Source organism: Phoenix dactylifera, unplaced genomic scaffold (genome assembly GCF_009389715.1).
Source record: "Phoenix dactylifera cultivar Barhee BC4 unplaced genomic scaffold, palm_55x_up_171113_PBpolish2nd_filt_p 000270F, whole genome shotgun sequence".
NCBI classification, from domain to species: domain Eukaryota; kingdom Viridiplantae; phylum Streptophyta; class Magnoliopsida; order Arecales; family Arecaceae; genus Phoenix; species Phoenix dactylifera.
Window position 1 is genome coordinate 582,896 of NW_024067758.1, and position 72,089 is coordinate 654,984.

Genomic DNA, 72,089 nt, shown 5'->3' on the forward strand with positions numbered 1-72,089 from the left:
AGGTTGGAGGATTCCTACTGTACAATCTATCCTCCATGTGCCTCTGGTACCAGTCCCAGGCATCTTCTTTCATAGTGAGCCCTACAAGCTCTATGGCCCTTGCATCAGAACAAGGCAATCTCTGAATCATCTTCTCTGTTTCCTCCAGGAATCTCTGAGGATCCTCACCTTCTTCCCCCTTAAACTTTGGAGTTCTGAGCCTCAGAAAGTCCTGTACAGAAATTCCCTCATCATCCAGAGCCCGCCTGGCCAGACTTCTCGGCACAGGTGCAGGAGGTGGGATAGATGCTGCTGACGGGGCAGGAGGTTTCCGCCGAGCAATCTACTCCCTCAGAGCCTGATTCTCCGTCAGTAACTGTTCCATCAATGCATCTCTACTTCCTACCTCTCCTTGATCATCAACCCTCCGTCTATCAGCAGGAGGAGATTTTTCTCCTTAGGGCTCGACATGTGCGGAACCAGCATCCAATGCTATATCTTGCTCCATCCTCCTTCCAAGATGAGCAGATCCTCTCCTTGGAGGTATTCTTTATATGTCTCTAAAAGAGTCAAAAAAAGAACTCTTAAGTCTCATCCCCAAATATATTTTACTGAATTGTAAATGACTCATAAAATAACATGTAGAAAAATCCTATGCTCCATAGTATAATCCTATACTTAATCCTGACTCACCCTATTACTCTGACAGGACTCTTTTTAACCTTTGCTCTGGTACCAAGGTTTGTCACGACCTCCGCCCCGTTCCGGCGGGCAGCCGCGATGGTCCTAGGGTGCGGGTAGGCATAAGGCTACCAGCCACCACGTAGAACCCTACTACCTATTAATCATCAATAAATCCTAAAAATTTTGGCATGATACATGCATAAAATGATCACCTTTCCTATATTGACCTGTCAGGATTATTTCAATACATACAACAACGCTACCTGTCAGAGCAGCAATCACATAATCGGTCACATAATAAAACTAAATAATATATAGCAATACATTATCACAGGCACACAACTGATCTGTACATATACATATATATATACCTGCTTTCCAATCTATCCATGGTCAAACCATATCCACAATAGGATCTATGACTGTAACTATACACTATATACAACAGAAGGTTTATATTACACCAAAATGTATAAACCTCTATCTACATTATACTATGGAGCGGCACAGCTAGCAGACAATCTCTAACCCTGCTCCTTTCTATACAATACCTGCCCTACAATCAAAAACACCAAACTGGAGAGTGGGTATATGAATACTCAGTGAGTGGAGTAGTGAGTACTATGCACATGAGACAAGATATAATCATGGCTCGAGGTGAAATCTCAAGAGCATATGAGCAGTCATCAATAATAGGGTGCACACACCTCAACATAAGAAATATGGAGTAAATCATCACAATATCACCACAATCATAATCAACTCATCGGAAGCATATATAGAATAATCAAATAAACATGAATGATACATCATGAATATGCTCAACAGATCATAACACTGAAATATGTAAATCAGGGTGTCAATATGCGAAGTCATCACTAGACAGCTGTCGGGAGGTGGGTCTTACGCCCCAGGTAAACCACAACAACTCCCTACTGTCACATGCATATGCAGAATAAGACACCACACTAATCATGTAAATGCTGGCCAGTATCCAGAACAGAAATCCATAGAAAACCGTGAGACTCATCTCACATCTAAATACTAATTGGCACCTCGCGGAAATTCTACATCCGCGGAAAGCCATACTGCACCTCGCGGGATCTTACTATGCCCGGCAGCAAGCAGATATATAAGTCGCAGGACCGGCCGATCCTACGCTTAGGGCTGTGTCCCCCCTAGAAAGGGACTGGGCTCCGCCCACCCAGAAGGCTACTATGTGCACACAGGCCGATGTCTAACCCCATCGACTATAAGTGTCCTGTAGATACTGCCAAGCCATGCATAAATGCCATAATGCACCCTCCCAATCTCTACTGAAAAGGAGTATAATCAAAACTACCACTCACTCGACCACGACCCAATTATGACTAGACATCAGGGTTGGGAGCGAGGAATCATGGGAGTGCAATGCAACTCAATATACCACTAAAAAGGGCTCTACAAGTTTTTGAAATAGAAAAAATGAAATCAAATTACAAAAAAAGTCATTTCATAATTTGGAACCAATTTAACTACCCATCTACCCCTTGTAATTCCTCTCAATGTTCCTTCAAATGCATATACAAAATAATCAAGCATGGAGAAACAAGATTATAGAGGAATCTATTACAATATCAATCAATATGCACAAGTGGAATCAATTCACACTTGGCGACATTCATGAAAATGAATTAAGAATACTCATGGTGCAAAGTACATGACTCCCACTCACCTGCCAATCCGGCACGGTCCTGATACACCTTCAAAATCTATAGTAGGCAGTAGGGGACTTCTTCCTCTGGTTCCCTAGCTTCTTGCCCAACTGTGACAGCATTTACAATACATTTAGTCTTGTATCAAGGACCATAATCTACGTGTCAATCATAAATATAGAAAACTTTAATTGATTCAACTCCCCCTTTTCTAAATCCTTTCCTTTTCCCTTTTTCCTATCAATTAATCTTCCCCTTATATATATTATGATGCAAAAGCATCACACACACACCTTAGGCCACTGCTATAGGGTCAAGGTATGAGAAAGAGTCAAAATCCTCCTTCACTAAAAATTTTACTGAAGCGTGAGTCGATCCCAACCTCATGAGTCGACCCCACATGAGTCGACTCCTGATTTCATGAGTCGACCCCGACCACAGAGCCGCAAAACTTCATTTTCTGCACTCTCAGAGAGAGTCGACCCCCAACCTCATGAGTCGACCCCTCTGAGGCAAGAGGCGACCCCAATCTGCCCTGAGTCGACTCCGACGCGTTTTGAGGCGACTCCCATTATTTTTCTCACATTCTTCATCTTGGATGAACAGTAATCTGGTCTGATATCGGGTTACTTCATCCCAGTTTTGATCCACTTTCCGAACTCCAATTTTTATAAAATTTATACCTAACATTCTACACTCATGGGGGATTCCAAAGAGGTAAGATGCATTGCTATCGGAGGCCGATTGACCCCCGAAATAATTCGCCGAAGTTGGAACTTCGACACAGTTTTTCCGTAGCCTCAGAAAAACTTGTCGAAATCCAATTTCCTCTCCTTTAACCACTTCTAACACTTCTATCTAACCTCTCTAGACCAAATCCACCCTTTGTATAGCCTAATTTCATTAGAAGACTAGGTAGGGACGGATATTTACCTTTTTCTTTTCGAAAAATCGAAGTCTTTGCGTAGAGGGGAAGGAGGCCTACGCTTTTTCCTTCAGCTAGCAGCGCAACCGGAACTCCCTTCCACCTCGAATCCCCTTCCCTTCTTCTTTCTTCTTCTTCTTCTTCTTCTTCTTCTTCTTCTTTTCTTTCTTTCTCTCTGTTTGATTCCACCACCTGAGACTCCCCTCTCCTTCTCTGTTTCATTCCACGGAGACCGCACCAAACCCCCTAATTAAGTCACATCAAGCACTATTCACCCTTTATTTAATATTATTAAATTTTTATTTTGCCCCTAACACTTCAACATATCTATTGTTATGCCATTAACTTTTGATTTCTTCCAATTTTACCTCTCATATCAATTTTAAAGGACTATTCTATCCCTTTTTATATATAAAAAAAATTTGGGGTTATCGCACTGATCCCCTTAGTGGTACCATCCAAGCTAACACTCTGTGGTATATGTTCATGGATGAGATAAAAATATGACTTAGAATAATGACTGCTATAACATTATAACGGTCATTGCAATAGTTTAGAATGCCCTCCTTTGTAACATACTTACGTATATTAATAATATAAATTAAAGTAGTTCTCATTATTTAGCTGCTAGATGCAATGGCCGTTATTTACCATTTTATTCGTCATGTAGATAATAAGATTTATAGTTCTTACGTTTAAAATGTCTATATCAGCTGGACAAAACTTATGTGATCAATGACGTCGGAAGGAAGTCCGTCATTTGGCAAATAGTAGCATTATCAAAACCTTATCTTGAAGGATAGCAGCATTTTTATTTGCACACGCTAATAAACTCTGCCCGACCAATTATGCTGTTTTTTGTCAGAAGGGATCTGAAGATGATGAGGATGGTGAGAAAGATGATGACGAAGAGGACGATGATGAGGATGATAGTTAGTCTCTTCTCGCAGCTTCTTTCGTTTGGGCTTCCACAACTTGGCTGTGGCGAGTGCCACTGCCAGGCATGCTCATGGCTATGGAAGGTCTTGATTTTGAGGGGGGCGGCTTCTAATCTTGCTTCAAGCTCCGTAGCTGTCAATTTTTTTGTACTTTGTCTTTCATGACCCTTGCTTATAGCTGGTGGCCTGTCTAAATCTAGAAATTTATTTATCATTATGGGCGTGTCAAATGTTTGTCCTTGGACTTGAGGAATCTCGGCATGCTGTGTTCTTCAGGATCTAGGAGTTTGTATGGAGAACCGGTGCATCATTTTTTTAAAACTTCTTTAGTTATATAAATATATTACATCAATTTCATGTGGTATCTTTTCCTCTTTAAGTCTTTTTAATTGGTTCATGTGCTAAGCCTGAACCACTTGCAACTTTTGATACTTCTCTGCGCTCAGCATCACCACTCCTGTTTAGCCCGTGGCGTCTTTTGACTACGATTGGTCTTTATCGATGCTTTAAAGCGTCGGGACTCCTGTTTTTCCCGACGCTTTAAAGCGTCGGCGAAAACGCAAACTGGATTGGGCTTTATCGACGCTTTAAAAGCGTCGGAAAAGCCGTTTTTGCCGACGCTTTCATTAGCGTCGGCAAATCCCTGTTTTTTCCGACGCTTTCTCTTAGCGTCGGCAAAAACCGGACCCACGCCCACCTGCCCGACGTCTGACCCACGCTTTGGGTCGCGTGGGCTGGGACTTCGCCGACGCTTATAAGCGTCGGTAGAGACAAAAAAAAGCGCCGGGAGTTATTCCTTCTTCTGTAGTGTGTGATCAATGACGTCGGAAGGAAGTCCGTCATTTGGCAAATAGTAGCATTATCAAAACCTTATCTTGAAGGATAGCATCATGTTATATTCTATTTGCATCCTAAGAAGAGTGACGCCTCGTTATGACACTATATACGTGATTAGTGTTGTTTTGGATACTGTATATTGGGTTTCTAACGGAAATATCTATCCGCATGCACTTATGGCACCAAGGCTTTGCGATGATGGCAACCGGGTTGATGAGAAAAGAGATGCTATATTCAGATGTTCTAAATTTGCGTCCAAAAATAAGGCATCCATTCTCAACTTCTTATAAACGATACGTCTTAGTTCCACAAGTACAAACAGAATATATTCTTCACGAATTGGGCTGCAAGTGGGTTAGGATCAAGTTCGCATATTGCTTGACCTCGATTGTTCGAATAGATTGAAATGGCTTTCATATTTGGACCAAGATGACCCATTGGTTTGATGGATCGTGTCATCAAGTATGAGTTTAAAGGAGTATTGAACTGATTCGTATCAGATGTAATAACTATGGCAGGGGATTTGGACATGAAGTTATCAATTAAATGGGCCATGCGGTTGGTTCCGAAGAGCTTACCTGATAGGTTGTGGACGAGACATGAGAGTCTAAAGCTGCAAACCTTATCTTGTCGTGCATCATTCCGTACCTCAGATGGTTGGAAAAGGTCGCTAGCTAGCAGAAGGATGTGACTTTGAGCATTCGAATTGGCTCGCGTGGCGCGCAGTGGTTTGAGCCGTACGTGCACAATTGCATGTGGTTGAGGAGGATAGCTTGGGCATGTTGGCCATGGGTTGCTCGTTTTACCTCGGACTGCTTTTCAATGGTTACAAAAAAAAAAAAGAATGCGTCCAATTTGTAAAATTTTCACTAATAAAGTAAAAAAAAAAAGCAAAGATGAAGTTCAAACTTCAAACTCTTACTTAGATATCATATTAAAATCATCATTTATTTTAAAAACTTAAATTTATAAGATAAAATAAATTTGTTTATATATTTTATATTTTTTTACACAATTTTTATTACTAATATATATATATATTATAATATGATACGATTAAAAATATTAAAACTGTAGGTCCTGCTTATCCGATTGCCCAATCCATGTTACCTTTGCCCTTGTTATCGTGGAAAACATCTCTCTCTCTCTCTCTCTCTCTCTCTCTCTCTTTCGAGTCATCTTCTAGAAAGGGCTGCCGACGTGCATGGGATTTCATGCACCCCACGAGCGATTGCGACTTTCACGTGTAGCTTGTCTTGGCAGCCCTACCACCAGACACGCCTAACCTACCGTCTCCGAGCAATCACTGTCAGATGGTCTTAGGCTCTCTTTTACACACATATCTGAATTTAATAACTATTGTTTTTGGTCTCTGCATTCTTATCAATAGCCAAAAAAAAAAAGACCCGATGTGTTTTTTATCCTGATAGATAGATAATGTTATCTTATCTTATATCATGTGTTTATTTCAGACTTGATCTAGAAACTTCAGATTGAAAAAAAAAGAGACAGGAATACAAAAAGAAAATATGAAAATAATCAATAATCTATAGTCGAATCGATCTCAAGGGTCATTCTAATAGTGCCAATTGCCACCGTCAAATTGCAAAAACATCTTAGCCAGTAATTAAATCGTTAAATGAAGATATCACTGGAATATATATATGATAGAGAAAAATGGGTCATCCAACCCACAGTTAAAAGGCCGCCTAGTTTCGGCCTAGTAAACACCAACAACAATCGGATGAATCTTCACCTCGGCCTAGGGCCAGCTTGTCCTCGGAACTTCGCCAAAAACTTCACCAACTTCGAACACTCGCCGACCAAGTTTCGGGTGCCTCCAGATAAACACCGACCCGTTCTGCCAGGCTGACTTCGTCAGACGCATGACGCGACTACTTAACGAGTTCGGCCTCGTCAGCGACCGCGCCAGCGTATGGGCCCACGCCCACCTACACGACCCTACACCACCATACTACTGCACCATGCTTCCATAACCGACCAACAGCAGTCGGACGGCACTTTGACTACTTTGGCCATGCCCTGCTGTGACTGTCAACGTCCTACCGTTCTTAAGAACGGGCCGTACAGCACATCACCTATCCATCTGGGCTGCACGCCATCCGGCTCAGAGCCATACCCCCTCATGATGGGGATCGACGGTACCTCCGTCACCCGGGCCACTCCACCGAGGCTATAAATAGCTCGGTCAAATAATTTCTAAGGGGAACTCTCTTTTGGCTAGGTCTACTAAACTCTACTCTAACTTGAACGTCGGAGGGCCCTCACCGGAACTCCACCGGTGAGGCTTTGTGCAGGTCCGCGGCTGTCACGTAGGAGGTGGTTCCCGTCTTCCCCTCTCCACACCGGCGGCTCCTTCGGCTCAACCGGCGTGATCACCCTCGGGCCAGATTTGAACCACAACATATTTGGCGCTAAAGGAAGGGCCTGAGTCGTGATCATGAGGTTAAGAAGCCACGGAGCTCCGAGTGCATCGAGTGGCCGGGCCCCACTGCCCGGCCGCTCTCGCCAAAATCTACCCTCTGCAGGACCTGCGCCAGCGGACCAGGTTCCACAAATCTAGCTAGAACGACTCGACTTGCTACTTCAGCAGGTCCAGATGCTGACCGTAGCTGTTCAGGGCCTGCAATGAAGCGGGGCCCAATCCGTGCCCCCTCTCCGTGGGTGCGAGTCTGTGGAATGCCACCTGCAGCGCCGCTCCCCTGTAAGACACCATGCGGCGGGCGAAAGGAAGCTCTTGATCTGAGTGGGGGGCATCTGTGAAGTCATTCCTTGAGCTCGGCTCGGGATGCCCTGCGGGGTCAACAGAGACCCGAGGAAGAGCACCTCCCTCCGCAGGAATCTACAAGAAAGCCCCTGATCTGAGTGGGGTGCATCTGTGAAGTCATCCCTTGAGCTTGGCTCGGGATGCCCTGCGGGGTCAATGGGGAGCCAAGGAAGAGCACCTCCCTCCGCAGGAATCTACAAGGAAGCCCCTGATCTGGGTGGGAGGCATCTGTGAAGTCATCCCTTGAGCTCGGCTCGGGATGCCCTGCGGGGTCAATGGGGAGCCGAGGAAGAACACATCCCTCCGCAGGAATCTACAAGGAAGTTCCTGATCTGAGTGGGGGGCATCTGTGAAGTCACCCCTTGAGCTCGGCTCGGGATACCCTGCGGGGTCAACAGAGAGCCGAGGAAGAGCACCTCCCTCCGCAGAAATCTACAAGGAAGCCCCTGATCTGAGTGGGGGCATCTGTGAAGTCATCCCTTGAGCTCGGCTCGGGATGCCCTGCGGGGTCAACGGGGAGCCGAGGAAGAGCACCTCCCTCTGCAGGAATCTACAAGGAAGCCCCTGATCTGAGTGGAGGGCATCTACAAAGTTATTCCCTGAGCTTGGCTCGGGATGTCCTATGGCGTCAATAGGGAGCCAAGGAAAGGAACCCCCATCCATAGACTTTCTATAAACCATCCCCGATTTGAACGGGGAGGTGGAAAGTTCGACTGCAACCTAGCTCACCTAGCTCGATTCCGAATATCCCCTTTAGGGAAACCCCAAAGTTGGGTACCGTCAGAGTTCGCAACGGCCATCTGTGTTGTAAGTATCCTAAGCTACAATGCGAGAGCTAAAACTCGGCCCAAAGCGCCTGGCGCGCGCTAACCGACGAGCCTGGGGATAATGGATCGCAAAATTAAAAGCGGACACCAATCATGCAAACTTCGGCGAACGTCCAGCACGGTTCCTCCCGCATCGGCCGAGTATGAACCTAAGCAATGCGGTTCGGTTTCTTTTAAACGATCGAACGTAAGGCGGAAAAAATCAAATACATGATCAAGTCTTAAAGGCGGAACCACGCGAATCTGAAGTTATAGAAGAATTAAAGAAGGAAAAGTTTACTTCATTAACACCAAAAGGCGAAGGGCCAAGTACAAAAAGAATTGACCACAAGGTCAGACAAAATATAGAAGGCCTCCCCAATCACCGACTCTACGAAAAACATATACCTAAAAGGCCTACCCGACCTATCCCACTACGGATCAACGACGGGAGAGGTTTTGCTCTCAGCTTTAGTGGCGGGCGCCGTTGTGGTTTTCACAACATCTTCAATGAGGTCCACCACCCCAGTAGTGGATCCATTCGCCTCGGCGTCATCATCCAAACATGGGTATAAGCTACTGAGGTCGACCCCGGGACAGTCTCTAGGCTTGGTCCTGGAAATTGTCGAAACCACGGACCATGGCATCAGTCGCCACCTCCGCCATTTTATCTATGTACTCCCTAGACTCGCGGAAGTTCTAAACAGCCCTCGAAACTTTCTCCTTAGCGAGCTGGTCGAGCTCCACAGCCTTTTGCTCGAGAGCCTCGGTCTTGCGCCCCTGATTAGCTAGCACAAACTCCAGTTCCGAAATGCGACCTTCAGCCGTCAATCGCACCTGAAGAAGCTCGGCCTCCATCTTCTGGGCTCGGGCGAGCTCCGTCTCGACCCGAGCCTCAGCCTCCTCTCTCTGTTGCTTCTCAGCAGTTATTTTTGACCACAAATCCTGAATCTTTCTTCGGGAGTTGGTCATGGCAATCCCTAGTATGTCGACTAAGTGCATCACTTGGCACAAAAGAACAAAAGTAAGCTGAGGTCAAATACTTGCAAAAAAAAAAAAAAACCAACAACAACAATATCGCTTATCGAAACGACGGTGGAGTAGGATTTGTCACCAACTCCAGGTAGCTCGAGCTCCACCAACTCGGCCCGATCGCACTGAAGTGAGGCCCAACGCACGACTTCACGCACGACTTCACTCGATTGCAGCACCCTGTCATCCTCAAACAGCTGGCAATCAGGGTGAAATGGCCTCCTTCCAGACTCCGGAGGGATGGGCTAAACCTCGAACGAGGCTACGGCCGTAGAAGAAACCCGAGCTTTAAGCCCATTTTCAGGCTTGGCACCCGGTGAAGGCAACCGAGCGGCTCTCTTAGCACCGCAAACCTTGGCAGGCGATGTGGCCACCCGCTTGCCCGCAGCCTTCCCCGCCACCTGCGGTGGCGGCCTTACCCCGAGTGGAGTAACCTACTCGGGCTCAAGCCTAGCAGGTTCCGCAATGACAATCCCGAGACGGTGCCTCTCGGCGCCAGGTCCCGAAGCAGCTCGGGCTTTCTTCTTCGGCTCCGCCCGAGCTCCCTCAGAGGCTACCGCTTTGTTGCGAAACTTAGCCATTAAAGTTTCGGAATCCCAACGCATCCCTGCAACCTCTGACAAACGAAATCCCGTCAAAATTCAACGATAAAAGAAAAAAAGGAAAGAACAAAATAAACATTTCGCCCTTACCCCTGGGATGGGCCGAGCTTAAGCCGATGTTTACCAGGACTTCCTCAGTGAGCAGGTCAGGAGTCTTGGAGTTTCCTCCGAGCCGAGCAACGTGTCTAAAGTCACCTGCTCGAGCTGTGATAACTTGGGCAGCCTGTTATTGACAATAACTCACGACGTGTCCCAGGCCGGCTCAAAACCCCACGGCCGCTCGGAGGAAATGAAGAAGAACTTGCGCTTCCACCCGTGGATGGAGGAAGGCGCACCTTGGAAGAGCGAGTGGCCTCCCCGAGGAGAGAAATACCACCACCCTTTGCCTGCAGAGTTGGCCTTCAGCATGAAACACCTCCGAAAGGCATTGACCGAAAGAAATAAATTATGTGCGAGGCACAAGACAAGGAAACCCACTATCATCCTCTATGAATTCGGAGTGAGCTGCGCTGGGACTAAGTGGTAAGTCACCAGGAGCTCATTCATGAATCCATGCAAGGGGAATCTCAATCCCGCTCGGAGTGTATCTATATACACCCTGATCCGATCCTTCAGACGATCTTCGATGCGACCCCCAGTACCAGGGAGTTCCAAAGTGAACCCTGAGAGAATGAAAAACTGTCCCCTGACATGAGACAGTTCTTCCCCGACCATACAAGAACTAAGACCGTATGGGTCGAGGTTCCCACCAAGCTCCGCTTCCTCCGATGATGAGGAAACTCAAGATTGAGACGGGCCTGCGCCAAGCACTAGAGCTCTCGAAGGTGACCCCATTGCCTCGCCTACAGTAAAGGAAAAAGGAAAAGATCTCTGAGCAACCCACAAAGGGTAAAGACGCCTATCTAGGGGACTCACCAAGGAAAGAAGATGGAAAAAGGTCCGCCGGAAAACTCCGGATTACTCCGTGAACCTTCAAAGAGGTTTGAAAAGGAGGCGACGGCATCTAAAAAAAAGGGAAAAAAATAGGGATCCCGGAGACCTCCTTCTTAGGGCTTTATATAGCCTGCTTTAGCGGCTCTGATTGGCTCCCTGAAACAGCAGGGCGGTCAGATCTCACCACGCGGCAACCCCCGAGCCTGTCGTATCAAATCTTCCCCCAAGCTGTCATACTAAAGGATGATCATTATGATGGATGCTTTTAAAATTGAGCATTAATGAGGCCCCTCGCGTTCCGCCCAGCAACGCTTCGAAAGGGAGCACGCACGCAAGGCATTAAAGGAACTCTAGCGACCCCTTCCACTTCAACTGATGTAGCAACCCAATCCAACCCTTAATACACATATCTACTCTGGTACGCGCATCTCTCTGCTTATCTAACTGAAGCACTGGACGATCAGGAGATGGACTACTTCCATCGTCCGAGCCGCAAGGCAGCTCAACCTCGGAAGTGGGGGCAAATGATAGAGGAAAAAATGGGTCATCCAGCCCACGGCTAAAAGGCCGCCCAGTTTCGGCCTAGTAAACACCAACAACAATTGGATGAATCTTCACCTCGGCCCAGGGTCAGCTCGTCCTCAGAACTTTGCCGAAAACTTCACCAACTCCGAACACTCGCCGATCAAGTTCGGAGTGCCTCTAGACAAACACCAACCCGTTCCGACCAAGTTCGGGACGCCAAACCCCCAGCGATACGCTCTGATTTTTGAGCTTGGGGCGCACCTCTGAGCACACCCCGGAGCCCACGAAACCGAGCTACTCCCAGTATCCGCCAAGCCGACCTCGTCAGACGCATAATGCAACTACTTAACGAGTTTGGCCTCGTCAGCGAGCGCGCCAGCGTATGAGCCCACGCCCACCTACGCGGCCGTACTCCATCACACTACCGCACCATGCCTTCATAACCGGCCAACAGCAGTCAGACGGCACTTTGACTACTCTGGCCATACCCTGTTGTGACTGTCAACACCTTATCGTTCTTAAGAATGGGTCGTACCGCACGTCACCTGTCCATCTGGGTTGCACGCCACCCGGCTCAAAGCCATACCCCCTCATGATGGGGATCGACGGTACCTCCGTCACCCGGGCCACTCCACCAAGGCTATAAATAGCTCGGTCAAGTAATTCCTAAGGGGACTCTCTTTTGGCTAGGCCTACTAAACTCCACTCTATTTTGAACATCGGACAGTCCTCACCGGAACCCCACCGGAACCCCACCGGTGAGGCTTTGTGTAGGTCCGCGGCCGTCACGCAGGAAGTAGTTCCTGTCTTCCCCTCTCTACACCGGCGGCTCCCTCGGCTCAACCGGCCTGATCACCCTCGGGCCAGATTTGAACCACAACAATATATATATATATATATATATATATATATATATATATATATATATAAAAGATAGAAAGAATGGCATATCTTTCATCGGCCTTAACCGGTGCTTGGACTTATGAAGGCAATGCCAAGATTAGACTGTCTTCCTACCAACATTTAATAGGTTACATTCATTGTTCTGAACTAAAAGCTGCACCGGATCCACTTGCAAAAGTTGTTTCCGTCCGACATACACGTGAAGCGTCTACACCCGGTTGGCCACTTGGCCAGTACCTTTTCTTAGCTCGACAAAGAAAAAACCGACCCACGTCTCAGCTTTGGACTCATTTCATGGTCCAACCAGATCCATCCGAGAGACCCATTGAATCAAAACCCACCCATCATCTAGAAAGCAAGTAAAATTACTTGCTTCAAGACCGTAATTGATGGACTAGCTTCTTGTGTTCAACATTAGAAACCAATCGCCTTATACTTTTTGGAGGACCTCACCATGGATAGGATTCTAGAATGCTTAAGCATCCATTAATTCTTGTCGACACTTATTCTTATATTAACCCCTCAAAAGTTTCTGATTACTATATATTGAGGCTGAGCTTCGATGTAATAGCAAGGTTGCTCCTTTGTGACCCGAAAATCACCGGCTTGAAACATTAAGTCTGATATTTCCCAAATCCTACGACGGCCGAGCCTTATCCATTTGGAGTGCCCTTCCTACTGGTGAGCTAATTCAATGGTTGAGACCTGATCCAGATATGTATCAAAGAGCTGGGCTCTTTGACCTGGACCTAACTAGCGAGTTTAATTGGGTTTTAGCTACAGCACCTTCACCCATTTGCAGCAGGAAAGCTACAGATAACAGAAATAGAGGAGATTTTAGTGGAATAGTTATATGAAATTGACAAGAGATGGAACAACATGGCTTTATTAGCCAAACCAAACTGGCTGTCCTATCACCGTATGCATGTCACTACCAGACACCTTAGTAACAGATCTTTTCCACATCTCTTTTATATCTTTAATTATTATTTTTACACATGTCCCTACAAGTGATTAATAGCCAAGATAGAAAGAAAGAGAGAGAGGATAAATATCTAAATTTTTGCTCAAAAGAAGAACATTAATTTTTATTTTTTAACTTAAAAAATAAAGTTGGATAATATGCATCAATAATCCATTGAGACCATGCATTGTGAAGACGGCGTAAATTGAATCCAAACCTCTTGCTTCAAAATAAAGAGATCTTACCAACTTGATCGACTAGTACCCTAGAATCGTTACCAGTTTCTACAACAATTTTGACAGCTCTCCATGGATAAAATTTATTTATTACAATGATTCCTTTGATTTCTGCCATGCTAGCATTCTATGTGATTACAGAATGCATTTTTTTGAGAAAAAATGGGTAAGGTCTATTAAAATTTATTAGGATCATAAGTTATAGTAAAGGTGAAATTGAGATCCAAGTCACCCATTATGCATTTAAATATCTGTGGCTTTGTGCAAGGGAAGAAGACCTCTTGTCAACATTGAACTTAATGCTATGATACTGTACGTCTGCAACGGCATCTTTAATTTCAATTTTTCACCATTACTGAGAGAACAAATGCTTGCAAACCTTGAAAACTTTGATCGTGATAGACCTTATCAACATGACACTATTTCCATGGACCTCACCTAAGTCAGTGCAGGCGTTAGTGCAGTGTCTAAATTGTGAACATTTTTATGAGAAAGAGAGAGAGAATTGTGGAGTGGTAAGTGGTAACCGTGCCAGGTTCGGAGGGTCCTGGCATTTGGAAGCCTGATAAGAAACATATAAGCAAAAGTTTCGGAATGTGTGAGGGGATCAGCAGGCAAGAAATATTTGTACATAAAGCCATAAAAAAAAGAGGAGGAGAACTGTAAGATGCCCAGAAAAACACTCTAGGCTTGCAGGGAATGGTCCCCAAACTAAAGAACTCTACCCTGCTCCTCGCTTTCAATGGCATATTGGCATCCATGATAGCCGAAGCCAGCTGAGGTGCGTGCCTCGCAGACACACACCTTCAGGGAATTATAAACATGCGGATGGTTGGTGAATGGATGAGCATGGTAGAGAGTAGGGCTGCCACTCCTACCGACAATTTCAGTGCCTAACCCAATCCTGATCCGAATCCAATGATGAATGGATCATGTATGAGAATATCAAATTCACTAAAACTTTCGGATTAGGTTTGGATTCGAAGGTTTCATACCCAGCCTGACCATCTTACTATATACGAATATCTATACATATATAGCTACATATATTTACACACACACACATATACATATAGAAATACTATTATTAGTTCTATTTATTTTTTAATTGGAAAACCAAAAAAATAATGAAATGTTAGAGTATTTTTGGATATTTATATATGATTTTAACTAAAGCATATCTTTTGAAGTTTTCGTCCATTATTATTATATGCTTGACCATCAAGTAGTTGTTGTCCGTGATTCAATTCTTGTAGCATCTATTGGATATTTCATTCATAATTTTCTAAAAAAAATAAATTGTTTAATATAATATTTGATAACCAATAAATACTTGGGCCGATCTTCGCCCAATACGAACTTGATGCACAATTTTATTATCCAAATTTGGACTCAACATGAAGAATGGGGTACTCTAAATCAATGCCTCTGCTTGACTAATTCTTTTAATATTTTTGCTCTATTAAATTTTTCTTCTATATAGGATGAGAGGATATTATTGGATAAAATTCTATTTTTTTCTGAATGAAATACTAGTCATGAATAAACTAGTAATGATTTGTTTCTTCCAAATATATAGTTCCACTAATTGCATCTCCTCACCAACCTTGAGACCATGAAAGCATTATGACTCTCGCTCGAAGCTCGGCAAGGCCTTAATCCTTTGCAACAAGTATCTGATTCATTACAAGAATCTCTTCCACTGGTTTGATGGACGCTATGAAACATTTTAAAGCTTGAGCAAACAAAGGTTTAAAGGTACTGGATGGCTATGTCGAAGAGGGAGCGTTCTGATGGAGGGGTAGAAAAGTTTTGGGTTTTGGGTTTTGGGTTTTGGTTTGAATTTAAATCTATCGAGCTGTTTGCCGGGGGGAGCGTATTATCGGAGTCTTAGCGGTGTGCGTCCGTGCTCCCATGAGAACCAGCGGACCCCGCCTTTCACATGGACCACTATGTCCCACATCCTCCGCCTCCAGTGACCTTATGGTCTTAGAGAGCTCAAATACCCTCATTGCTTTAATTGATTGGCTTTTCCAATGGGAAAACTACGATTAGAAGTGGGTCGAGTATGGCTGGAGAATACTCGATCCCAACTTGTGCCGGCCTTGATATTGGACCTGGATCTAATTCAGTAGATGATCGAGTCGGTCGGATTAGGTCTATAGAAAATATATTAGACCCAGCAAGTCATTCAGATTGAGTTGGGATCATGTATGATTTAGACCCAACCTAAAATATTTGAATTCAGGTTTGGTCTACATTTCATTTGCTAACAAAATTTTATGAAGAAAATTTTATTCTTATTTTTGAATCAAATTAAAATTCGACTGCAAGAAAATTGTTTGCTAACATGGTCAAAATTCAATAAAATTGATTTTTATTTAGAACTATAATCTTCTTTAGAGGGCTAATTAGCTCAATACCTGGCCTTTCTTAATGTAAATAAAATTAATTTGAGCACTTTTCTCTTAACATAGAAAAGAAAAGTTGATTTGAAAAATTTTCTTTGGGTCAATTCAAGTTAGGTCGGATGAAAAATTTATGAAATTTAGACTTGATCCAAAATATGGAATTTTGTAATCAAAACTTGCCATCCTTTTGTAATATTTCTATAAGTTACTCTAGAATTTGCAAAACCCTAGGCTAGATCCACTCCGGACCATTTCTTCCTCAGTTGGGCCATAGTGGGAAATAAGTTTGGCTAGCTCCACTTTTGACCAACCAAACACCTAAAGTAATTTTTCATAGCCGAAACTGAGTCGGCATGCACAAATATAAGCAACCAAACAAGTCTTAAAAGTATAGTCTCTTTTCTTGCAATTGTTGCTTTAAATGGTGAATATATAGAGAGCCTATTTTGTTCTAGTATTTGCTAGTTGATTTGATTATTTGTCTTCCTTCTAATCGCGAATACATTGTAGGGTTCATCATGAAAAGAATCTTTGCTCATGGAGCTATAGCCTTCATTAGAGATTAAAATCTAGAATAGAATAAGAATCATGTATTCGCAAGAATGTTAGATGATAAAGAAGCTACCAATTTCTAAGCAACGAGGAACATGATCGAAATATGCCACCGAAAGACTACCAAAATCTATTAAAAAAATAAAAATATAATTTACATAATAAAAAGAAATTGATAAAAAAAAGGGCAATGGAAGAAATGATTTTTTTGGTTAGATGCATGAAATTACTTAAACATTTCATTCAAACAAATATAGAACCAAAATGGATGTTTTTCTGCTTATCAACGACTCTTTCCCTAAGTTGAAACCAATCATTCAGACAGATGGGGTAGAAGCATTAGAATTCTTTTCCTAGGAATATTTTATTAATCCATTTCCTTTTGTACTCAATGATAGAGTAGTTGGCTGTTAACTAACTGATTGTAGGTCCGAATCCTGCTTGATGATATAAATAATTCTTATCCCGGACTCGGAAGAAATGGAGTCGGCCCCGGTTGACGCCGGAACCCGAGGGAAAATCAAAACCCCAGCTGAGATCGGAGCTTCAGGGAAAGCCACGACCTCAGCAGGGGTCAGGCCTACAAAAGGAGTCGAGAGCTCGGACCCTCTCCCCAATTCGGGATCCGATTCAGATAGCCGGATAGCTTCTCCGGCCTCCTGGACTTGGCCGATGGACACGGCCGCAATTAAACTAGAAGGACTCCCTCTTGCTGCCAATAAAGACACCCCAACCGCCGCCGCAAGAGATTGATCAGATCCGGCTTGACCAAGGGCGACGACCTCAATCGCCCCAAGCTCACTCCGCTCAATCCTGGAGTCGGAGCTAACTCTGATCTTCTTCAGCCTCCTTTCGAGCTGAGCCCCCTCTGAGGTGGCCATCCTCTTCCTATACTTGGTCATCAATGTCTTGGTGCTGAAAATCATTTCTGCAATGTCTGATGACAAAAGATCTTATTAGAACTCAGCATGGGAAGGAAAAAGGAGCAACTAAGTTACTCTTACCTTCGGGGCAAGCTGGGCTCGGCCAAGATTTACTAAAGCCTCCTCACCGAGCAAGTCAGAGAGTTGTGGAGTTCCCCCCAGCCCGAGCAAACTATCTAAAATGCCCTGCTCAGATTGCGACAACTGTGGAAGCCTGTTATTTGCCGAGGCAGCAGAAAGCTCCAGATCGGATTAAACCCCCATGACCGCTCGAAGAAAATAAGAAAAAACTTGTCTTTCCACCCATGGATAGAGGTAGGAATACCCTCAAAAAGCTTACGACCTCCTCAGGGGAAGAAGTACCACCACTCTTTGTCTGCAGGGTTGCCCTTTAATATAAAGCAACCTCCAAAGATGTTCATTGAGGGGGACAGACCATGTGCAAGGCAAAAGGCGAGGAAGCCAATTATCATTCTCCACAAGTTCAGGGCAAGCTGTGCAGGAATAAGACGGTAAGCCATTAGAAGCCCTCCTACGAACCCGTGTGCAGGGAATCTCAGCCCTGCTCGGAGCATCTCTATGTACACTCGGATCCAACCTTTAGGAGGGTTGATAACCCGTCCTTCGAGGTCCGGAAGCTTAAGAACAAACTCCGGAGGAATGAAGAATTGGGTACGAACCGTGCCCAAGTCCTCATCACTCAAGAGTGAGTAGGTCCCATGCGGACCCAGGCCCGCCTCGAGCTCAGTCTCTCCCACACCGGAAGAAGTCTGGACTCGGGACGAACCTGCACCGAACATCAAGGCCCTTGTGGGTGTACTCGTTGCCTTGATCACAGAATTACAAAAAGGAAGAAGACAAGAGACTCTTTAAGCGACCGAGAGAAGGATAAAATGCCTACCCAAAAAGCTTGCCGACGAAGATGATCGGGGTAAAGAAGGACGATCGCTGGGGATTGTAAAATCTCTGACTTTGATGAACCATACGCTAATTGTCGAAGTGGACAAATCAATTTGGGAGGAATTCTCGGTGCAAAGGCCGATGAGAAGCTCCCAGAATGCCCAGAGAGAGGCTCAAACACCACAGCAATGGCGACCGAGAAGAAAGGAAGTAGAGGCGGAAAGGATCAAATAACGATCCTAGGGCCCTCTCCAGGTCTTATATAGCCCACTACAACCGTCTGATCGGATAGCCCAAGCGATCAGATGAGCTGAGTTCTGCCATATGGCAGGCCCCAAAACGACCTCAACAATTTTTTACGGATCGCGGCACCAAATGCTGATCATTATAGAAGGTGTTCCAGAGATCGGAATATTAATAGCTGGCATCTCGCATTCCATTAGGCGAGACGCTTCGGAGAATGGAGCACTAATAGTCGGCCTCTCGCGTTCCATCAGGCGGGGCGCTTCACGGGACGAGGCATTAATTGTCGCCCCTTTCCATTCCATCCAGCAACCTCTTGGAAGAGAATGCACTCGTGGAACACAAAGAAGTCCCCATGATAGATTCTGCTCAGGGCAACGTGGCAGCTCAAGCCACCTAAGCCCGGCTCCGAAAACTTGACTTAAAGCTCTCAGCTATAAAATGCATCAAGTGTCCCCCACTCGGCATGCGTGTTTTCATAGGTGCTGGGCCACACCGCAGGACGACCGACAATCCGACTACTTCCTTCACCCGAGATGAAGAGCAACTCAACCTCGGAAGTGCGGGGCAAATGATGAGGGGCAAAATGGACCATGCAACCCACATCAAAACGGTCACCCAATTTCGGCCCAACAGACACTAACGCCGACTGGACATGTCCTTGGTCCGGCCCAGAACCAGCCCGACCTCAGACTTCGCCGAAAGCTCCTTCAACCTCGAATATTCGCCGACGCGCCCCGGCCAAGTCCGAGGCGCCCTCCTTATTCGCCGACGCGCCCCAGCAAGCTCGGGCACCTTCTCCAATAACGCGCCTCGACCCTCAAGCTTAGGGCACTTCACTGAGCACACCTCCGAGCCTGGGATGCTAGGCTGGCCTCAGCATCCATCTAGCCGACCTCGCCAAATGCTTGATGCAACCTCAATAAGCTCGGCCTCGCCGACCACCGCACCCATGTGCGTGCATTGCGACGCCGCCACGCCGTGCTCCGCCTACTGGCCTACGACAGTCAGGGGCAGCATCTTACCGTTTCCAAGAACGGGCTCCACCGCACGTCACAAGCAAGCTTAAGTTGCGCCCCAATTCTACTCATGATGAGAACAAGCCATACCCTGCTACGGCTGTCAATATCTCACCATTCCCAAGGACAGACTCCACCGCGCGCCATAAGCAAGGTCAGGCTGCGTGCCACTTTCTCTTATGATGGGAACGGGCCATACCTCTGCCACCTAAGCACTCCTATCAGGACTATAAAGGACCCCAATAGGTAACGCCTAAGGAACTTTTGGCTAGACATACTAAGCTCCACTCTAACTTGAGTGTCGGAGGGCCCTCACCGGAAACACCGATGAGGTTTTATGCAGGTACACCGTCGGTCACAGGAGGTGGCTCTTCCTGTCTTCCTCTGTACTCTGACAACTCCCCTGACGCCTCCGGCGTGGTCACCCTTGGGTCAGATTCGAACCATAATAGGTCATGTATGACTCAAACCCAACCTAAAATATTTGGATTCAGGTTTGGTTTACATTTCGTTTGCTAACAAAATTTTATGAAGAAAATTCTGTTCTTACTTTTGAAGAAAATTTTATTGCGGAACATTTCTTCCTCAATTGGGCCATAGTGGGATATAGGTTTGGCTAGCTCCACTTTCGACCAACCAAACACCTAAAGTAATTTCTCATGGCCGAAACTAAGTCGGCATGCGCAAATATAAGCAACCAAACAAGTCTTAAAAGTATAGTCTCTTTTCTTGCCACAGCTGATCAAAATTGTTGCTTTAAATGGTGCATATATAGAAAGCCTATTTTGTTCTACTATTTGCTAGTTGATTTGATTATTTGTCTTCCTTCAAATCACGAATACGTTGTAGGGTTCATCATGAAAAAAATATTTGCTCATCGAGCTATAGCCTTCATTAGAGATAACAATCTAGAATAGAATAAGAATCATGTATTCGCAGAAATGTTAGATGATACAGAAGCTACCAATTTCTAAGTAACGAGGAAGAGGATCGAAATATGCCATTGAAAGCCTATTTTGTTCTAGTATTTGCTAACTGATTTGATTATTTGTCTTCCTTCTAATCACGAATATGTTGTAGGGTTCATCATGAAAAGAATCTTTCCTCATGGAACTATAGCCTCCATTAGAGATTACAATCTAGAATATAATAAGAATCATGTATTCGCAAGAATGTTAGATGATAAAGAAGCTACCAATTTCTAAGCAACGAGGAACAGGATCAAAATATGCCACCCAAAGACTACCAAAATCTATTAAAAGAATAAAAATATAATTTACATAATAAAAAGAAATTGATAAAAAAAAAGGCAATGGAAGAAAGGATTTTTTTGGTTAGATGCATGAAATTAGCTAAACATTTCATTTAAACAAATATAGAACTAGAATGGATGATTTTCTGCTTATCAACAACTCTTTCCCCTAAGTTGAAACCAATCATTCAGACAGATGGGGTAGAAGCATTGGAATTCTTTTCATAGGAATATTTTATTAATCCATTTCCTTTTGTACTCAATGATAGAGTAGTTGGCTGTTAACTAACTGATTATAGGTCCGAATCCTGCTTGATGATTTGAATAATTCTTCATTAAAATATATATGTACATACTTATGCACATTATCTCAATAGAAAGAAAAATTGTGAATTTTATGGGATAATGAGTCTTGGTGATAGAGGGACCATAAAGATAAGAAATTGATGATGATATACATAAAAGAAAAAGCGGGGAAGGAAGAACATCGGGAAAAAGGGAGGAAAATTAAGGAAAAAAGGAGGCAGAATAACCAGGAAACAGAAACGAGGACAATATGATAACAGTAGTGATCCGTGTCGTAAGATGGCAACAAGGATTGAAAAGGATGGACCAAGCGCGCACTAGAGTAAAGACCAATTTCCACCATAGGTTTGGATGGAATAAAAGAAAGCAACGATAGTTAATCTTCTTCCATTTTGAAATTTCAGCTACTATAAGCGTACGTACCCACAGTGATACCAAAAAAAACAAAAAACAAAAAAACATTATAAAATCTATCCTCTAAGCTGAAGAGGGAAGGAGAAAAGATCACCCACACCCATCCATGTTTTCCGGATCCAGCTAACACGCTTTTCCCACAACCATTTTTCAAGTAAACATCATTTTACTTCTATTACACGCGTTTATTTCTTCTTACATCTCTCTATCTCATCCTAGCTTAAGTTAAGGCTTGTGCACTCAAGTATATTTACAGTAGAATGTTGTTCTTTTTTTTTTTTTTGGTGTGGCTTGGGGAGGTGGGGCAAAGGCACCATGTGCATGCATGTGGTATGTCTCTTAGCACAGGGGCCTATCACCCTATATATTGCCTTTCTGCACATCCCTTCCTGTGAGTTCAACCTTTTCCTTGAAGCTTCAACTCTCTTTTCCGCTGGTTTCTTTTCCTTGCTACCCCATACATTCGTAGCACTAAGAACACTTCCTACCACCCTCCAATAACATGATCTCATGGCCTCAGTATATCCACAAGTTTATGTGACAAGAAGCCCAAACCCTCTCTCACAGGGACTAGCCGGCATGCATCTCTCAATGAGGTCCTACTGAATCAAAAGGCGTCCAATGCTTGAGCACCACCCATTACGTACAACATCACTTTAATCCAACAGGTCAGTGTAGGAAGTTCTTGTCACAATATACTGCAGCTGCCTCTCAGTCTCCCACCCCCGTTGTGCAGTCTATATATATCATAGCAATTAACCTTAGCAAATAATCCAACAGGGGGCGAGAAAGAGAGAGAGAGACAGAGAGAGATGGTATAAGGTGACATACCATGTCTTCAAGGAGAACCAACTTCAGAAATCCTCCTAAGCTGCTAGTATCGTTTCTTTCTTTCCTCCCTCTATAAGCGACCATAACATCGATCGCTTTCCTCGCTTCTTTTATCCATTCAGGAACCATGCATGCCTCTAACTCATTCACGCAAATCTTCCTGGAACACATGTTGTTGGGGCTCCAACATGGTGGAGTTGCATCCAAGAGCATGAGCTTCCTGCAGAGGAAGAGAGCCATCAAGCTCACGGCTGACGTTGCCATGGCATTTGCTAAAGATGGTGCGAAGTGGAGCCATGCCCTTATCATGAACCTGTCGAAGAAAAGTAAGAACAAGACCCTACTAAGGAGCATCCTGGGGAGTGAATATGAGAGGCTAACCAAGCCACGCCTCTCATGGAAGATGCTTAGAGCCAAGAAGATCTTGCAAAGAAGCTTCAAGGTGGACTCAAGAATAAATAACAAGGGTGCACGTCGATTGCGAGGTGTTGACGCAGCAAGTGCTCACGATGGAGCTGTTGTTACAAGGACCAAAGTGCTCAAACGCCTCGTGCCAGGAGGCGAGCACTTGGACGACTCCACTTTGTTGCAGGAAACCCTAGACTATGTCGTCTCCCTTCGAGCTCAGGTCGATCTAATGCATCTGCTCATCAAGGCCCTCAATGTTCCAAATCTCAAAAGTAAGTTGGTCAAATGCGAATTCCTCCCCTCTCCCAATCCCACTGAGACCCCATCACTTTAGCACAAAGATCCTCGGTCTTGGACGTATAGCCTTTCAAAATTTTCAAACTCAATAATCTGATGATGAGCCCAGGTCTTGGATTACAAGTCAATACTAGATTTAGGCATTGTTAAGTATTTTATTCATTAATCCTTTTCTTGACACATTCTATTTCTATGTTTTGTTACACAGATCATGCACTCTAAAGGAGCACTGCAAAAAAGTGGAGAATTCCTATTTTGACAAGTAGGCACTTACAATATTGGGGAGTTAAGGTGCCTCTGAGCAGAATTCTGTCATTAAAGACTTCAAGAGCACTATATAGACATGGAAAGTACCGTGACCATGTTTGCTTGTTGAAGCATGTTTGAGGGCTGTACGATTTCTCCTCTGCTACATTCTATGAAAGTACGGAGAATATTTATGTACGATGGTAAGCCCAACTGAATAACATGAATATTGGCTGCACATATTATTAGACTGGAGAGGGAGAGGGAGAGAGAGAGAGAGAGAGCTCAGAAGAAAGAAAGTGGTGGTTAGGGGCTTCAGAAAGTCCATAGACTATCTTGATGCTGTAAAAAAAGGAATATCGTGTATGAAATGTATAAAGTATAATTCCTTGGATAAAGAAGCGTATCAGAGTATCTATAAGCAAGAACCAACTGCACAAAGCATTAAATTCTCTCCTGAAAACCTTAGGCATTTTAATGGGTAATAACATGTGTATGATGGAGAAGATACTAATGGATGTAATGCCACAGAACTGTAAACATCTATGAACCGTATGAAAGTATAATTCCTCAGAAACAGAAACATATTGGGTATCTATAAGCAAAAACCAATGGAATGAAGCAATAAAATCTCTCCAGAACACCTTAGGAACATATGTACAGAGAAGATACTATCAGACGTGATGCCTTGGAGCTATAAACATCAAATAACTGTTTGCACCAAATGTTTTGAATTAGAGGTCTATCAAATGAAGGAAATAAGTCTTTTCATTTTTCTCTTCTTTAAGTCTTCCCAATTCCCAATTATCTTGATACCTATCAAGATAAGAATCTTCGTAAACTGGGCTATCTTTATAGCATGTCTCTTTAAAGTGAAAGTGGAATTCCCCCTTTGTTTTTTCCTTTCCATTCACTCGGATCTCTTCCGTTTCATCTATTTTTTCCGGATCTTCCTGTTCTTCCGAACAAAGGGAAGGGTCTTCTTCGGCGGATCCCTCTTGTTCCTGTTTAGTCTCCTTCGTTTCGGAATTTCCTCCAACATTCATTTAACCAAACATACACTCGATGAATCACAAGGTTTTCATATCCAGAATTGATGCAAACAAGAAGGCAGATATATTTTGGTTTAGGTAGGAATCAGGCTCGATCCTGTCTATTCCAAAGACTTTGGCTGAGCAGAATGATCAAAAAGTGTTTTTGGTCGGGGGGAACCGATGGAACTAATTAATATAGGCTTGACTTCTAGCAGAAGCACTGCTTCTTGCATGACTGCATCAAGGCACAATTAGTGAACAACGGTTGCAATTAGTGAACAGCAGTTGATGCATAGTATCCTGATGATGTACTCGGTAGTTTAGCTATCACATGATTAGATTTGAGAAGTTATCTCATGTTGTCAAAGATGCTAAAGTTTGAGTAATCTAAATCACATCAAAACGATTGAAATTACTTGCGTTCAATATGAGTGGGTCATATACTAATGATGGTTAAGTTGAATCATATAAGTGAATGGTCAAGATCCCTGCCAACATTCAATGCAAAGGTGTTTGTCCCTTGCAGCAGCTGGGATTGAGCATCATCCACCCTCAGCGTTGATAGCTGCATGATCTGATTTGAGTATTGCAGTCTGCCATCAGATGCATGATAAAAATGATATTCATACAGCATTATGAACCTTAGATCAAATTTTTTCATAACTCAAATGAAGTAATTCTTTATAGGACCACATGGACCATCAAAAGGTACCATTAGGACCGCAGCCTTGAGCGGTGGACATGGGTTCTGTTGGCCCACATTTCACCTGCTGAAGGTGCTTGACTAAAATCAAGACATGTTTTCCAAGCTAAGCTCAGGCTTGAACACAAAGAAAATATGCAATCATTGGCTTTCTATTCCTCTCATGCAACTTAGACTAGCATATAATGAAAGATGCTATAAAAACACATCGAGCAATTATCCCATTCAAAAAGCCGATCAGCTTCTACAGAACAGGGTAACTCAATTAAGAATCAAGAAAGCCTGTGCATAAAAGATGACCGCCAGAGAGATGAGGATGTTCATGAAAGTGTGTTCCACTAGTTGGAAAGATAGGATTAGTAAAGAGCATAGAAAGGTGGCCTGATAGATCAGAAATTTAGGCACATCCAATTGAAGTGGCCCTACTTCGAGGTGTGAATCACTTAAACTATTTATTCCCCACTACCCCTGTATTAATGAAAGAATAGAATTTTTGACTTTGACCTTGCGAGCACCCACTCAAAATAGGGTGGGCAAACTCTTATCTCCCCGATCTCCAGGACCGCAAATTAAAAACTCATCTTCCAAAGGCCAATCAAGACAAAACAACTAATAAAATCCAAAGTAAAAGTGCTAAAAGCTTCGGTTTCCAGCTAACCCCTGGAAATGAGAAAGAAGTACACCTAAGAGTTGTTCAAGGAATTGAAAAGGTTTCATATAATATATAGTGATTCTACTCTTTAAGAGGATTGACGGGCACAGGTAGAATTCATGGCCAACCCAAAATAGATGCGACAAGGCATGTTAGCATGGTCTCATTTTTATGTTGCTCATAGTTGCAAAATGCAACAAATAATAATTGACCGGCAAAAAATAATAATAATAATAATAAAAGGAAGCGACAGTTTACACACCTACTTTCCTCAGTATACTGAGGCATGTCCTAATAATGTCTTAGAATATAAGGCATGTCTTAGTCATGATTTTAACAATCATAAATGCATAGAACCAAACAAGGACAGACAAACAACATGGCTACAGAAGAATCACCTTCCCAATTTCATTAGCTAGTAAATGTAAAACACAGAGCATGGTCCATAGACCAACCCATCCGTAAAGATGGTTTCAGAGGCAATTCAGCTGTAACATTACGACAATCAAAATCAATAGCAAAAAGAAAAATAACAGCAACAAGGGCAACAAGAAACAGGTAGACAAATTAGAAGACACAACAACAGGAGAAAAGATGTAGTCTGATAACGTAGGTAAAGTAAACACACCAAAGCTCAGGTCTCCCAGCATGCAAAGCAAAAAATCACTTCACCAGCAGCCTCTGCAACTGCGCCATAGGCACCACTCGCTCTGTTAAAAAGAAAGTATCGACAACAGTATTTAGCATCTGAAGAGACTCTCTGCCAAACTAAATTTTATCAAACAAGGTCAGTAATAAATTTATAAAACTAACATCATTACTTTTTAGAGGAGGTCAGCGATCAAACAAATTGAACATTATCCTGCAGAAGGGGGATGTAACAGAAGATTGACATGTTACCAGAGCCAACGAGTAAAATCGCCTAAAGCAATGAGATACAATTCTGACTACAGATAAATGCAATGAGATACAATATCAAATAGTGATATACGGCAAAGACATGACACACATAATGAAGTCCAGAATGGATAACTCAATATAATTTGAGTCATTATTTGTTAAAAGGGGTTCTCTGTGTAGGAGTTAAATAGATGGGATGACTACTACAGGACATACAGAGATCAATTGGTTGAAGAGTATATCAAATTGTCAGAAACAGCTGGGTACACAAAGAGCCCTTGGTTGAAGATCAGATTGTGTCATTAGAAGTCTAGTTGAAGTTCGAAATCTGTTTGTTGATAAGAGACTGGATTACACTGTTTTTAATCTGGTGAGAAACATTCAAGGGAAATATTCATGGACCATTTATCCTCACCATTTTGGATGCACTAAAACATAATTGAGTCTTGCCACATGATAGATAATGGGGAGTTGGCCACCAGTTGTTCGTCGCCAGTTCTGTTGCTGAGATCACTAAAACTCACTCAGTTTATGTGCCAACAGGCACTTAAATTTCGTAGAATGAGTAAGCAAAGCAACCTGGGGATGAAAAAAAAAATATTCAAATGGTTCTCAGCATTAAAACTGATCATGACTTAATGGATGATACAAAGTAGGGGGCAATTTGTGGCAGACACCCACCACCAGAAACAGTAGTGAGTGCCTCTCCCAGCAAGTGAAGTCTGACAAGAACTTCTTAGTAGGTATGGTCTACTCAAAATTGATTACTTTCAGCAAGTGAGATGCCAACAACTATCTGTTTTACTCATAACCACTGCAATACACTGTCATGAGTAAGAACTATTCAAAGAAATTTATTTTAATGGCATATTAATGTAATATTTGATAAACAATTTCCAGTTACTTAATATCTCATTATATCTTTCCAAATTCTACTCCCCCACAGTGATCCAAATTGTTGATTAATCATAACTTTCTTTTCCTTTCCTCCAAATATGCATTTGCACATGCCTTTATACTAGTTTACCAAAAACAATATAGTTGCTGTACATATACAAAGTGACGGGGCGATAAAATTCAAGGCATATTAATGTAAATATTTGTTAAACAATTTCCAGTTACTTAGCTCCTCAATATTTATCTCTAATGGCCTGATCATTTTGTCTTTCCAAATCCTATTCCTCCAAAGTGATCCAAATTGTTGATTAGTCATAAGTCTCTTTTCCTCTCCTCCAAAGTGATAGGATGATGAACTTCAAAGAGTATCACATTAATTAACAATATCAAGGTTTTACTGACATTACTTCGATCAATAACAGAGAGAAGGATCTATGCAATTATTTAACTGATCATCTAATAAAAACTGTCATTATAAAACACAAGCATCGTGCAAAATGGCAATCACAATTCATTTCAACATGGACTAAAATACAGTGCACCATGCCTATGCTGGTTGCAAGTCTAACTGGGACTGTAACAGATGGCATGCACAATACAAGGGTATATACCCCTGCATCATGTCTGGCACAGTATGAAATGGAAACCTCAATCCATGTCTATCATAAATTTGTGCAACTTTTAGTAACAATCTGCCTCATCATGCTCTATTCATCCTCACCAGAAATTGCTTTCATTTTAACAAAATATCAAACAAAAGAGTAGGTTTTGACTTTTATTCTTAATCATTGTATTGACTTTTATTCTTAATTATTCTATTGTTGAACAACAAAACATAACTTTTTTACATGGAATGTCTGCCTTCATCTAGCACAATATACATTCATTCTAGAAGGCATCTTCGTTTGCAGAAAATGAATAGATAAAAGTGACATAATCAGAAGATTGCTCCCAAGGATCTAACACATACCCTCCATGTTTATCATAACTTTGTACAACTTTTAGTAGCAATCTGCCTCGTCATGCTCTATTCATCCTCACCAGAAATTGCTTTCATTTTAACAAAATATCAAACAAAAGAGTAGGTTTTGACTTTTATTCTTAATCATTGTTTTGACTTTTATTCTTAATCATTCTATTGTTGAACCACAAAACATAACTTTTTACATGGAATGTCTGCCTTCATCTAGCACTATATACATTCATTCTAGAAGGCATCTTCGTTTGCAGAAAATGAATAGATGAAAGTGACGTAATCAAAAGATTGCTCCCAAGGATTTAACACATACCCTCCATGTTTATCATAACTTTGTATAACTTTTAGTAGCAATCTGCCTCATCATGCTCTATTCTTCCTCACCAGAAATTGCTTTCATTTTAACAAAATATCAAACAAAAGAGTAGGTTTTGACTTTTATTCTTAATCATTCTTTTGACTTTTATTCTTAGTCATTCTATTGTTAAGCCACAAAACATAATTTTTTACATGGAATGTCTGCCTTCATCTAGCACTATATACATTCATTCTAGAAGGCATCTTCATTTGCAGAAAATGAATAGATGAAAGTGACGTAATCAGAAGATTGCTCCCAAGGATCTAACACATACCCTCCAGGTGTACACTCTAGACATGTGCTGTAACCTAGAGGAGCAAAGGAATGACATCTGGCTTTCTAAACTTCAGGTACTTTAATCTCTACACTGACATCAAAATATATCAAGATAATTTTTTGGATGGTGATGGTAATCATCATTAAGTAACAAACAACAGCTCTAATTAGAAGCAATTGTCAATAAATTTAACTTTGGTTTCTTCCAAGGTTCGCCGTCTCAGTACCGGACCCTGTACCGGTGCCACACTAGCACAGTGTCGGTATGAAATTTTTTTGGCGTACCGAGTATCAGTATGCCACCTATATCGGATACTGGTACAGAACCGGTATAATACGGTATGCCCCGTACTACCTGGTTCAGGTCAGTATGGCATACTTTAATTTATCCAGTCAATCAGATTGCTCATCTTCATAGAGACAACTTAAAGTTTAAAATATTTAGGTTTCTAATCTCTAAAGCAAAGCCTACTAACTATATCTGCAAATACACATGCAATCTAAGGTGAATACTGGTCCTACTAAGAGCAAGGAAGAGACATTCTGAACAACCAAAAAGAAAAAGGATAGCTGAGTTTGTCACAATATGCAAATTCAGCCAAGCAGTTAAACTGGACCACAACCATAATTAGAGAAACTTTATCCTACAAAAGCCACTGACCCCCTTTTCCCACTCCAAACAAGCTACTAATAGCAAAGACAGCTCGAAAGTATGTTTCTAATCTGCCAATCTTCCACCTTTGATATGCCATGTCTTTTTTTCTTTTCTTTTCTTTTTTTTTTTTGGGGCGGGGGGGGGGGGGGGGAGCACTATAGTTATAGGTATGGAAATATAATAGAACCTCGCGCAAAAAAGCTAGTCAGAAAGTATTCTTTGGATTCATTGGCCTTGCATATATACCCAAAATTTATCTAGTGCATAACTAATATGGGATTAAACGTACGCCTGCACGGGTCCTTAAACACTCCCCTCATTTAAACTCTAACATCCTCAGTAGGCTAAGGGTCTAAATCCAATCAAATCTAATCACAAACATCATGATCAATCCGTGATCAATTCTATAAGGCCTGTATTACAGTCTTCGCTAGTCCATATGGCTTGGTTTGCTCTGAAACCATTTATAAATGACCCAAGACCTCACCTAAAATGACTAGGTGATATTAGCTGTATTCCATGGCCTTGTACAAAAATCTAAGATCTCTGCAGTGCACAACCGTCAAGAGACTAAATACATTCCCATACAGGTAGAAGACAAGCTTAAGGCCATCTTCTAATCAATCCCTAATTGAGATAAAACCCTATCCTCATTGTATGTTTGTTTTATATTATGACAATGACATAGATTTAGGCATAGAATTATGGAAGGTTTAGAGAAAATTCTAGGGTTAGGGTTAATCTTAGAACTTAAGAATTAGGGATTAGGGATCCATGGGGATACCTAGAAAAATTTAATTGGGTTAGATAAGCTAATTGAGCAATTATACTTATGGAATTGAGATTATGGTAGCAAATCTTACTTCCATAAAGTATATAAATTCTATAAATTGCTAGATACTAATGTTAGTCGATTATTAATAATTAGGTGTTATTGACTTGGCTGCATTAGCATATTCAAGGTAAGCATCCCTACCACATGCTCTCTTTTATTTTTTTTTTCCTAGTATGAATGTGTAAGTGCACCTATACATTATGAAGAATAAGATCGTTTATAATTCTCCTCATGTGTATATGATTTCTTATCTTGCATGATTTTTTATAATATCCAAATGTTTGATACTTTGCCTTTCTGAGGTTACTTATGTGTCAGGTCTTATCCACTGCCATGGTAACCTGTATATGTACCATCATCAAACTACCATAGATATTTAGCACATTGTTGCAGGCCACAATGTGATTCATTACTTACATGACCCATCTTGAGTCAGTAGAAGTTTGGCCAAGATGAAATATAGGATCAGCCACAATGCCCTCATACTTTTTGGCTTTCTCCATCATTACCAATGGACATTAAATGCACTCCTTAATTTTGACTAAAGATGATATGAGATCAATCAAATGATCCATTTGCACAATATGACTTCCGTAGAGAGTTAAGAACGTGAAATGAGTATCCTTGCATGTTGTTAGTAAAATTTAGAACTTGCTGATCTTTGTTCTACTTAAATGGGGGAGCGTGACCAGACCATCACCATCCCTTGCATATCTTATCATTTCTACAATAATTATACATTACTAAACAGTGACTTCATCCTACGAGCTATTCCAAAATCATTTTGTCCACCTCAATAATCTCCCAGATTCATCAGTCTTCAACACCATTATCTAAGTCAACAGTCATGTTTCTCAGCCTTGCAATGGATTTTCATGTTTCCTCTACTAGTCTCTGCAGTGGTATTGCTGCAAATAGTAATCTACCTTCAAAAAGCAAATAAAAATGGACTCAACAAGTATGATCTTGCTCAAAGTTCTGCAATAAGTTCTAGCATCTCCCAATAGGGCCAGTGCCGAGCAGAACCTGTTGATTCAACAGAATAAGAGAGGGAATGGTTCTACGATCTATTCAAATCCACCGCAGTTATAAGAGTGATGCACAATTATTCCGGCAGATCTACCTCATAACTGGATGAATAAATGTTTGGATTTCAGTAATTATTCTTTAACAGGAGTTCCTGAATGTCAAAAACTTATTCCATAAGTCCCATAATCAACATCATCAATACTTTGACTCGTTGGCAACCATCATGTAACCTCATATATTCTCACCTTTTTTGATTATTAGCATTTTTTCCTCAACTTCAATGCCATGCCACTGTGCCTTGAGTGAGAAAGGCTTGCTGGAAAGGAATTCTGAAAATAACAACTCTGCCTTTCATTTCATTCATGTACCAGTTTTATATGCTATCTTGGAACATCCCTCCAAGCATAGGTAAGACAAAACAGTGCTAAAACACATTGATGGAAATCTAGTTACAAGTTCCAATATTTAAAAATACCAAAAGACACTTAGGGAAATGAAACTATATGCTGGAAAAAGACCAAATTAAATGCACTTCACTGGGCGCTGCTAGTCCAGACATGCAGTAGTAAAAATGCTGCACAGAGGCGTAGAGCTTTCCAATGGTATATGGCACGCTGGCTGATTAACCATATATTATTTTCAGAATTAATTCAAAACCAACTCTGTTATGCTGCCAGGATCAAAGGATGACTTACTAAACACATGAGTCGACTCATGAAAGCAATGAGTCAACCCCTGCTTCACATGAGTCGACTCTTGAAAGCAAAGAGGCGACCCCTGCTGCACATGAGTCGACTCTTGAAAGCAAAGAGTCGACCCCTGCTGCTCCTGCATCATTCTCCCCAGCTTGAAAAGAACTCGCCTTCGAGTTAGAATTTAGGTCTTCCCAAAGCAGATGATTCAATTTCTTGAGCTCCTCACTTGAAATCCATGCATCCTCAGAATGTGGTTTTCCTTGCCAATGGACCAAATATTGTGTATAAGTGCCATGCCGAGTCGTGATAGAACGTACATCCAGAACATCAATAGACTCACGTGGAGGTTTAAAGAGGCGGCACTCGAAGTCTTTTGGTTGAAACACAATCTTCTGCTCATCTCCATAATAAGGATAAAGATCACATATGTTGAAGGTAGGACTGATTGAAAATCCTTCAGGCAGTTCAATTCGGTAGGTATTTGAACCCAACTTCTTCAGAATCCAACAAGGTCCAAACTTTTTCTGTTTCAGCTTATTATAAGTACCTGTAGAAAATCTTTCCTTCCTCAAATATATCATGACCAAATCTCCTTCCTTGAACTCTAACTTTCTTCGACGAACATCAGCTTGTGACTTGTACATTTGAGTAGATTGCTGCAGCTGATGTCGAACTTGTTTATGGACCTTCTTTATGTGCTCAGCAAACTCTTCAGCTTCCATACTCACTCTTGTTTGATTTGGTAGTGACAAGAGATCAAGAACATGACTTGGATTTCTACCATAGACAACTTCAAATGGAGGCTTCTTCGTTGATCGACTGGCTGAACTATTATAAACAAATTCAGCTTGAGAAATGACAAATTCCCACTTCTTTAGGTGCTCTCCCACTAAGCTTCTCAGTAAGTTCCCCAGGGATCTATTCACTACTTCAGTTTGTCCGTCGGTCTGAGGATGGTAAGCACTGGAGAATTGCAATCGAGTTTCCAAAAGTTTCCACAGCGTCCTCCAGAAGTGACCAATAAACTTTACATTACGATCTGAAGTTATGGACTTTGGAACATTATGTAAACGAACAACTTCTCTGAAAAACAAAGTAGCTATATGAGATGCATCAGTAGAGCTCTTACATGGTATAAAGTGAGCCATCTTGGAGAATCGATCCACCACTACAAAAATGCAATCAAACCCACGCTGTATTCTAGGCAAACCAAGAACAAAGTCCATTGATAAGTCTTCCCAAGGAGCATTAGGGACTGGTAAGGGCTAATAATAACCAGTATTTTGGACTCCCCCTTTGGCCTTTTGACATACAAGACAATTTTGCACAAACCGAGAAATATCACGCTTCAGGGTGGGCCAAAAGTATCGCAGCTTCACAAGAGCTTCAATCTTGTCCCTTCTAAAATGTCCACCAAGTCCGCTAGCATGTAATTCTGCAATAACAAATAATCTCCAAGATCCTTCTGGCAAACAAAGTTGATTGCCTTTGAATAAATAGCCATTGATCAGCAAATAGTCTTTACTCTTCTCATTATTCAAATTCTGCAACATCCTTTTAACGAATGGATCTGCAACATAATAATTTGGTAAGATATCAAAGCCAGTAATTTCATAAGAAAGTGTTGTCAACAAACTATGCCCTTGACTCAAAGCATCAGCAACTTTGTTTGATGAACCAGCTTTATTGGTGTAGAATAAAAGAAAACTTCTCAGGTATGATACCCAACCAGCATGGCGAGAATTCAGCTTCTTTTGACCCTTCAAGAATCTTAAAGCATCATGCTCGGAATAGAGCACAAATTCGACACCAATAAGATAATGTTCCCAATGCCGCAAGGCTTGAACAATTGCATATAGCTCCTTGTCATAGGTTAAATATTTCAGCTTTACATTACTGAATTTCTCACTAAAATAAGCAACAGATCTTCCCCCTTGCAAGAGAACAGCTCCTATGCCAACTTTGGAAGCATCACACTCCACTTGGAATGGCTTAGAGAAATCTGGTAGTGCTGGGATCGGTGCTTCAACAAGTTTGGACTTCAACTCTTGGAAACTTCTTTTAGCCTCATTGGCCCATTGAAATTCCTTCTTCTTTAAAACATCCATCATTGGAGCAACAATGGTACTGAAGTGTCGGATGAATCTCCTATAGAATGATGCCAAACCATGAAAGCTTCTTACGTCAGTCAGACTTCTAGGCGCAGGCCAATCAAGAAGAGCCTTTACCTTCTTGTCATCCATTTTCATGCCATCTAGAATGAAATTAATTCGATGCTGAATGTCTCGAGGTGGTGGTAAACCAGCAGAAAGTTCAGTAGGAGCTAAAACCTTTGAATCTATCCAATAAGCCTCGAACTTCATCCGGAACTTCTGTTTCAAGTTCTTCACTATTTTTTGCAGCAACCAGAGCATAAACAATACCATCTTTTTTGTAGAACTCTTCAAATTCCTTGTAAGATAATAAGCTGATCTGGTTTGAAGAAGGCACACTATTTGGAATGTCTTTCATTGGGGTCAAAACATACTTCACTTTGTTGTGGATAATAGTGTAAGTGTTCTTCCTCCTATCTTGATAAGCATTTCTATTAAACTACCATGGTTTGCCAAGAAGCAAATGACAGGCATCCATGGGCAGCACATCAAAATAAATTTCATCTTCATACTTGCCAACAGCAAACTTTATTTTGCATCTCTGAGTCACCATGATTTCTCCACCCTTTTTGAACCAGAAAACCTTGTAAGGCTTTGGATGGTGTTCACAAGAAAGCTTCAGCTTTTCTATCACTACTTTTGACACCATGTTCTCGCAACTTCTCGAATCAATCATCAAGATGCACTTCTTTACATAAGAAAGACAATAGGGGAAAGTCAAAGATCCCCTATTTCATTCTCCCGAAAAACGAAGGTCGAAATCCCTCTAACTTGGATCCATCATTTGACAGGGAATTCGAGACCAATGGTTAAGCGACTGAGGATCTCTTGAACAGTCAGCACTTGTCGGATTACAAGACTTTCTGCATCACAATCACCTTCATAATATTCTTCATTAAGATCAGCCTCTGGTTCTTCATCATAAATTGGCTCTTCATCTTCTTTTTCCACGAGATGCAATTCAGCTTTCTTATTTGGACATTCATAGGACCTATGTCCAGATTCACCACACCGAAAATATTTGTTGGAAGTTGAATGAAACTTCCCACTCTCCTTACTCCCTCCACCCTGATGTTGGGTTTGTTTTTCAGAGGTAGGAGTCAACTTCTTACCCTTCTCTTTCACCCTTTTTGACCTTTCACCCTTTCGGTATGAACTCCATTTTATTTTCTCTTCTGCCTTCAACGCCTTTTTATATGCTTCCTCCAGAGAATTATGCGAATGCATCATCAGCTTGCCTTTGAGGTTATATTTCAGTCCACTCACATATCTGGCCACCAATTGATCATCAGATTCTTATAAGTTCACACGACTCATAAGCTTGTAGAATTGCTCGGTATAATCACCAACAGATTGCTCCACATGCTGATGCAACTGATGGAACTTTTGGTAGAGAGTTTGAGAATAATCCAAGGGAAGAAATTTCTCATCAAGCTTCAATTTCATCTCAGCCCAAGTATTGACTCTTGGGATTCCTTTTCGATCTCTGCCACGCTGATATTGTTGCCACCAGATTAGAACATGACACTTCAGCTTCGTAGCCACGAACTGCATCTTTCTCTCATCTGTAAGAAATTTTCAATCAAAGAAAACTTCTAAAGATGCCATCCAGTCAAGTTTGTCATCAAAGTCTTGCACTTGAACTTGGTTGCTTCGATCAGTATACTCCAAAGCACGGGTCAAGCCTTTCATGGGCCATTGATCAGCAACACCAGGTTCTAGAACAGAACTGGAAGAAGATGAACGGACATTTTGGCTGTGGTTGTTGAAGAAGATATTGTGTTCACTTTCTTGACTTCTATGGCTTCGAGTGGGTGAAGCTTGAATCAACTGATAGAGTTTATTTACCATGTCGATTCAACTCTCGTAATGCAGCAAGTTCAGCTTGCACTTCATCATGCTCCGTATCCCTTTGACGTCGTGGAGGATTCCTTTGATGCTGTAGAGGCATTATAGAGGATCCGAAGATACAAAGAAGATCGAACAATTTCGAAATAAAGGACACCACAGTAAGGAAAATCTGCTCTAATACCAATTTGATGCAGGCTGAAACCTGCAAGTCTTGGCCAAAGCTAAAGGATTCAACTAAGAAAAAAAGATGATCCTGGGATGCCACTCAACCAGGGGTAGCGGATGTCACTCGACGCTACTAATCGCAGATGCCACTCGATGCGACCAAGCCACACGCTTGATTGGGAGGAGGATGCCACTCAACTCACAAAAGCAAAAAAGGCTTGCTGGAAAGAAATTCTGAAAATAACAATTCTGCCTTTCATTTCATTCATGTACCAGTTTTATATGCTATCTTAGAACATCCCTCCAAGCATAGGTAAGACAAAATAGTGCTAAAACACATTGATGGGAGTCTAGTTACAAGTTCCAATATTTAAAAATACCAAAAGACACTTAGAAAAATGAAACTATGAGCTGGAAAAGGACCAAATTAAATGCACTTCGCTAGGCGCTACTAGTCCAGACGTGCAGTAGTAAAAATGCCATAACTTTCTCTAGGGACCTTCAAATGGCACGAAATCAAGTGCGTTGGAAACTAGAGGCATAGAACTTTCCAATGGTATATGGCATGCTGGCTGATTAACCATACATTATCAGAATTAATTCAAAACCAACTCTGTCATGCTGCCAGGATCAAAGGATGACTCACTAAACACATGAGTCGACTCATGAAAGCAATGAGTCGACCCTTGCTTCACATGAGTCGACTCTTGAAAGCAAAGAGTCGACCCCTGCTGCACATGAGTCGACTCTTGAAAGCAAAGAGTCGACCCCTGCTGCACATGAGTCGACTCTTGAAAGCAAAGAGTCGACCCCTGCTACTCCTGCATCATTAGTTTTGGCCAAAACAAGTCAGTTTTAATTGGTCCATCAACATAGGACCAGTAGCTTACGGTCAAAATAGCTGAACATACCAAAACTTGGGCAAATTGAGAAATGGCTGCATCCAAAATCGGTCATCTAGAGACAATACCTCAAATTGTGGGCAATAAAACTAAAAAAAGTAAACCAAGAATTGTTGTGCTAGAATTGGAGCCCAGACGGTTGCCCGGTGGCAGGTTAGTAAGCCCCCATGTCGTTCCGGCGCCGGGCCCATACCAACACAGTAAAGGGTGGGTAAGAGAGAGAATGGAAGAGAGAAAAGGAGAGAGAGAGAGAAGGGGGAGAGAGTAGGCTGACGGAGGGCCGTGGAGCCGCGTGGATGAGCAGAGGAGGGGCTCTATCTTAATTTTTTTGTTTCATTCGAAATAGAAATCTCGGAGGAGACCCCTTTTTATTTTCGAAGTTTTTAAGTAAACAAACTTCTTGCCGACTTCCTTTAAATTTTTTATTTTAAATTATGCGACATTGGCAAGGGGTTTGCCAATTCAATTAAAAACTTCGAAAAAAAAAAGGGGCCCCTCCGGAACCTCTATTTCGAATGAAATAGGAAAACTAGAGGCAAAGCCCCTCCGTCCCTCCGTGCGGTTCTCCGGCCCTCCACAACCCTCCGTCGGCCAGCCGCCACCCTCCCTCTCTTTCTTCCTCTCCCTCTCCCTCCCTCCCTCCCTCTCTTTCTTTTGGAGATAAGGAAATGGAATAGAAGAGAAAAGAGCGTGAAAATTCACCCAAAAAAAAAAAACTTTCTCCAAAAAATCTCCAAAACAATGTAAATTTCTCGCTATCATAGCCTAATTAAAGAAAATAAAAAGACTTTAGCTACCTTATAATGATCCTATGAGTCCAAACTTGCTCACTTAAAGAGAACTCTAAATCAATCAAAATCCCTATTGCAGAAGATTTTTAAGCTATCCTCTGTAGATATGATCTAAGACTTCCCTTAAGGTTGTCAACATCCAATGAAAAGATTTTAGGACTCTAAAAACTACACTTGATAAAATTGCAAAAATAAAGCTAAACCTTCACTAAAATCAAACCTATTATCAACAATTTCCTCTGTTACACAGAGATCAAATCTAGTTATCTCAATCTTTTATGTTACCATGGAGATGATAACTATGGCTTCAAATATTACAAGAATGGAATGGTATGAATAGTAGCACCGGTACATAGTATTGGTAAGGGTTGCAATATTGTACCATGTGCTGATACCGGTACTATATCATTCCATCAAAAAACCAGTACGAGGTTAGGTACTGGTATTTGAAACCTTGATGATTGCTAATGATATTTGATAGCAAAAGAAAGTCCAAGGCATGTTGATATGGACCTCAGAACCTGAGAGTAAGAGTGAACTATTTGATAGAAGGAACCATGGTCGGCGGAACCGTCCCAAACCCATTGTCGACTTCACTTAATTTTTTTAATGGGTTTGCCGAATTTCACTTAGAATTCGCGAAAATAAAAGCGGCCCCCTCCAGGCCCCTGTTTCGAACAAAATAGGAGACTGAAGGCAGAGCCCCACCTTCGCAGCTCCCCAACCTCCGCTCCTCCGTGTGGAGGCTCCCCGGCCTCCGCTGACCGGTCCGGCCGGCCTCTCTCCTCCTTCCTCTCCCTCCCTTCCTCCCCCACTCTCTCTCTCTCTTCCTCTCTCCCATTCTCCCTCTTTCCTGCCTCTATTGTGTCGGTACAGGGCCAGCACGGCACAGCGCGGGGCCGTACCGACCCATGCCACCAGGCAATCGGTACACAGCAGACGTTGGAAGGAACGTTTTGTTTTTCCTACAATTCAAAAATGGAATAAGAGCAAGACAAGGAACAAGATGTATTGTTTGATAAGTGGTTTAAACCGCATAAGTTAGTCATAAAACTTCTAAGAAATGGACATCAACATGGACAAAATGCAAAAAGATGTCCCTAAATACATAGACACATTGACATTAGACAAGTGCAGTAGATTGATAGAGTAGATATAAGCCACAAATCGAGCTAGTAATGCTTGTTCAATTAAAATATATGATTGATTGGAAGTAGAGTGATATGGTGCTTCCAACTAGAAATCAACCTTCTCCCAGCCAACCCTTGCTCTCTCTCTCTCTCTCTCTCCCTTCTTCCCTGCCCTCTCCTTTTCTCTGATTTGAGGTTGCCTGTCTCACTAATCCTACTGGATTGCACATGATGATCCAAACAGGCCTTAAGTATGCGACAAATTCTCCAACCATGGACATCACCTTTTCCTTTTCCCGTGTTTTCATATTCATTCCCAGGTCACATTAGAACACTATATATGTGGTTGTATCCCACGTACAAGGCACCACGAGTTCACGGTGGTCCAACTAATTCATGCCAATACTTCCAAGTTCCAACTAAAAATCACCCAATACGAAAAAAGATATGGAGGAAAACACAATATTTTAAATTCCATAATTCCACATCCATCACATGCTGAATTCTTTTCTAGAACTATCACCATTCTTCATCTTCTATTCATCCAAAACTGAAAACTAAATATGAAAAGGAGAAAGAAAGATGACAACTTTCGTATTGTTCAGATCTATGTTGAAAAAATTCTCAACAAATGCATCTCAGGATGAAAAATTTAATGCAAGAACTACCGAGAAATCAAGAAAAAGAGGTCTAACCTTTTATATCTCACACTAGTTTCGCACAATGCACCGTAAGCCCTCTGACCTTCAGCCAACAAGAAATCTCCCCATTATCAGCTCACCTTTTCTTTTTTAAAAAAAATCCATAAATCAGCTAATCAGTCAAAATGGAAACAACCATATATATATATACGTCATCCTTAACGTGCTGAATTACTTTCTCAACAATCTACAATTATTAATTGACTCTCTCACAAAATCTAAAGATTGACGAAAACAAAGCAAACCAAGAAGATAACTTTTTTGTGGTTTGACACTTTATTCCAGAGAAACCTCAAGAAACCGACGTCAAGCTCGTAACTTTGAAGCAAGAAACCCAAGAAATCACGAAAAGGGATCTGACCTGCAGTAGGAGGAGAGCGGACGTCAGGTGAAGGGGGAGAATCCAGCGGCGGCGAATCGATCAGAGGGGCGTACATGTAGGAATCGGAGACTAGGTAATCCTTCACCGCCTTCGCAAATCCTCTGCTTCTCCTTTTCGTCGGCTTCCTTCGAACTCCCAGCCCTCCCTCCTTCTCCATTGCTCTCTCTCGATCTCGACTTGATCTCGATCTCTACCTCCGAAACCCCAGACGGTCCTTCTTGGAGTTCTTGGAAGAGGGGTTGGGTGGGATGAGTGGCAGGCGGAGTCAAGCGAGATTTACGGGGGATCAGACGAGGTGGCCATTACGGCAATTGGGATATATATGAGAGAGAGAGAGAGAGAGGCGGTTTAGGCGGTGAAGGTCTAGTCCACGTGTTGTCTAACGGTCGAATCACAAACTGGGCTCTTAACGGGCTCTCAGTGGAGCCCAAATCTTTCATCTAATGGACTACACTTGTAATGGGTACCAGTGGATTTTACACAACAATTTCACATAATTACTTATTTTATAAGAAAAATACAATTTTTTTTAAATAATACATATTTAAGGCTTTGTTAATGACTTTGTTAATGATTTTGTCATTGGATCTAAGTATAATGAAAACGGCAGTCTAAACAAGCATTCAACACAGATATATCTAGCAATTTTAAATTACTTCATTACCTGCCTCGCCTTACACTTGGATTGAGAAACAAAATTAAGTCGGCAACCCTAAATGTGTATCTTACGTAAAAATTACAAAATTTAATCTTTTCTTATAAAATCGATAATTAAGTGGATTTTTTGTGCGAAATTCACTTCTCTTATTTAGACATATAACCATTTTTAATATGTTAAGAAAAGAACCTAGGTTCAGATTTTCTTTTCATATCTAAGCAAACTCTCAAGTGAATTGATTGCATGATGTAGTTGTACAATTATTAAAAGAATGTCATTACATTTTCCAAAGAACCTTCTAGAAAGGATGCCACTCTGGTTTTGGCGTGATGCATGGTGTTTAACTTGTTAATTTGAAGCCAAATTACCAAGTTTATCCTTGAGGTTCATTAGAGGGGGGAAAAAAAGTTGCAACCATTTCAGAGAGATTCCGGAAGGATATGAAGCATTTTTGTTAATAAAAATTTCCCACATACCTTTATTTTATCATTAGGCTACAAACAATCTATTTTTATATAGTATGATTAAGAAAAGACATGAAAATATTAGAAAACATATAAGAGCTATTGGAAGCAATAAAATTTTGATGATGTCTTTTGAATTATTATCTTAACTCATATACAACTATAGTCATGAAAATTAATTTCACTAGTAAATATGCAATCCGATACCCTGAAACGTAAGCACTCTTTCTAGCAGTTACATGACCAAATCTATTACATCACTTTGATTTTGGACTCTATATATAATATGTGACTTGTGCCATTGCATGTAGGGAGTTTAAAGTATGCATAATTCTTCAATATCACTGCGGGCTCGTTTGGTTCGCAGGAAAAAAAGGGAAAAAAATGTAGTTAACGGAAAAGTAAAGAGATGTCTCTTATTTAGTTAGAGTTTTCAAAGAAGGAAGACAGAAAAGTTGTATTCCGTGATCCGAGAATCGAAATATTTTTATTTTTTTTTCAAAAAGGCCCTTCAAGAATCCTTATTTGATCCAAAGCAGTAAAGACCAAATTTTTATTAAAAGTATAAGAGGAATTATACATAATTTTTTTCAAAAAGTGGATGGTCAACTAAACATAAGCACTCTGAAAATCTATCACTTTCTCATGATTAACTAAAAATGCCAAAAATACTTTCTCAGGTATACTCTTTCCTAGAATCTACTTTCCAAAAATCATATTTCTATAAGGAAAAATGCTTCCCGCGAACCAAACTAGCCCTGCATTCTAAAACTCCAGGACATTCAGCAATATCAAAGATGGTATTACTTGCATGGCGCATCTTAGGCCACTTTTTTTCTTTGTTTTTTTTTTCAGGTAAGGAGATTGCGGCCCTTGAATGTGGGTGTTTAAAGGTTTGCACGTTACGAGATGCATATCATGCATCCTCATGACCAAGCTGACACCCTAAGCTAAACCTATCCACTTTGAAATTTCTTGAACTAAGGAACCAATGGGAGATTCTCTTGCATTTGATGCGATGATGAGCTCCAACATCCACGTCCCCTTGTCTCCTGACCACCTTTCCATCTCTTTCTCTGGGCTGAGAGGGCAATGCCACAAGGCACCATCCTTGTTCAGCTCCCACATGATAGAAAAACATACTAAAATTCAAAAGGAAACAAGTTGGGAGATCCTTTGAGTGTTGGAAAAGCTTTTGCTTTTGATTAGGGTATGTAAAAGCTATTCTGCTAAAGTGCAACTCTGATGCAGTTTTATGTTTGTCTCCTCAACTATCTCCTGTTCAGCTCTGTTTTAACTTATGCTCTCACTTATCATTAACTCCGTATAGCCCTAAGCACTGTATATTCTTCTGTGGATACATATTACTTCTTGCTTCAATAAAGTTTAGTGGCTAATGGGATTTGCTTCTTAGCCTCTATTACATCAAAAACACTCTCTCTACAAATATAAGCCCTCTCCATGCATAAATAAACCACACTTGGTGAGAGCCCCAATAAGATAAGATTTCCTAAACACAAATCACCATCCATATAATTATTATGTATAAACAAATTGCTATGAATTTGCTGCATCAGGAGAGAATAAAAGAAACAAAGGGGAGATAAATGTAGGCAGGGGATTTGGTGAATGATTCTATATCAAGCAGGTGCGAGCCCATGCTTCAGAGCAGCTCTCCACACGACATCAATCCGGTCCACATCGATCGCACCGACCTCATGATGCGTCCATCCTTCCAAGAAATGCACCACGCCTCCGGCATGGCAGGCATGAACCATGCCTCGATCCATCGTGTACTGTTCCATTAATCCCCAGAGTAGACAAGCACAATCAGTTCTCTCAATCACACCAAGCACCATTAATTAGTACCATCATGTGTCGATAATTCAATCAAAAGACTCATTTTAAATCTAGGAAGATCTTCCAACCATATGAATGAACTGAAGGAAGAGAAGCTGCATGTGAATTATGATGAAAGAAACTGCTATACCTCACACATTCCCAGTCCTTGTACATCCTGGGGAAGCCTCATGGCAGCCAGCTTTCCATAGGTGCAGTCCCTCCTGAAGCCAATAATAGGAGGAACCACAAACTGGTGGAAGTGCGTGCCTGGTGGTGCCCACCGCTGCTCCCTTGGTGATAGCCACTTGCCAACGATCCATGTCTGAAGTCAGAACCCAAGGCAATGAATCATATAGTCTGGTCATGGAATTAGCCATTCAAGATTAACATGATCCATACAAATATCCAGTTAACTAAGTATACCTTACAATTCTGTGCTGCTTGGTATTTTGTGACTTGAACAAGATAGTGTTGGCACTCTGGCGGGGCTTCCTTCTGAATTTTCTGAAATCTTTCCGCTGATAGTGTTAACATCTGCCAGGGTCATCAAAGTTTGATGCTTAAGAATGAATACATGGCCTTCACTAACAATGACTTAATTTGGAAGCAATTCAGCTCTAGATACTTGAATAGCTTACCAAGACCCGGATCTTTTTCCGACATAGGTATAGTGCAATTGCCCTTCCTAGCTTGGATGTGGCACCAGTTAAAAAGATCTCTTTTGCATCCTTAGGAATCTCGTTGAGGATGACAGCAGCTGTTAAGGTGTTACCATGGACGACTCGCACTTTGAGATCTCGGTGATTGCTTACGAATAGTGTTCCACCACCATTGAGAGCTTCATTCTGAAAAAGAGTTGCTCCATTGTTAATGATCAGTTCTCATGGTTCATGTAGACTGTCAGGTACATTAAGAAGCATTTGTCGATGGCTAGAATTCTTCAGACTTCAAGCAAGCTCTTTGTTTGGTAAGTTTGGTTGGGTAATGAATTCATTACCTAATTTGTATCAGAGTTTGCAACATGTTTTTCTTGGTTGCAAATCTAGTTTATTTCCGAGTGGGGCATGGCTTCATCTCTTTGGAAAATTAGAGTCCCTATCGAAATTAAATGTTTTCTTTAGCTTGGTCTGAGGAAGAAATTAAACACCAGAGAGTTTCCCTCCAAAAAGCTTGATGGACCCTTGGGTGGTTGTGAAGTCTCATCAGAATCTGAGAAGCATTTATTTACCATCTACCCCTATTATGCATCTATCTAGGCTACTCTTTACTCCTGGCTTAGGGAGAAATTATTTTCGGCACTGCATGCGCCGCCATGTGGATGTGCACACCACCAATCACCAAGGTGCATTACTGTATGTTCCATTCATTATGCACTTATCTCGGTGATTGGCCCACAGGAATGCACCGTAATGATTGGTAGCGTGCATGGCTGCACTCATCTCGTCTATGCTTTTTTCTCTTTTTTTTTCAAGAGCGGATGATTCATACCGTTCTAACATGGATAAATTCAATAAGATTATAAAACAGTAAGTCTTGGAGCGCTCTAGGCAACTTCCCTTCCCCAACCCACAGGATGCCCTCGAAGTAACTGGTCATATACGAAGCCACCTAGTCCGCATTCCCGTTTGCTTCTTTTCTTGGAGGCTAACTTATTTTCATAAAGATACATAATCTGCTATTCTAATGCTTATTGGGACCTTGGCATGGTCTCTTTGGACTAAAACAAACAAAAGAATCTTCCTCCAATCAAGCACCTCACCATCTTCAATTGCTATAAAAGCATTCAGTCTTTCAACAGCTAGCCGATCCTTTGCAGCAGCAAGGAGCTACAAGGTTGTGCCAAGGTCTTGGAGAAATCTAAAGACTTCTTCCTCAGTTCGGAATAGTGGTGATGCTTGCCTTGTCTCCTAGTAGTCTACACTGTGGGAATCCAATTACGAAGCCCCTGGTGTGACTCTCTATCCCATTTTTTGGACGCAGCTGTTCTTTTGCTGTTTTTCTTAAGATACTCTTAGGTTCATGTTCTTGCCTTGTGTCTTCTGTTTAGTGTACTCCGTTTCTTTTTTTTGTTGCTTTCCGGGTCACCTACAAAGATACGATCTTCTCACCTAATTTTGTAAATTTTACTATACATTTTCTTTCATTCTTTTAATAAAATTTGGGCGATTGGGATAGGTTTTTTCATACCCTTATCTCCCCTTACATCAAGAAAAATGTATCTAGTTCGAAAATAAATTGCAGCTTTTATATGATCAAGATGGTAGACAAAGGCAAAAGAAAATAGTGAGATTTTAGGGATTGAAAATTCAGCAATTTTCTTTTTGTTCTCATTTCGTTCATGATGAAATGCTAGGTGGGCTCTGCAAAAAAAAAATTTCCCCCTAAAAGTCTACGACTCTAAAAGGTTTGAGATACCATAAAGCACTTTCGATTACTATTCACAAATCCTTTACGTGATGAGGAGGAATTTGGAAGTCCATTCCAACTAATGATTAATAATACAAACATCCTATATCCCAACTACATAATAAATGACATAAACCCTGCTATCCTTGATAAAATTGCGACCAACCTGCACCTTATTGACTAGGTTTTCAATATATATCTTCGGCTATAGCCCCACATAAACCTAGCCGTCAAGTTGGTCACATCTAGTTCACATTTTAGACCCAAAGCATGCAAGGGTCAACCCCCCTTCGCGCCAGACCAGTCCCGGGCAATGAGTCCAAAATCAGTAGCATATATTCTAAGAAAAGGAAAAGAAGAGAAAAGCTTTGAGTTTGGGCAAAAAATTTAAATGCATTAACCAAAACCTGATGTGGTGCCAACCAAGGATTCAAGTCACAATTGAATGTTCCATAGGACATAAGGACCATATACCATCCCAAGTATCAGAACAGGACCATTCCATTGTTGTCCCAACATTCTGATCAGATGAGACATTCCCTATTCTTAGTATTGGAACAAGATAGGATGACGGACAATTTTGTTTTATAGGAAAACTGGCTCAGCCTCGTCCCACAGAATTTAAAATCTTGGTGTCTACCACTTGGCTCTCACCCAAATGTCTTCAATATACATCTTCCGCTATAGCCCCGCATAAACCTAGTCATCAAGTTGGTCAAATCTGGTCCACATTTTAGACCAAAAACATGCAAGGGTTGTCAACTCCCCTTCGCGCCAGACCGGTCCCGGGCAATGATTTCAAAGAAAATTTTAATGTGTGCACCTAAACCCCATGTGGTGCCTGCCAAGGATTCAAGTCACAACTTAATGTTCTGTGAGACATCAGAACTAGATACCATACCGAATATTAGGACAGGACCATTATGCCGTTGTCCCAATATTCTGATCAGCACATATCGAGACATCCCCTATTCTTAGTATTGGAACAAAATAGGATTGATGAAAAATCGTGTTTTATAAGAAAATTGGCTCAACCTCGTCCCACAGAATTTAAAACCTTAGCGTCTATCACTTTGGCTCTCACCCAAATGTCTTCACCTAGAGTTAACCTCATCCAGAGGCACCAACGCTTTCTCTTGGAAAAATTAACGAAACACATATAAGAAAAAAAGGAAGCTTACCTTATTCAGTGCTGCAAGGCTGAGAACTTTAACACCCATTTTGTCAGCCCTTAGAATGGCCAGCTCAATCTGGTCATTGATGCCATCTCTACCAAAGGGTAGGAAGTACTGCAAAAGAACATACCAATACAACCCCAATTTAGCCTCAACACTCCAATTTTGTTAGTGAATTGGTAATTAACTACGCTGGGAGAACTCGGATTTTAGAGCAAACCTGGAACCCATACCGTGGGACCGCCCATATTTGGTGCAGCCGACCCCGGAGCTTGTAGAATGAGATCAAGAAGGTTTTGGACCAAGCCCACATTACGAGCATCGTTATGAATGCAGCAGGCCATATCACCAACAAGAAGGGCTTGAACGAGTACGGCATCGACCCAAAGGTGCGAAAAATAAATGGCACGTGGATGGAGGAGGACACATCCACCACATGGACGAGGAAGACAAAGTCAGGAACTTCATCATTCTTACCTGCATCATGACATATTATATTAGACTGGATTTATGGACCCAGCGTATCTTTCTTTATTGTTTGTATTTACAATCCTATCAAGGGTTCATCTGATGCTATGCAAAGCTGGAGTTACATGGGATGGCAATGGGTTAGATAGGGCATTATCCATACTTGCCTCGCCCTAATCTCAGGGCAAGATAAAGTGGCTCGACTCTCAAGGTGAGGTGCCATTGGTAGAGTTAGCTGAAGCAGATTGAATGGATTGGATCAAATAAAACTATACAAAAATATTTTTCTAAATATATAATTTAATTTTTTTTATTTTGTAAGAAGGATTTGTACAAGTTTGGAACATGTTTCACCATTACCTATACTTTCTTTGGATGGGATGGAGTAAATTGTGCTATCTCTAATTAATGATGGTTCCAAAAAGTATGAAGGTTCCAACGAGCACTACTATTGTGGCATAAATGGGCTTCATGATTTAAGCGACTAATAAAGATTAGGTTGCAATTTAATCTCCAAATACATGGTCATCTAAATGCCATGTGGCTCCATGTTTGCCTTGCACAACTCCATGAAGCTTAATGAATGCATTCGCTGTCCCAACTCCCAACTGCATGCATGAACTCTATACCATGACTAATTTTATATAAGCACCATCAAGGTGCCTTAATTCATGACCCGTAGAAAATATCTTACAAGGACGAATTCGAGATATCAATTTAATGGTCTCCATCTCTCAACCGTCCAGAAAGATGGGGTGCATTTAATACTGTACAAAGACTCTTATTTGACTTACCATGTCTAGGCTTTGTGCTTTCAGATAAATGAGTTCTCTTTTTGTCTCCTATCTTCTTCTCTCTTCTTTTTTTTTTTTGATGGAAATCTTTTCCATCCTACCATGGGGTTCACCACGCACTGAACCATCGGCCAGCAGGACTTCATTGTAACGATGAAGTTATGACATCGGTCACCAAGTAATTTATCAGGCGTCTATTGTACACACAGGCATCTATGTTTCACTTAGATGACTAGTTTCAAGTGCCAAATAATCAAATCCGGATATGAGATATTTCAGTAACTTTAGTATAACAATTTAAGGAGGCAATGCACTGAACACTTGAAGCATGTACCTTATTACCAATTGTTGGCGCTGTTTGAGAAAAATGGACAAAGATTTGGATGACATATTTCCACAGTTTTAGTTGTCATTTAACAATTTAAGGGGCTATGCAAAAGAACATTTGCAGAGAGTAGGAAGAACTGCCAATTTGGATGTTATAATATCTGTCTTATTTGGATGGTGAAGGCTAAAAAAGGTTTCAATAAAAATGATAATTGTTTATTTCAAAGATTTAAAGTTTTCTGTTAATGGCTTTTTTTTTTTGTGTGTGTTAATAGCAACATTAACAGCAGCTAATTTCTCAAAAAACATCAATAGCAACTAGAACGTACCTTCGTTTATCTCCTTGTGCAACTCCCATGATTTGCTATTAGTCGTCCCTCCCAAGGCATCAAAGAGAGGCATAAAAAGGCAAAAATTGGAGTTCTTCTCCCTGTGGTGAAGGCTATGGTACCTGCACTAACACACTATTAATACTCCCTTGAGAAGCAGTAAAAGATTCATTCGAAATCAACAATGAGAACATAAGCTCTGCCAAACGAGGCCTGAAACAGAGTATGGATAGAATGTCAAATCGGTCACAATATTAATATACAATCTAAAGTCAAAATTTTTATCCAAAGATATCACTCGGCCTTCTAGTTTGCCATAACACGCCCTTTGTCATGTGAATAAAATCAGATCAAGAAGCTTGGATTGGTGAGATGATGACACCATTTGTTTCAAGCCAATTAATTGTTGATAGATGCCAGGTTCTACAAATTTTGGCACACATTTCCTAGTGCTTCTAAGCACTATGTTTTCATTTCCATCATATTATGCACATATGAAGTTTACAAATATAGTTTATAGGTTTCTACATCCCAAGACCTATATGTGGGTTAAACCATCAATTAAAGTAAACCTATTCTATGATTAGTGTTTTATAAATCATGGAGTAAAACAAGAAACGAGATTAAGGAATCCAACAACAAAGATAATCAAATATTCCATAATTTATAGTTTCAAGTTTTTTAACCTACTTTTCTTGCTAAACAATTTCATAATTGAAGTCAGTTCAACTACATGCTAACATAAAAACCACATAACTTAGCATCTGATTGGGTTGGATCACAATTCAAAAAACTCAGATCCGACCTGAAATATGAAATAGGTCCAAATTTGAAATCCAGACTGGATCTAAGCGGGTTGGGTCAAGTCAAATGATGGGTCAACCCAATCCATTTGAAACCTTAACTATAATAATTAACGATCAAAAATCTATAAATACCTCCAAGAAGGATTGACCAGCTAAGGTTTCTGCAGTTTCACTTTTCTGCCCTCATGTAGGTCAAAAGTCAAGGGGTATTGTCCATGCCCCAGAACTGCCCGTTAAGGCTTGTCCATGTGTTGAAGTAAAAGCAGCGACGCCTATAACCTAACAGAAGATTATAATTTATAAGCCAACTACTCTTGACTTGATGGCTTGAAAGCCATGCAAGAGGGATATTCTTTTTTACCTCCTAACCTCGTCACTAATATTAAATCTCTTTTATGATGACTGGTCACTAATATTAAATCAATAATTAACCTAAAAGTGTGGCAACTATTGTGGCTCCGTGGGCAGAAAAGGAGAGGGACCTTACAAGAAAAAGGAGGCATAGGAGCCCAACCCCACAAGGCAGCTCGATGCCAACCTCAGTGAAAGTGGTGGGACTGCCATTGCCATTGGAGAGATTGCCTGACCTCTATTTATCTCCCAATCATGGAAGGCCCCCAACAAAAGCAGGACCCATGGAACATCAATGTGCGCATAGAACTGAAGAAATCTAGAGAAGGGTAACCATATCCAAGTATATCCAACCAAGCAAGACCATGCATGGAAGAATATAGAGGTGAACGGACGGACGATGATCACTTACGTTGGGGTGTAGATGAGGTATCTGAGGAGGGGGAGGGCATCAAAGAGCCCATGGGGGAGCACCTCGACATTGCAGTGCCCCATGCACCTTAAAAAGTCGAAGAGCAGGACATAGCCATAGACCAAGCCAGCGGAGCCAGTTCCCAGCAAGCAGGCTCCAAGGATGGGGACGCCCATCACCGCGCACAAGAAGAGGTGCTCCAAAGGCGTGGCAAATCCAGCTGCACCACATGGGAAAGCCATCAGACCGGACAAAACCAAACAGCTCAGCACCATTTAATCCAATTTGGATGCGTGTGTGCGTGCGAGAGAGAGAGAGAGAGAGAGAGTCGGAAAGAGGGGGGGAAAAAAAAGTATGGCCTCTTTGCTATGTATCTGTACCTGTGAAGGACTGGGGCACCGGAATGGAGTGGTGGAAGGAGTGGTAGTGAGAGAAGAGGTAGCCTGTGTGGAATGCTCTGTGCACCCAGTAAAACAGGGGCTCTGAGACCCCAACATGGAGGAGTAGAGCAACGATGGCTCCCCTCGGATCCCATAGAGGCAGATTTCTGATTGGTAGAAAGCTATAATAAACCAACGCTCCGATGAAGGATTGAAGGATTAGGAAGTTGTCCCTGAAAGAAAAGGAGCGCTTGTCATCAGTGTGCAGGACTGGAACTTTGTGTTACATTTTGTTACTCCTCATGTTGAGGATGGTGATCCACTGGAGAATACCAGTCCCACTCCTTGTCAATCTGCTTGAAGTCGACTCCATCGCTGAGAACTCGGCGCCTTCGGGTGAGGAAGAGCATGTTGTGAAAGGAGCTCCAAAGCTGGTGGATGAATCCTCTGAGGGAGCAGAGGATTAGTATATGGAGGCACCATTGATCTGCTTTGCCTTGCTCCCAAGCACTTGAATAGATCACCTTGGCTACTAGTGGCCCATATAGTAGATACTGCAAAAGTATTTAAGCCATAAAGATAACCACAAGTAAAGAAGTAAGAGAGCTGAGCATGGAATTAGAAACGGGAGAGAAGGGACGACTGGGATGAGAATCCATGCCTTGTAGACACCCAAGTTATCCCAAGGCCAGGAAGACAAGAGAGCAACCATTTCTCTTCTTACAAGACACAAGGAGTGGGATTGTGGACTCTTTGAGACAGGTGTGGTTACAGACCTCTCCCCATTTACAGTTTTATCTAAGGCAGTGAGGAGGGATCTCAGCGAAGACCAGCAGAATGAATAAACGAATGGAGCACCTAATATATAAGGGGTTGAAGACCATACTTCTATTCAAGAGTCAGAGAGGAGGGTGGAAATTAAGGGGCCAAGGAAAGTAACGAAAGTGAGCCTCTAAGATGTCCCATGGTCCACCTCTATCTCCCTCGCTCTCTCTCTCTCGTGTTAAGTAGGGCACAGTTCGAAAATTCAACATAATTTATGGTGATATTTTTAGTTACACCACATCTACCGCTGTGGTGGCGAATCAGTCGAACACATCTGTGTTGCTCTCTTTTTCCTTCGGTTTCTCGGTTTCCTTTCTGTCCATCTCTGTGCGTTGGTTTGTAGTTGGACTCTGGTGGATCTTATCCAGTCAATAACTTCTCTAATTTATGGGTATCTCTCCTCCCTGTTCTTTAATCACTGCCTACTTCAACCTATAACACTGTTGCAGTTTTCTGGTTGGGCAGTGCTATTGTAGTCCAAGATTCCTAGCAAAAATCTCCCTGACATGTCAGCCGCCCGGAGATAAATTGAATCCAGCCTGTCTCTGGACAGACACATCAGATCACGATTCAAAACTTTTACAGTGGTTTCTTTAATTATCGTTGACCTCCGCGTCAGCTATAGATAAGAGGGGAACTTTCATTATGAAATGGGAAGATAATGGCATGCCTTTTGTTTTGTTTTTTTCATTTTAATACTCAAAATAATCAGTGATAATGGATAATAAGGAATGCCTAAATGAGTTATGAAAGGAATTCAGCTAAATTTGGTGAGTATTCAAACTGATGAAATTGTTCAGCTTGTTGAATAGTTCAACATATTTACTTACAGACTACTATTTTTTGTAAAAAAAAAAATTATTATTATTATTATTACAAATTTTTTATTAATAGTTCATATGAACTTTATTTTTTTAATGAAAGCCGGTTGGCTTTGCCTCCCTCTTCATCAAAAGAAAAAAAAAAGATAGAGATCCAGCATGGATGTTAAACAGGATGAGGGGTTGAGAATTTTTCATGGTCCAGCAGGTTGGAGGTTTTGTTTTTTTTTATTTGATAATTGAAGTAAACCTACCATCAATATTTCGTCTAAGCGACGCAGGTGCCATTTACATCGATTTCTTGGAATATATAAATTTATGCTGAGAAAAAAAGTTTTTATCTACGGTGTATTAATTAATGGGTAGACCATAAATTTTTTGATCATTAGAATATGGATCAACAATATATATCAAACTTAGCAGTCCTATTATAAATATTTTTAATTTTTAAATTGGAAACTAATTTTATTTGTACAAATATCTGGAGATTTACTAGCTTGGTAAATTAATATCTTCAAACTCCATAATCTATTTGTGAAACTCAATCAAATGAATGTGAGGTATGATATTGGTAGCCACTATTAGGTGTCTCATTGATTTAATATGGAAGATAGTGGAATGTATCCAACGGTTCATAAATGTATATAGGTTTTCCTTATTCTTTTTCTTCTTTCCTTGGAGTCGTAAGATGGTGACAATACTAGTTGAAGTTGTGGTCATCTTTTTTTATAGTGGTAAATAGGTCATCTTGGACCGTTTTTTTTTTTTTTGGTCTTAGGCAAAAGAGGAAGAGGGAGGAAGGGGGAGCCCACCCCCATGTAGCAGCCCCCACTAGGCTCTCTCATTGTCATGAGAATATTCGATGCGGACAGAAATGACAGCGTGTTGGGTACCTCGGCCGATTTTACTCATATCCTTCCTATCCGTAGGCCCGACTCGATTACTCCTTTGGGCTCCGGCACGAATACCACGTGTGAGTATGTTACATCTGGCACCATTGAGACTACCAAAAGAGTGATACGTCCTTTCAGACTCTGTATCCGAATAAAAAATATTCAGTTTTCATAATTTAATCGATGTTTATGTAATTCAAATTCGAAACCACTTGGTTGAACAGAAGTTCATGCTTTCATCGGGCTACCACTTCACCTTGGACGTTTCCTCAAAGGAGTGAGGTCATCTTGGCATACCTCTCATTTTACTTGTGGCCACGAATCTAATGCATTAATGACTTTTGTTGGGTTCTTAAAAAATATAGGACAATGGAAATACGTGTCGTGTCCAAGAGAAAGCATTAATGGCTATGATTCTTGTTTATATATGCGCCCGTAGGCTGAGTGCGTTTGTCGGTTTGTTCTTTTCTTTTTTTAAAAAAAATGGGCACACAGAAAACTTGTTTCCACTTTATTTTTATATTTTTAATAATAAAAAACATGCTTTGAATTTTTTTTGTTTAATAATAAAACCGTAAACCCAATATAGAAGATGAAAGCATAAAACCAAGCGTATATCAAAAAAGTGGGAAATGGGAGAATGGTTAATCGGAGATAATGCGATGGGAGCTGCTCAAATAGGAGACTAACAAATGCCGGGAACAGATGGATGCTACTACTCCTGAGAGAACGAATGAACGGGCGCACAATAGGAATGAATAACTGGACGAACGCCGGCAGAAGATAAATGTTGAGAATAAATGGACAAATATATATTGGATTGGGCATTTGAGGGCAGCTTCATCCAACTTTGTTCTCCACCACTGCTCCACAGCATTGCACCCCAATGATCTCTATCAATGCTCGATCTGCTCACTCCTAGGTCTCCATGCACTAGTTGAGGAGGAAGAAGTGGCAGGACTAAAGAGGATGGTGACAAGACAGTGGAGGAAGTTACAGGAGCGGGGGGTGGCGACGGGGAGGAAGAGGAGGGTGGTAAAGGCTTTCAAGAGAGGAAAGGATGGTTCCAAGATTGGAAGGTCTGGCGGAGGGGATGAGATAGGAATGAAAATCCATTTTTAGAAAAAAAAATGGAAGTAAAATTTTTTTCACTCTAATTTTTCAGAAATAATAAAAATTTTAAAAAAAGAAAATAAAATAAGTAACTAAATATGTATTTTTGCATTGTGTTCCATATTTCTGTCAAAAAAAAAAGAGCCAAACAGGGCTTTATTTATTTTTTTTTTTTTGTTGTTGTCATAATTTTATTCTCTCTCATTTGAACTAAAGTTTACCTTTTTGAAGTATATTTTTCTGTTAAAGGTAAAGGTATGTACGTAGCATCTCACAGATGGACAATAAGTCACTTTCAATGTGGGTCGGGGTTCCGAAACCACAAATGAAGTCTCAAAATGAAATGTATCATAGAAGTAAAAGTTGGTGAGCGGAACGTAAGAAGCGGACTAAATCCAGCCAAGAAGGAAACACCGCCCTACCTCATTCTGAGGGCACACGTTGCCTGTTTAATACCAAACTCATCCTGGTCTTTTAAAATTCCTACAAGCTCTTGTGGCAAGCTCACAGCAAGCATGCTACATCCACATGCCAATTGAAAAAAAAACAAATGAAAAGAAGAGAAAAGAAAAATCTCGGTGGTTGATCGCTGGCACTACAAGTGGAGTAATGCTGATCGAGAAAACACCTTCAAGGCCATAAATTTCCATGATTTGACGGCCAATAGATGGGGCTTGGAACTGCTTCCAAGGGAATGCGTGAAGCTGGTAGATTGGGCTGGTCCTGAGTCGACATCAGAGACCTCTAGCTTTTAAGTGCTTCCCCAACTGCCAACCTCATGCCAGCCCGGCCCTGGCCTTATTGCCTTAAATTCTGGCCACTAATGGCCGGCCATACAATGTCATGCTTGACTATATTTGAAGTTGCTGGCAATGAAAAGGAGGGGCTGCAGAACCATAGATAATAATAAATTTATCCCATATGGTGGAGGTACTTCATTTGAATCCTTATGGTGTTGTCACCACCAAATTTTTCGAAAATATGATGATCACTTTCTCATGAGCACGGATCCTATGTGCAGTTTGCACCGTATGGTATCGTACAGTGTACCATAGTCAGGGATAAGACATACCATATATGATATCCAAGATATTACCGTTGTACAGTACTCTACAATGCAAATAGTGCATCTCGAGGATTTTGAATCCACGTACACTCATCTCCAAATTGAAGGGGAGAGGAAGAAAGTCCAAGCAATGGAATGGTGGTTGGTAAGGTAACTGCCCACCAACATTACTGCATTAGATGACACTGCATGCATCGATGTGGTCAAAATATAAACAGCTCACAGGCAGGCTCACAACTGTTGCGCTCTCTCTCTCCCTCCCTTCCTCCCTCGTCCTAACAAGCTTAGATTAGCAATTGGCCACCAGCATGGTAGCCTAGTGGTACTTGGCGTATTTTCTATCCTCATAATTCCAAGTTTGAGTCACTGCAACGTCGATTAAAATGTAGCTTCAGCCACTGCTTGGACATGGAGCCTAGAAATGCTTATTGGACCTATAGTAGCTTTGGTGGTGCCAGGTGTGACGTACTCACACGTGGGATTCGAACCGGAGCCCGGAGAGGTAGCCGTGCCGGGCCCACGGATAGAGAGGATATGAGTAAAACCGGTCGGAGTGCCCAATACACGGCCATTTTGCCCGCATCGAACACTCTCACGCAAGAGTGGGCTTGTCCTTTCCTTCCTCTCTTCCCCTTCTCCGCGAAAAAAAAAAAAATGTCACACGGCTTTCTCTCTCTCTCTCTCTCTCTCTCCATCGCCCTAACAAGCTTAGATTAGCAATTGGCACACGGCTCTCCAATCTGGATGGTGATTTGTCCTCAAAATTTCTCAATCTCTCTCTCTCTCTCTCTCTCTCTCTCGCACCCACGCACACTGCGCGCACGCACATTAAATATTCCTCCTGCCTTCACCTTCGAATTAAACTCTGCTTTACGGTGATTTTATCTTAAGACACAGGATATTATCCCTTCATTTTATATGGATGATGGTGCTTAGTTATTCTTAGTTGGTGGAACAACTTTTATTGATGAATAAAATCTCAACCTGCTAACTAGCTATATGGAGGCATCTTTCCAAAACCAATTTTTTAGAAGGACTATGGCGACTTAAGTCATGAAAATTTGAGACAGTAACATATTTGTGATGCCTTTAGATGCTCAGGCAGTCAGGCTGCACTCATGATAGAGTCAACAAGTCCATATCTTAACTGAAAAGTTCGGGTATTTTTTAAAATTTTTATAACGATGGGAAAAGCTCAGGTCTTTCTTTGACCGACTGGTCAAAATTGATGATGTGCCAAAAATTATGACGGTATAACAAAGATTTTATGCAAGTTTCCTGCTCAACGGATGACTGCATCTCAAGAAGGTGGAAGCATCGAGGGAAAACCAAAATGGCAAAAGAAATGATTGATGCGGACACCGATTGCCTTCTTTCAAAAATACCTTAAATAGCCACCAAGGTGGTAGCCTGGTAGCAAGAGGGCTTGGATTCCACCTGAGTTGTCTAGATTCAAAACACGCAGGCGTCGATTAAATCAGAAAACTGGATGCCGCACGTCCGGATGGCTCTACTGAGGTGGCGCTGGGGTGAAATACTCACACGTGGATGGCCCAGTGAAGTTTTCCACGGATTGGAGAAGGCACACGAAAACTTGCGACCCGCATCGAACATTCCCTGATGGAACGGGGGGCCCAATAGAGGCAACTACGTGGGTGGGGTTCTACCCCTCCCCCTCCCCTCCTATTATGTACCAAAAAATAAAAAATAAAAAAAATACCTTAAATAGAAGGCCCTATAATCCTTGCACACTAGGTCGGGCGCTGAGAGTTGCATCACAAATAGGGAATGGCGAGACATGAAGGGCCTAGGGACCCCTAACCTACCTTAATTAAAGAAAAGTCCTTGTAATCCTCCAAAACCTAATCCAACCGGTCATGAGAGTTGCATGACAATTTGGCAATGGTTAAATTAACATGAAGGGTCACCATCAACCATACCCATTTTTTATGTTTTATTAGTAACCAAATGATATCAAGACATGTCATATTTTTTTACTTCAAGAACAGATGCATCATATTTTTCCCAGTTAGTTTCTTCAAAAATTCTTGGAAAATATTTGTATACAAATCAATTATAAAAATAAATTGGATTCAAATTTAAGTATCTCAAGAACACTTCAAAACTATAATAGAACAACAATCTCATGAATTAACCCTACAAGAAACCATCTAATAAATGTTGTTAGATGTCTAGAAGAGAACAGGAAAAAAAAACTATACAATGTTATTTGTTACCATGATCAATTACTGAAATTATTAGTAGTCCGAGCAATTCAATCTAGCAGACATTTTTTTTTCCAAAGAAATAATCTATGTGCATATGCAATGCTGAAACTAATTGAAACCAAATAACTTAACCAAGGATCTAGCTAATGAATCTATGTCTTGTTTGTTTTCCATCGTTGTTGCTGGTTCTTTATTTTTCTGAGCAAAAACTTGGTAAAGATCGCCATTTCATTCTAAATAAAATGAGTACAAACGTTAACGAAAGGAAGAAATCAGAAAAGAGAAAAGAGGATGAGAAAGAAAAGGAAAAAAAATGCACAAGAAGAGGCAGGAGAGCCCAATGGGTTGCACATGTACAAAAAGCCAAAGTTCTACCTGCACTGACTACAGAAAAAACCTAATATTAAGCAAAATAACCCAGCCCAACTCAGAGTCAATCATAATTCGAAACCTGACCACGTTTCTTTTTATCATGGAAAAAACATATCGATCATAAAAAATTTCTAACTAGCCTTTTATTATCACAATAATAAAGAGCACGGAGACCCATAAATAGAGATAAAAATAGATAATATCAATCCGGATATAGATAAAAATTTAAGAATCGGGCTAATATCTATATCTGTATCTATATTCATAAAAAAAAAATGGATATAAATATAGAAAGACAACTGTATCCGAATATCTGATTTTATTTGTAATCCTATTTAATTTTATATAATACTAATAAACTTTTAAGAAATATAAATAACAACATTAATATACTATTAACTTGATTTATTATCCACTTAATAATATTTTTGATTCTGTGGTCATAAAGTTTAATTATTCGATTTCTATCCATATTTTTAGTATCCAATTTATATCCGTATCTATTTAACATAAATATGGATATAAATTATTTCATCCAATTAACATCCATATCTATATTTATATTCGTTAAAAAAAATAAATATAAATATAGTATGCTAGAATTTGGTCTGTGTCTGATTTAATTTTAGTTTTACCCATAAAGGGTCGAACTTATCTTATTGACAGCAACGGATGAGCAAAACATCATTAGGTACATGTAGTTGCGAGGCATCAACCATGTCCCTGCAAACAAATAGGACATAAAAAGTCGGTGCCATGTCGGGACATTATGGCCCAATGGGAGAGAAACTTGAGATTTTATCCGTACAAAAAAAGCGAGACAAAGGCACACCGCTATGAATCGTAACCCAAAGAAAAATATATACTTAGAAAAAGAAAATACTCTCATGTAATGTTGTTATGAAAGTAATCTTAAATCGTATCATGGAAGGATTGATGCTTCACATCTATTATCCCCATCTCATCGTGTAATTTTTACTCAAATCAAATCCGCCGCTAAATCGGTAGACCAGTCCAACTGTAAAGCAACATGCACAAATATGAGTATATTGTGGGCTCTTCTCTTTTCTCCGACTCTATGCATGTTGCTTCATAATTGGACTGGTCCACTAGCTTGAGTGGTAGATCTTGTCCCACCAATAACTACTCCATCTCATGGCTTTCTCGTGCTGGATGGCATAATGCCCTAGGATCAGAAATAGTTTGCCTCCTTGTATACCATGATCTGAATACATGGATGGATGATTGAATGCAGGAAATATGACTCATCTAACAACTTCTATGTATCCCACCCTCTCCGAATCGAACTCTAGGAGACCCAATCTGGTTTCCTTAGTGATATGGTTGGGATATTAATCATATTGAAAAGATATAATAAAAGTGTTGGTATCCTGTTAACATTTTGAAACTAGAGGCTGGGGTGCAAATTTAGGAATAGCATCCAAGCAGGATTGTATAAAACCTGCGCAAGACCATATTAAATATAAATATAGATTTTTCTCAATTCAAAAGGATATGCTAGAAATACTGCGCTATAGCAACATCTAATGACTAGTGCCCAAGCAAATCCTAGCAATCCTAGCAAAACTTAATATCAGGATATATTCAGTGGACGGTGGAAACCGAGGAAAATATTGGTAAAATTTCACTTGCTTGCGAACATGTGATATTGGATGGGATGCAAATAATTCAGTAAAAATTCTAAAAAAAAAAATACTCAATGTGAGAACCTGCAAGATAAATTCCCCGGAGAAAACCTAAGTATAGAATTCGTTGTATCTTACCAAGATTGTTTATAGAATTCGGACCTTGCTAGCTAAGCATAAAGCTCTAAGCGAAACGAGTTCACATACCTTGTCAGATTTCAAAATACAAAGTAGTAAAGAAAATGCACTTTATTCATGTTGAAAGGCCAAGAGCCGAGTACAAAAGTAGCCGACCTTGAGGTCGGGCTAAATACAAAAAGGCCCAAATAGCCGATCTAGCAAAAGCAAGAGGGAAAAAAAATAAGTAGAAAAGAACTGACAGCTTGAGCAGCTTCTGACCCGATCATAGTGGCGGCCTCTGCAGCATCCCAGACCGTCACCTCGGCAATGAGCTCGCGCGCCTGGACAAGCTCGTTCGCTCCGGACATCATCTATCCTAGCGTCGGTGGGCCGAGATGAAGCGCATTTTGTAGCAGAAGTTCTTGGTGACGTCGGTGATGAGATTCTTCGACCTCTCCTCAGACGGAGCTCCATCTAACGCAACCACCTCATTGTGTCGGGCCATCAGGGTCTTATTACTGAAGATCATCCCTGCAACTTCTCACAATGAAGATGGCAGCCGAAAAAAAGGACGGAAGCAAGAGAAATCGAATGGGGGCCCTAAGATCCCCCAAGACCTTATATAGCCTACCTCAATGGCTCAGATCAGGTTAACCAAACGTCCAAGTAGCCGGATCTCACCGCGTGGCAGGTCCAGAAGCTCCCTCAGTGGATCTTCCTGAATCATAGCATTGAAGACCAAAATGGTCATGAGAGCCGCTTTGGAGAACGGGGCATTAATGACTGACTCCTCGCGTTCCACCCAGCGACGTCTTGAAAAGGAGCGCACATGCAACACTTTAAAGAGCTCCTGCAGCCGCTCCCGCTTCAACTGACGTGGCAACCTGATCCACTCAAGCTCGGGTTGCAGGACTCGGCCTGAAGTAATCAGCCCTCAATTATGCGAAGTGTACCAGCTCAGTGCGCGTATCCTAATAAGCACATGGTTATGACAGGACGCCCAACTGTCCAGCTACTTTCTTCGCCCGAGCCGAAGAGCGACTCGACCTCGGAAGTCGGGGGCAAATGATGGGGGGCAAAATGGATCGTCCTGCTCACAACATGGGACCACTCAATTTCAGCCAAATAGACATCAGCACCGAGCAGGCCAGACCTTGGTCCCGCTGAGCACCAGTCTGACCCCGGACCTTATCAAAGGCCGAGTCGACCTCCGCCAGACCTCTACTCTCGGGGCGCCCTGCAAGATCGACCAAGAGTCGAAGAGGCCCCGTCGACCGCAGGTATCTACAATGACGCCCCTCGAGCCGGGCTCGAGGCGCCCTGCAGGATCAACCAAGAGCCGAAGAGGCTCCGTCGACCGCAGGTATCCATAATGACGCCGCGGCCCGAGCTCGGGGCACCCTACCGAGCTGACTTCAGAGCCGAGGAAGCTAGGCCGACCTCAGAGTCCGCCAAGCCGATCTCACCGAATGTGTGTCACGGCCCCCAAGTCGGCCCGACCTTAGTGTTCATCAAGCTGACTTCACCAAGTAAAGGTTGCAGCCTCCAAGCGAGCCCGACCTCGCTTACGGCTGCATACATGTGCGTGCCTATGCACGCCCCCTACGTCCGCATACGTGGCCGTACATTACAAACTCACCGTGCCATAGGCCTGTCAACGAGCCGAGCCGAGCCCGAGCTTGGGGAGGCTCGGGCTCGGCTCGTTTCACAGAACTCGGGCTCGGGCTCGGGCTCGGGCTCGGGCTCGGGCTCGGTACCGAGCTCTATATTGAGCTCGAGCTCGGGCTTGTTTGGTAAAAGAAAAGCTCGGACTTGGGCTCGTAAAGCTCGTTTCGAGCTCGGGCTCGAGCCCCATAACAAAAATCTACATTAAATACCACAAATGAGGCTCTTACATCATTAAAATGAGGCCCATTTTCTTGGTCTCACTATTGTGACTCGAGCTCGTTTGGGCTCGTGAGCTGCTCGGGCTCGAGCTCGGGCTCGAGCTCGAATTTAAACGAGCCTCATTTTAGGCTCGGGCTCGAGCTTGTTTGACTAACGAGCCGAGCTCGAGCCGAGCTTTTAACGGGCCAAGCCCGAGCAGCCCGGCTCGTTAACAGGCCTACCGCGCCATTTGTTGGCCACTCTACGACATGACAACCAGGCTCCATATCTTGCTGCCAAGGGCCATACCTTGTTAACGCCTGCAACGCCATACCGTGCGCAGGAACAACTCGAAACCTGTGCCCAAGCAAGTCGTGGCCACGCGCCACCTGGCCTTCGCCATTCCCTCCCATAATGAGGATGGGCCATACCTCCGCCACCTGGGTACCTCTGCGGGGACTATAAATAGCCTCATCAGGTGATGCCTAAGGACTTTTTTTTGGCTGTTACAGATAAGATTTACTCCAACTTAATCATCGGAGGGCTCTTACCGAAACCCCACCGGTGAGACTTTGTGCAGGTCCGTCAGCGCACAGGAAGCGGTGTCCCTACTTCATCCCGACCGGCGTTGCTCCTCCGACTCCTCTGGCGTGGTCACCTTTGGGCCGAATTTGAACCACAACATCCGTCAAAGAAAATGGATATAAATATAGAAAGATAATTATTCGATCTATATCCGAATATCCGATTTTATTTGTAACCCTATTTAATTTTATATAACACTTATAAACTTTTAAGAAATATAAATACCAACATTAATATACCATTAACTTGATTTATTATCTATTTAATAATATTTTTGATTCTATGATCATAAATTTTAATTATTCGATTTCTATCCATTTGTTTAGTATCCGATTTATGTCTGTATTCATTTAAAATAAATATAGATATGAATTATTACATTCGACTAATTTCGATACTTGTATTTATGTTCATAAAAAAAAATAAATATAAATATAGCATGCTAGCATCCGATCCGATTTAATTTAGTTTTACCCATAAAGGGTCCAACTTATTTCATTGCCAGCAACGGATGAGCAAAACATCATTAGGTGCATGTAGCTGCGAGGCATCGACCATGTCCCTTTAAACAAATAGGACATAAAAAGTCGGTGCCATGTTGGGACATTTATGGCCCAATGGGAGAGAAACTGAGAATTTTCTCCGTACAAAAAAAGCGAGACAAAGGCACACCGCTATAAATCGTAACCTAAACAAAAATATATACTAAGAAAAGGAAAATACTCTCATGTAATTTTGTTATGAAAGCAAAGTTATCTTAAATCGTATCATGGAAGGATTGATGCTTCACGTCTATTACCCCCATCTCATCGTGTAATTGTTAGTCAAATCAAATCCACCGCCGAGTCGGCAGACCAGTCCAACTGTAAAGCAACGTGCACAAATATGAGTATATTGCAGGCTCTCCTCTTTTCTCCGGCTCTATGCATGTTGCTTCATGATTGGACCGGTCCACTAGCTTGAGTGGTAGATCTTGTCCCACCAATAACCGCTCCATCTCATGGCCTCTTCGTGCTGGATGGCATAATGCCTTAGGATCAGAAATAGTTTGCCTCCTTGTATGCCATGATCTAAATACATAGATGGGTGGATGATTGAATGCAGGAAATATAACTCATCTAACAACTTCCATGTATCACACCCTCTCTGAACCGCAGTCTAGGAGACCCAATCTGGTTTCCTTAGTGATATGGTTGCGATATTAATCATATTGAAAAGATATAATAAAAGTGTTAGTATCCTATCAACATTTTGAAACTAGAGGCTAGGGTGCAAATTTAGAAATAGCATCCAAGCAGTATTGTATAAAACCTGCCTAAGACCATATTAAATATAAATACAGATTTTTCTCAATTCAAAAGGATATGTTAGAAATACCGCACAATAGCAACATCTAATGACTAGTGCCCAATCATGAGTCAACGACATCTCTTTTTGAAAGAAATTAGATAAATCCTAGGAAAAATCAATATCAGGATACATTCATTGGACAGTGGAAACCGAGGAAAATATTAGTAAATTGCACTTGCTTGCAAACGTGTGATATTGGATGGGATGCAAATAATTCAGTAAAAATTCTAAAAAAAAATACTCGTTGTATCTTACCAAGATTGTGAAAAACAGAATTAAAAGCTGGACTGCATTACGTTATTTTCCCCAATAACAAGTATATATATAGAAGGTACAAGATCACGTGGTTATTCCCATTAGAGTTCTATTCTAGAGTTACAACCATAGAGTCATTCAATTCCTAAGAGAGGGGAACATTATAATCATGTGGTTATAACCGTACAACAATCAATAGGTATTCTGTTCGAATCCAGTGGTTATAACCAAGAGATATTCTGTTCCTATCTAATACTTGATGAACGGCCAGATGATGGTCAAAAGCTGAAGAAAAGTCCGATGAACAATTTCAAGCTCAATCTAAATTTGGAGTTACCCAAATCAGACACCTATAAACTTAACATTACCATGGAAGATGGTTATATGACTTTGAGCGAATTAGATGGCACATTCTTTTGTTAGTGAGATGCCTAGAGTTCAATCTTAGATAGTTCGATCTTGGATTGTAAACTAACAAACTTCTAGCTCGATTATGCAGGATCTAGATGCCAAAATTGACAGAAGAACAAGGATGACGAACAGGCATTCTAACTCCCTCTTATAATTCTTTTTTTTTCTAAAAAAAAAGGAAATCACACTCTAATTGGTGGGAGCTATTGGACTTTTAAATCTACCTTTTGGAAATGAATAGTGTTTGAGCCACCTCCAACTAATTGGGGGAGTTGACTTGGATACCATGAGCAAGTTCTTCATCCAGCCAGTCATTAGTGTCCCAACATGAATATCCAAAGATTTTTTTATCATTATTATTAAATTTAATTAACTTTTAATCATTAAAGTTTTAATTAATGTCTCAAGAAAAGAGTGAAACACGTGCTTGTTTTGGGTCCAGTTATTGCTCGTCGAGTCGTAGGCTCCGTGGCAGTCTTATCATGCCGTCATTACATGCATTATTTGTACTTTTTCTTGGTTCGCATGCATTATTGGTACTTGAAAACTAATCAAAAACTATATATCAAATTAGCTTACCGGGAATTAAATCGACGGCAGCTAATTCATGTCGATTGACATGGTTTTGGTGGTCAGCAGGCGTCGTTTATGGTTCGGTCTTGTTCCAAACTTGTACAGAATTCATGCGCAGTTCAGGCGTGATAAAAGCTAGTGTAGCTAATGATAAAAGCTAGCCTATGAGCAGGTATTCCAAGATTTGACAGTATCCAATTGGGAAAATGGGAACATTTGGTGAATTGCTGAGTTGGATTGTCAGCTTTATGATCCAGCTGAGTACTTGATCAATTTGATCTGGATTACCTATTCTTAGGAGCAAACCATAGAGAATTGAAACAATGACATTCCTCTCTATGAAGTGTAGTTATAAGAAATTCTTATAGTTGAGGCATGTGACAAATTCTTAACTACTGGTTTAAGACCGAGGTGGATTAATGTGCTCAACTAAGTTACTTACCATCTATGTGGGTCAGATCAATTCTTAATAGAGCCAATCATGGGTTGGACTAAGGTACATAAAATATTCAAATATTAAATGGATTCGTTTTAAGGCGAAGCTAAAAATGAATATAGTTTAGACCTAAGGCCCGGCTCATGATCAGCTCTAATTCTAATTCTAAACCTGACAATTATAAAAAATCTCAGGGCTTAGTGTTCTAAGCAATCTAGCTCAGCCTACTTAAGTTAATTTTGTCATAGATTAGATCTGTGTATACAAAACCTGCTTGTCATCTCATAAAGCAAGCAAATCAGCTAATGTATCCATGGAAATTAATATCATTCATTTGATATAAAATTTCCAGCTTATAGCATTGAAAGAAACATTTGATATCAGGTTTCTGGCTGACAAAATTTGTAGCACTTACAATATAACCTTACATACTTGTACTACAATAAGGTTGTTACATTGGGCTCGTTTGGTTCGCGGGAAGCATTTTCCTTCCTAGGAATACGATTCCTGGAAAACAAATTCCTAGGAAGAGGATGCCTAGAAAAGTACTTTTGGCATGTTTGGTTGACCATGGAAAAGTGACAAATTTCCAAGATGCTTATGTTTGGTTGGCCATCCACTTTCCTAGGAAAGTTATATATAATTCCTATTATGCCCTTAATAAAAATTAGGTTTTTAATGCCTCTTTAATGCTTCTTTAATGCTGAAGGGATTTTTTGGGAAAAAGTAAAAATGGAGTGATTCCCGCCTCATGGGAAAGTAACTTTCCCATGTTTCTCATGGGAAAGACTTTTCCATGAAATGTGGGAATCACATTTCCATGAGAATACAACTTTCCCTTCTCTCTCCTTTGAAAATTCCAACCAAACAAGAGGCATCTCATTACTTTCCCGTTGACCACACTTTTCCCCCTTCTTTTCCCGCGAACCAAACGAGCCCATTGTGATTTAGCTTTCCTGCATGCAGCTTTTATTTTTTTGCAGGTGCTGCATATTCAATGTGCTTCATGCTTAGGTGAAACTAATAAAATGCAGCGATTATCTAACAACAGCTAGGAGATGTCTAAAGTTAATGAAGCAAAAAGGAGCATAATAGCTATTTTGAGTATTGCAGTTGTATTGTTAACGCTATAACTAGATTGCTGCACATACTTTGTCTTAGTCATGATTCAAAAGAAATATTCAGAATTTTCTAATAACTAGCAAAATTCCTCAACAAAGATGACCAAGTTCCAACTTAAGAAATACAAATGCTCTCGTAATGTATAATAATATACGATCTGGAGAAGACATGGGAGATCATCATTATGTTCTAAACTAGTATGCAGTCTGTTGGGGGAATAAGATTTTTCCCCCCAAGTGACACGAATGCCCCCAAGAAGCCGCACAATCGCCGACCCTGAACAGCCGAAGTCGGCGTCCGACCTCGGAACGCCCGACCTCAAGACATCCGACCTAGGAAAATCTTGATGCTTAAGGTCTACCCTTGTCAGCCACCTACTACGGCCGTACTCCTCTGAGGTCCAACTGAGGACCATATCCTACCGCTGCTTCAGCATTTATTGCGCATGGCTACTGTAAACCTCCAGTTCACTCAACAATCAATGCGGATCTCCGGCCTACTCTGCAATTAATGCGGATCTCCGGCTTACTCCACATTTAATGCGTATGGCTCCTGTCATCTACGGACTCTCAGCTCTCCATGGCAAGTTAGCCCAGCAAAGTCTGGTCAACCATGATAAGTCTCTGATCTCGGCCATACCTCCGACACCAATGCAATGATTCGCCTGGTAGCGTACTGGTTTGGGTCGTACGACGCCCTCACCGCCGACATCAGCACAATGATTCGCCTGACCGTGCGCCGACCTGAGCCACATGCCGAGCCGTACTATGGCCTCGCCCTGTTACATCACAGGTAAACCGACCCCCACCTATAAAAGGGAGCCTTGGCTTCTCAGGAGGGGGTTGGGAAATTCCGTGCCTTACAAGCACTGTTCATCTCCTCCTTACACTATCTACCCCCTCCCTGACTTGAGCGTCGGAGGGCCGGCGCCGGAAAACCCGGCCACCGGTTTGTCTGCAGGCACCCAGACGGAGGACGCCGCCCGCTGACGGATCGCTGCCCCGCTGTGAGGACCTCCTGCTCCCTCTCTCCGGCCACCCCAAGCGGAGGACGCCGCCCGCCGACTGGTCGCCGCCCCGCCGTGGTGACCCGCTGCTCCCTCTCACTCGACCGAAGATTGCCCCCGGGTCCAATTTCCAGCAACAGTTGGCGCTAGAGGAAGGGCCCGAGTAGCAGTCATGAAGTTGAGAAGTAAGGGAGCCTCCAACGTCTCCCGGCGTCCCCCGCAAAGTCCTGGACGCTCCGTCCAAAATTCTCCAACTCCGGCTGACCCAATTCCTCAGGTCCAGCCGGAACAGTTCAACGCCTTAGTACAGCAAGTCCAGGCCCTGGCCGCCGCCGTTCAGGGCCTGCGACGCGAGGAAGCTTTACCAACGCTTCCCCCGCGGGCCCAGTTCCCGCCGGAATTTCCTCCCAACGGCCCGGTTCTCCCCGGCCAGAATTTACATGGCTCCTCCAGAGCCAATAACGAGGAGCGGACTTCCCCCCAGAGAGAGCTGCCGGGGGAAGATCTCGACAGAAGACTCCAGCCTTCTGAGGCTGAGTCAGCTCCGGACCGCCGTGAGCCGGTGCAAACCACGGCAACAATTCCGCAGGCAGGGGAGCTCGACCGAAAAGTTGAGCATCTGGAGCGCCAGATCGCGGCACTCCACAGCAAGAAGGCGAGGCAAGAGGGAGACTTTGAGTTCACTACCAAGTCCCCCTTCTCCAGCCGGATCGAGGATGAGCCGGTTCCCGCGAGGTTCAAAATGCCTCAGATGGAGCCCTACAGCGGAATCACCGACCCTCTCGACCACTTGGAGAGCTATCGGGCCCTCATGGCCCTACAAGGGTCCTCGGAGGCCATACTTTGCAAGGCCATACTTTGCAAGGCTTTCCCAGCAACCCTCCGAGGGACCGCTCGGCTTTGGTTTTCTGGACTGAAGCCGAACACGGTGTCCTCTTTTGAGCAACTCGGCAGGCAGTTCGCCACCAACTTTGCTGCCAGCCGGCGCCAGCGACGGACGTCAGACTCCCTCCTCGACATCAAACAGAAAGAGGGAGAGTCCCTCAAGGAATACCTGGACCACTTCACCGCCGCCACATGGGAGGTTCGCGAGCTAGACCAGTCGATAGCCATGTCGGCTCTGAAGACTGGGGTTCGCTCCTACCGATTCCTCTTCTCCATCGAGAAGAGCTTCCCGGCCGACTTCACCAAAATGTTGGCCCGGGCCCGGAAGTATGCCAAGGCCGAGGAGACAGTTGCCTCTAGGCGGGGAGCAATTGAGCCCGCCTCTAAGAAGCAGAAGAAGCGCCGCGAGGAGCGCGACCGACAAAGGAGCCGATCCCCCCGTCGAAAGAAGAATCTCCCCAGACTGAGGAGCCCGCCCCGTCAGCAGGGGCGACCTCAGCAGAGGACCCCTCCTCGACCGAGGTCCCCACCACGGCCTCGGACGTACCCGGGGAGGTACGAGAACTATACACCCGTCAACGCCCCCCGGGCCGAGATCCTGATGGAAATCGAGGGTCGGGACTTCTTCCGACCCCCGCCGCCTATGCGAGACACGGGATTTCTCCGTAATCCCAGGAAGTACTGTCGCTTCCACCGAAACCGTGGGCACGACACGGAGGACTGCTTCCAGCTCCGGGACGAGATAGAAGCACTCATCCGTCGAGGAGTACTCAACCGGTTCGTGAGAAACCGGCGCGAGGAAAGGAGGCCGGCGGAGGATGTCGTACCAACCGAAAATCCGGACGACAACAGGCCCATTGCCGGCACCATCAACATGATTGGAAGGGCCTCAGCAGGAGCAGCCGCCCCGGGAGCACCCCCGAAACGCCCACGCACTGATGAAGTCATCTCGTTCTCGGACGAGGACTTAGAAGGGGTCGAGACCCCTCACGATGACGCTGTGGTCATCTCAATGATTGTAAATAAGTTTGATGTAAAGCGTGTCCTAGTTGACAATGGAAGCTCAGCCAACATTTTGTATTATCATGCCTACCAAAAAATGGGGTTGACAGAAGGACATCTCCGGAGGATCAACGCCCCACTGGTCGGGTTCACCGGAGATTCGGTCCCGATCGAAGGTGAGACCAGCTTCCTTGTCACAGTTGGCCTCGCCCCCCGGGAGAGCACTGTGAGGACGGACTTCCTGGTGGTCCGACTGCCCTCGGTCTACAACGCCATCCTTGGGCGGCCAGGGCTGAATGCCCTTCGAGCCGTAGTTTCAACCCACCATCTGCTCATGCGGTTCCCCACCGGCCAAGGAGTAGGCGAGGTCCGAGGAGACCAGCTGGTCGCCAAGCAATGCTACACGGTGGCCCACGGAGTAAAGCAACCGACCGAGGCGACAATTCAGCCAACGGGCCCTTCATTGCCCATAGAAACCCTCGATGCGAGGGACACCCTCTGGAAGAAGCAAGTAGAGCCCGGTGAGCTTCTTGTTCAAGTTCCACTAAAAGAAAATTTTTCCGAGCTAACCGTGCAGGTCGGCTCCGGCCTCGGCGCCCGCGAGAGGGATCGCCTCGTCAGCTTCCTGCGGGACAATGCTGACGTCTTCGCCTGGTCGCCTGCGGACGTGCCGGGAATTGACCCTGAGGTCATGGTTCACCGACTCCAGGTGAGGCCAACCAGCAGGCCTGTAAAGCAGAAGAAAAGGGGCTCCGCCCTGGAACGGCAACGTGCTGCGGCCGAGGAGGTGGACAAACTCCTCGGAGCCGGCTTCATCCGGGAGGTCTCCTACCCGGACTGGCTCGCCAACGTAGTCCTCGTAAAGAAAGCCAACGAGAAATGACGTATGTGCATGGACTACACCGACCTGAACAAGGCTTGCCCGAAAGACAGCTTTCCCCTTCCAAGCATCGACCAGCTCGTCGACTCTACCTCAGGGCACCAACTGCTAACTTTTATGGATGCCTTTTCAGGGTACAATCAAATCCGAATGGCGCCAGAAGACGAGGAGAAGACGGCCTTCATCACCGATAAGGGCACCTACTGCTACAAGGTGATGCCCTTTGGCCTGAAAAACGCTGGGGCCACCTATCAGAGACTGGTCAGCCAAATTTTCAAAGACCAGATCGGCCGAAATATGGAAGTCTACGTGGACGACATGCTGGTGAAAAGCCGAGCGGCGGAACACCACATAGCCGATCTCGACGAGACATTCGCCAAGCTCAGAAGATACAAAATGAAGCTCAACCCGGCGAAATGTGCGATCGGGGTCACCTCGGGCAAGTTCCTGGGTTTCATAGTGACCCAGCGCGGAATTGAAGCCAACCCGGAGAAAATCCGGGCACTGCAAGAGATGTCGCCTCCGAAGACAGTTAAGGAGGTGCAGCGGCTCGCAGGGCGAGTTGCCGCCTTGGAAAGGTTCGTCTCTCGATCAGCCGAGCGCTGCCTTCCTTTCTTCAAGAGCCTCAAACGGCCGAAAGACTTCCGGTGGTCAGAAGAATGCCAGCGAGCCTTTGAAGAGCTCCGGAGCCTTCTGGCCTCTCCCCCGCTGCTCACCAAGCCCCAGAAGGGCGAGGTCCTTTATTTATACTTGTCCGTCTCCCCAGCTGCAGTGAGCTCAGTCCTCGTCCGGGAAGAGGACAAGCTCCAAAAGCCGGTCTATTACACCAGCCGGGTTCTCAGGGATGCTGAGACCCGATATTCTAAACTTGAGAAGACCATCTTCGCTCTCATCATCTCGGCTCGGAGACTCAGGCCTTACTTCCAAGCCCACACAATAGCTATATTGACCGACCAGCCTATGAAGCAAATATTGCAAAGGTTGGATCGTGCGGGGAGGATCGCCAAATGGGCGGTTGAGCTCGGGGAATTTGACCTCGAGTATCGGCCCAGGCCGGCTATCAAGGCCCAAATACTCGCCGACTTCATCGTGGAGTGTACTCTGCCGGACGACCCCGAGTTGCCACCCGTATCCGCGGAGGAAGCCCCGAGGCAGCCATGGGTCCTGCACTCGAACGGGTCTTCAACCTCAGGGGGTAGTGGAGCCGGACTCATCCTCACCAATCCAGACGGAGTAGTGGCCGAGCAAGCCTTGCGCCTCGAATTCCCGGCCTCGAACAATGAGGCCGAGTATGAGGCTCATCGCCGGGCTCAAGCTGGTGAAAGAACTGAAAGTGGAAGACCTGACGGCCTTCAGCGACTCCCAGCTGGTAGTAAACCAGATCCAAGGAGACTTTGAAGCTAAAGAGCCATCCATGCAAAAGTATCTCCAAAAGGTGCGGGAACTTACGTCTGCCCTGAATTCTTTCAATATTCAGTACATTTCCAGG

General features: G+C 42.5%; 3 protein-coding genes across 8 annotated transcripts; 1 reads left to right on the forward strand and 2 right to left on the reverse strand.

The window, feature by feature from the left end:
• The first annotated feature begins 22,174 nt into the window (after nucleotides 1-22,174).
• Nucleotides 22,175-24,605, forward strand: LOC103699556 (transcription factor IBH1-like 1). Of its 4 annotated transcripts, none has more exons than XR_005507742.1 (4): nucleotides 22,175-22,534; nucleotides 22,647-23,377; nucleotides 23,611-23,693; nucleotides 23,732-24,605. XR_005507742.1 is itself a non-coding variant. In XM_026801919.2 (4 exons), exons 3-4 carry the CDS (start codon nucleotides 22,825-22,827, stop codon nucleotides 23,622-23,624), a joined length of 567 nt encoding a protein of 188 aa, XP_026657720.2. In that variant the 5' UTR covers nucleotides 22,179-22,534; nucleotides 22,647-22,688; nucleotides 22,820-22,824; the 3' UTR covers nucleotides 23,625-24,599. The 4 variants fall into 4 exon arrangements, 3 of the variants coding, with proteins under 3 accessions (XP_026657720.2, XP_008779816.2, XP_026657721.2); XM_026801919.2 differs by having other exon boundaries at nucleotides 22,179-22,534; nucleotides 22,647-22,688; nucleotides 22,820-23,377; nucleotides 23,611-24,599; XM_008781594.3 differs by having other exon boundaries at nucleotides 22,179-22,534; nucleotides 23,611-24,599.
• Nucleotides 24,606-25,353: 748 nt separating this feature from the next.
• LOC113461430 lies at nucleotides 25,354-41,048 on the reverse strand. 3 transcript variants are annotated; one of them, XR_005507744.1, is made up of 4 exons: nucleotides 40,713-41,048; nucleotides 40,346-40,436; nucleotides 26,859-26,899; nucleotides 25,354-26,747 (listed from the first exon to the last, which is right to left on the reverse strand). XR_005507744.1 is itself a non-coding variant. In XM_039117744.1 (3 exons), the coding sequence occupies exons 1-3, from the start codon at nucleotides 40,888-40,890 to the stop codon at nucleotides 26,672-26,674; spliced, it is 303 nt and encodes a 100-aa protein (XP_038973672.1). In that variant the 5' UTR covers nucleotides 40,891-41,045; the 3' UTR covers nucleotides 25,354-26,671. The 3 variants fall into 3 exon arrangements, 1 of the variants encoding a protein (XP_038973672.1); XR_005507743.1 differs by lacking the exon at nucleotides 26,859-26,899 and having other exon boundaries at nucleotides 40,713-41,046; XM_039117744.1 differs by lacking the exon at nucleotides 26,859-26,899 and having other exon boundaries at nucleotides 40,346-40,394; nucleotides 40,713-41,045.
• Nucleotides 41,049-43,235: 2,187 nt separating this feature from the next.
• On the reverse strand, nucleotides 43,236-52,295 carry LOC103718038 (very-long-chain aldehyde decarbonylase GL1-1-like). The gene is made up of 11 exons (XM_008806680.4): nucleotides 51,807-52,295; nucleotides 51,479-51,699; nucleotides 51,146-51,378; nucleotides 50,766-50,985; nucleotides 49,197-49,318; nucleotides 47,499-47,755; nucleotides 47,285-47,392; nucleotides 44,336-44,542; nucleotides 44,121-44,231; nucleotides 43,846-44,019; nucleotides 43,236-43,651 (listed from the first exon to the last, which is right to left on the reverse strand). Exons 1-11 carry the CDS (start codon nucleotides 51,855-51,857, stop codon nucleotides 43,496-43,498), a joined length of 1,860 nt encoding a protein of 619 aa, XP_008804902.2. The 5' UTR covers nucleotides 51,858-52,295; the 3' UTR covers nucleotides 43,236-43,495.
• Between the last annotated feature and the right edge of the window lie 19,794 nt (nucleotides 52,296-72,089).

Excerpts from the sequence above, each read along its gene's own strand:
- LOC103699556 (XM_008781594.3), top strand. The coding sequence starts at position 22,825 with ATGCATGCCTCTAACTCATTCACGCAAATCTTCCTGGAACACATGTTG.
- LOC113461430 (XM_039117744.1), bottom strand. The coding sequence starts at position 40,890 with ATGGAGAAGGAGGGAGGGCTGGGAGTTCGAAGGAAGCCGACGAAAAGG. Across the intron at positions 40,395-40,712 it reads CCGCTCTCCTCCTACTGCAG|GTCAGAGGGCTTACGGTGCA; the intron begins GTCAGATCCCTT and ends TGTTGGCTGAAG. Across the intron at positions 26,748-40,345 it reads ACTAGTGTGAGATATAAAAG|AGCGAGTGGTGCCTATGGCG; the intron begins GTTAGACCTCTT and ends TCTTTTTAACAG.
- LOC103718038 (XM_008806680.4), bottom strand. The coding sequence starts at position 51,857 with ATGGTTGCTCTCTTGTCTTCCTGGCCTTGGGATAACTTGGGTGTCTAC. Across the intron at positions 47,756-49,196 it reads GCACAAGGAGATAAACGAAG|GTAAGAATGATGAAGTTCCT; the intron begins GTACGTTCTAGT and ends GTCATGATGCAG. Across the intron at positions 44,020-44,120 it reads AAGCAGCACAGAATTGTAAG|ACATGGATCGTTGGCAAGTG; the intron begins GTATACTTAGTT and ends TTCTGACTTCAG.